General features: G+C 41.1%; 5 protein-coding genes across 5 annotated transcripts in view; 3 read left to right on the top strand and 2 right to left on the bottom strand.

Annotated features, from left to right (window-relative positions):
* RACK1 (receptor for activated C kinase 1) overlaps nucleotides 1–33 on the bottom strand; it is a 7454-nt gene extending 7421 nt beyond the window's left edge. The window contains exon 1 of the mRNA XM_014072864.2: nucleotides 1–33. This exon is cut by the window's left edge and continues 198 nt beyond it. The gene's annotated coding sequence lies outside the window, so the exon portion shown is untranslated.
* Nucleotides 34–11884: 11851 nt separating this feature from the next.
* Nucleotides 11885–12586, top strand: LOC148047891 (histone H1t-like). Its single transcript, XM_087708655.1, has one exon. It carries the CDS (start codon nucleotides 11885–11887, stop codon nucleotides 12368–12370), a length of 486 nt encoding a protein of 161 aa, XP_087564781.1. The 3' UTR covers nucleotides 12371–12586.
* A 10700-nt stretch (nucleotides 12587–23286) lies between these two features.
* On the bottom strand, nucleotides 23287–29843 carry LOC148047890 (ohanin-like). The gene is made up of 3 exons (XM_087708652.1): nucleotides 29771–29843; nucleotides 28208–28303; nucleotides 23287–24250 (listed from the first exon to the last, which is right to left on the bottom strand). Exons 1-3 carry the CDS (start codon nucleotides 29841–29843, stop codon nucleotides 23763–23765), a joined length of 657 nt encoding a protein of 218 aa, XP_087564778.1. The 3' UTR covers nucleotides 23287–23762.
* A 10534-nt stretch (nucleotides 29844–40377) lies between these two features.
* Nucleotides 40378–55016, top strand: LOC106551230 (butyrophilin subfamily 2 member A2). The gene is given in 8 exon segments (XM_087708658.1): nucleotides 40378–40622; nucleotides 41438–41572; nucleotides 42640–42987; nucleotides 45381–45656; nucleotides 46653–46757; nucleotides 48857–48877; nucleotides 50275–50307; nucleotides 51313–55016. Coding segments are annotated over 8 exon segments (1488 nt in total). The 5' UTR covers nucleotides 40378–40567; the 3' UTR covers nucleotides 51828–55016.
* Nucleotides 55017–61856: 6840 nt separating this feature from the next.
* Nucleotides 61857–62330, top strand: LOC106551228 (histone H2A-like). The gene has a single exon (XM_014069284.2). It carries the CDS (start codon nucleotides 61857–61859, stop codon nucleotides 62328–62330), a length of 474 nt encoding a protein of 157 aa, XP_013924759.1.
* Nucleotides 62331–71787: the final 9457 nt, after the last annotated feature.

The following is a 71787-nucleotide window of genomic DNA, read 5'->3' as shown; positions in this document are numbered from 1 at the left end:
CCCAGGCCTACAGAGAGAAAGGAAGAAGCAACTTCTTCCGGAAACGGAAGTGGTTTCTTTTCACGCGTTCCGTTGCCGGGCCCGTACAATATGGCTGCCTCCAGAGATCGCCTGCATATTTAAGCTGGAAATTTTATAAAAACAGATACTTCGTTATTAGCAGAAAACTAGTACTTCACTATTAGTCAAAAATGTGTACGTCGGTATATTTGATTTATCAACCGGTAGCGGTTGACTTCCCATAAAGCCTGTAGAAGTTGTAGTCGGATAATTAGCGCGCTAGAATCTCACTTATCGCGATGTTTGCGGCAGAATTTCTCTGCCTGTGGCGAGATTTTGATCGCTTCTTAAGAACTGCAACGTATAAAATACAGTAATTGTTAACTGGCGGACAAAACTTCGGAGAAACTTCCTGCTGCAGAAAAAAGTTATTGTTTGATCCTTTCCAGGCCTCGTTTAGGGACAGAAATTTAGGAGGGCTAATTTTGAAGAGAGTTCATATCTTCAAATAGCATTATTGTATAGATTTAATCTATGTTGGTTCAGAAGTAATGCTTAAAGAGGATTTGCAATCTAGTCTCAGGTCATTAAACTCCCCGTGTACCTTCAAAAATAAAATAGCTTCCGGTGGTGGCACCCCACATTCTGGTATTTCTCCAGGAAAATGTGGAAGTGTTGCCATTTGACTGAACAATGGGTGTAACAACTTGCCTCCAGAAGTTATGAATGCTCCAATACTGGAAGTTTTTAAGAAGAGATTGGACAACCATTTTATTTTATATTTATTTCGTCAAACATGTATTACATAACAGATATAAGTATTAACATGATTTTGGATACATGAAATGGGTACGAATAAAAAGAAACATTAGGACAGGGACAGTTGGTGCACTTATGCACCCCCCTTACAGACCTCTTAGGAAAGGGGTGAGGTCAATAGTAGACAGTCTAAGGTTAAAGTTTTGGGGGTTTGGGGAAGAAACCACAGAGTCAGGTAACGCATTCCAGGCATTGACCACGCTGTTGCTGAAGTCGTATTTTCTGCAATCGAGTTTGGAGCAGTTTACCTTGAGTTGTATCTATTGTGTGCTCCTGTATTGTTGTGGTTGAAGCTGAAGTAGTCATTGACATTACATTGTAGTAGATAATTTTATGTACTACACTTAGGTCAGACTGAAGGCGGCATGGTTCTAAGTTGTCAAAGCCCAAAATTTCAAGTCTGGTGGCATAAGATATTCTGTTGCAAGCAGAAGAGTGGAATATCTCGACTTGCTCAATTGTATTAATGTCTGATATGCAGTGGGGGTTCCAGACAGATGAGTTGTATTCAAGAATTGGTCTAGCAAATGTTTTGTATGCACTGGTTAGCAGTACAATATTACCAGAGAAGAAGCTATGCAAGATTAGATTATCAACTCTTAATGCCTTTTTGGCAATATTGTTACAATGGGCTCTGGCACTTAGATCATTAGATATGAGTATTCCAAGGTCCTTGACAGAATGAAGGTCGTCTACAAGGTTGTGTCTACCCAGCTTGTATTTTGTGTTCTGATTTTTTTTGCCAATGTGTAAGACAGAGCATTTATTAGTTGAGATTTGAAGTTGCCAATTGTTTGACCATTCTGACACATAGTCAACAGTGCCTGAAATGTTCTAGGGCAATGATGGCGAACCTATGGCACGCGTGCCACAGGAAGCACGTGAAGCCATTTGTCAGGGCACGCAAAGCACTGCCCTGTCAGCTGGCCAGCGCGCATGCGCCCGCTGGCCAGCTGAGTTCACCCTTTTTTAAAGCTATTTTTCGCCCTCCCCAGGCTCCATAGGCTTGATACGAGCCTGGGGAGGGCGAAAAGAGCCTCTTCCCCTGGAGGCCCTCTGGAGGCTTCATGAGCTTCCCTGAAGCCTCCGGAGCGCAAAAAACCAGCCCTACGGGCAAACCGAAAGTTCAGGAACAGACTTCCAGTTTGCTTAGAGGGTAGTTTTGACTGCTCCAAAGGCTTCAGGGAAGCCTCCTGAAGGTCCGCGAAGCCTCCGGAGGGCTTCTGGGGAGGCGGGGGGCTGTTTTCTCCCTCCCCAGGCTCCGATAAAGCCTCTGGAGCCTGGGGAGGGCGAAAAAAGCATGCAAAAAATGGAGGGTCATGCCTGTAGTGAGTGCATGCGCACATTGCATTATGGGTGCAGCACGCCCGCACACACACACACCCTGCACTCCCCCCACTTATGGCACGCGAGCCAAAAAAGGTTCGCCATCGTTGTTATAGTCTTTAAGAAGATGTTGGATAGCCATCTGTCTGAAACGGTATAGGGTTTCCTGCCTGAGCAGGAGGTTGGACTACAGGACCTCCAAGGTTCCTTCCAACTCTGTTATTCTGTAATGTTTTTAAAATATACCGTGTTTCCGCGAAAATACGACTTGTCCTGAAACTAAGGCCTTGCCACATTTTTCTGGTGGGCCAAAATATAAGCCCTCCCCTGCAAATAAGCCACTGGACAACCCCCCACCTCCGGCCAGGCAGAGCGCCGCTCACCAACCTAGCGGTATCCCAAAGGTGCCAAGCCGCGGGAACCAGGGAGGGGCGAAGGTGATCACTTTGCTTGGCGCCTTCGGGATACCCTAGTTTGGTGAGCGGCTCTGTGCCCAGCTGAAGAGGGGGGTTGCCGGGCAGCTGCTCTCTTATGAGCGGGCTCTCAAAGAGCCGGGCACAGCCTCAGGGGTGAACAGCTGTGTTGCACTGTTGCAGCAGCGACCATACTCACAAGCAGCCACAAGCAGCAAACCCCCTTTCCAGTCGGGCACAGAGCCATTCACTGGGGGTATTCTCTGCAGTCAGCTGGCCCACAACCATAGAGCATATGCCCAGAGCGGCCACTGCCAGAAGAGTCGGTTTGGAAGCCGCCGAAAAAGTCATGCTGGGATGGTGGCGGCGGCAGCGGAAGTACTCTGGCTCTGCAGGGAGAGTTGAGCCAGGGCATTGTGAGACTGGGAGGCACATGAGCAGGAGCAGAACAGCCGCTCGCGCAACTGCCCTCTCCGGCCGTGCAGAGCACCATTCACTGGCATTTTGAAAGCGCCAAACCATGAAAGCCAGGTGGCGGCGAAGAGGCGCTCACGTGGCTTGGTAACACCCCTAGGTCAGTGAATGATCCTGTGCCCAGCTTGAAAGGGGGTTTGCCAGGTGGCTGCTCATGAGTGTGGTCGCTTCATGGCTGCTGTGCTGCGCTGCTGTGACAGCGCAACACAGCCGTTCGCCCATGAGGCTGTGCCTGGCTCTTTGTGCTCGCAAGAGAGCAGCCACCCGGCAACCCCAAAACAATAAGCCCTCCCCTGATAATAAGGCCCAAGCCATATTTTGTGGGTAAAAAGAAAAGATCCTGTCTTATTTTGGGGGAAACACTTTAGTCGAGGAAAACTTTGGTCTCTAAGAGTTGACACCCACGTGCAAATAATTAACTTGCTTATAGTTTATTTATTTTACCCTACTTTTATTTATTGAATTGAATTTCACCACTGGTTGGGCTGCTCCAGAGAAGAAGCGGAGGGAGATGCCGTCAGACTTGGGTAAAATAACTGTTTCTTCCAAATTATTTTCAAAGTACTCATACTCAGTACAGCATTCCTGTGAGCATCCCTCACTATAGCTCTGGTAAAGTGATTCAGTTCAAGAAAACTTCTGCTGAGTTGTGGGATTTCTTCCATGCTCTACTCCACACACATGCGGAAACGTATGACTAGTTTTTCTTTTTCTTTCTTTTTCTTTCCTTATCATTTGCATAGGGATTATTCTTTATACTATTTATATTGTTTGCATTTGTTGTCATGGATTGTACCAGTGAGGCTAAAACCAATTTCATTGTATACATAATGGACAATGACAATAAAGGCTATACTATAAGATTATCAGGCAAAGCAGGTCGCCACACACACAGCATTGGATTTCTGTAGTGTTAGCAGTTCACCTCACACACAAAAGACCCCTTGTTTGAAATGAGGCATACGTGTATATACCCAAGAGTTTTTGTTTTATAGATTAATTTGAATAGATCCATGCATAATCATATTAAATTCAGGCAAACATATTTTGCTCGCTTCTAAAAAAACTGTTGGGTTTGTGCATTTATTAAGCAATATCAGTACTGCTTCTTTCATATTTTATTCTGAAATCTGACAGTTAAATCCATAAATTTGGATTTAAAGTGTAAAAATGAAATGCAGTGTAAGAATTGATCTAAAAAAGATCTGCCTGGTATTTAAGCCTCCATTTATTATTTCTTATAGTCAAATGTAATTAAAAACTTAAGATGTATTTATATATGATATATTCATTTCTCATAATTTTGTTTGGGAACGTATGCAATCTTATACCCACCTTGGAGTAAATGCTACAAATTTTGAAATCAATAGGAATGTAAGGATGTATGGAGATGAAATAACATGTTAGTCGATTTTAGATTTTAATTTTCACTTAAAAGATTTCTAGAATGATGGAAGTTGTAGTCTGCGATTTCTCCGCGGGTGGTTCATGAAGCCAATGAGGAAAGAAGACTCGGACACGAATTTCCTTCGGGACGAAACCGACCCAGAACGAAGTCTGGGGGCTTCTTTTATTGATCATACACAAGGGAGGGGTGGATTCACATAGCCAATGCGGACCAATCATGATTGTGCAAGCTTACAGTATATGGTAACTCATTTACTCTCATGTAGACTCGAAGAACACTCATAGTCAATAAACCTTTTATCATCATGCAAACATCCAATGCTTAATTAATGTTTGAGAGTTAAACAGTTGTAACCCCTGATTTAATCAGCGCTTAGTTACAAGTCTGTGGTTGCTGATCTGCTTAGTGTTAAGGGTACTGATTTAATCAACGCTTGGAGTTGGACAGTTTGCCTTACTGATCTAATCATATGGCCAATTATTGCTTTTAGTTTACTGATTTAATCATATGGTTAATTATTGCTTCTGTTCTATACGTGTTACAGTATGGCAGATGCATACCTGCACGTATATCGCAACATCTCCTCCTTTTGTTTTAAATTTTGAGGAGTCAGAAGGGAGTATCGTTTTTCTCTGGGTCTTCATCAGAGAATGCTGTTAGCAGGGCTTTGTGTTGTGAATCAAAGATTGCTGTGTTAATGTTTTTGTCCTGTGTCATACTTTCTACTGTGGACTGAATGATGATTCGGAGCACTGGGATTAAACAGGGTAAAAGGAGAAACCCTAGGAGCGCCATGCCTGCCATGAAGGCGGCTTGTTTCCAATTGCGAAAAATTCCTCCCAGGAAGCCTGCATCATCCATTAATCCTGTCCACTTTTGCACGGGTACGTGAACCAATTTCTGCAACTGAGATTGGCCACAACCTTGCCAGTTGAATCAATTTGAAGACAGCAATTTGTAAGATTAAATTTCCTACATACTCCCCTTTCTTTTGTTTTCTCTTCAAAACATGTGAGTGGAATGCACATGTGTTTGACAAATGATTAAAATTGGTCAGATCAGGGAGATCTGATGAAAAAGCATTGAGAGAGACACTAGAAGGATCTCTTCAGTGGCTCCCAGATAGCTTTCAACCATGAAGGTCTAGCAACCAGGGCACTAATTTCTGGAAAGAAATTTACAGTGTTCAATTTTCCATGCCAATTAGTATCAGATATTATTTTATATGAGCTTCCAGACAGGTTTTAAACAAGCAGAAATTCACAGCCTTGCTTTCCCTTTAAGGTATAGGCTGCCCATTTTAAAAGGGATGGTTCTTCAACCTGCCCTGGCTTTTATTTTAGTGAGGCCAAATTGAGTTTAGCTAATGTGCAAAAACTGTGTGTGGAAGAGATAGTTTCAATCTAATTCTGAATAGGCTCTTCTCTCTCTCTCTCTCTCTCTGTGTGTGTGTGTGTGTGTGTGTGTGTGTGCGTGCGTAGCTGCTTCTACAATACAGAAAATACAGACATTTTTGACAAACTTTCCCTCCCACTAGACATAAATCCAAGGTGTTCAGAATTGCTGTGCTAGCCCTTCTCAAAATACAATTCTTACAGGAATACATTAAAACTGATTACAATATCAATGAGACAAGAAAGAAACCTTACAATGAATTTCTGTGAAGAAGGCAAAGAAAGAAAACTTTAGGATCAATTTTCACCCTTCCCTATAGTCTTTACAGCTGACTTCTGGGGATGGAAGAAAGTCCTTTGGTCTTTACTTCTCCATCTCAGGGTCCATTCTTTCATATCTGCTGGATGGCATTAGGCTTAGCTTGCTGATAAGAGTGGTCAGTCAGGTAGAGTCTGTCCCAGGCTTGGCTAAGTTTTTTTTCTCCTCATGTCAGGTTTTATCAGAATGCAATCACCAGCAGCCAATTCAAATGTTAATGTTTATCTTTAGTCCCATGTTGTGGAATCTCACCCATTCTGTCCAATTGTGGAAATCCAAACATTATTCCAGAAGGCAGACAATGTAAATGATGTAAATTTCATGGAACAGGACATTCCCATTGCTTCTATGATTGAAACACTTTTGCAGTAAGATGAGTAAATTTTCAAAAGAGACAACAACTTGTGTTGCAAACAAACAAACAAAATATCATAGGGTAGAGTACCTTGACTCACAAGCTTTTAAAAATGCACTCAGATGTAGAAGAGAAAGGGAAGAAAAACAGCTTTTAAAAAATGCAATTAAAAAAAAGAGGTACTTTGAGTCAACGCTCCAAAATATTAGATTCCATTCAGATGGAAGCAAATCCTCATCAAGTATGTTAAAACATTTACAAATGTAAGCAAAATATCTCAAAATCATTTCTGTTTATAGGTTTAATTAAGCATTTTAAACCTCAAAAATTTCCAGAAGGAAAAGAGAAAAAGTCAAAATTGCATTCAGAGCAGAAAAGGAAATGTAACTGCATAACTTTTATAGATGAAAAGATAATAGTAAAAGGTAAAGGTGAAGGAGCAAGTCACCCATTTACTCCAAATTTCTCAGAAGAGAGAGGAAAAAAAATAGTTAAAATGAGCAGAAAACTTCAGCCCCCCTTCAATGACTCAAAAAGGAATGAGGGAAAGAAGGGGGCGGGGAATGCACAGAGGCATTCACAGGTATCTCATACACACGTTCACTGTAAATGAGCAGACACACACTCTCCCCATTTCTCCTGCTTCCCTCCAAAGAATGACCCAGAGGGGGAAAAAAGGGTGGGGGGTTTCACACAGGCAATCACAGGTCTTTGGATCTCTTCAGTTATCACTTTCGGGGACATATACATTCATACTGCAATCATGCTTGCTCATGCCAACCAATCATTATAATTATTTCAGGAAGCTTTTTCACAAGCCACCAAGCTTCATTTTATTTATTAGAGGATCTCACCCTCCCTTCAGGTTTGGAAATGATAACACACAAGCATACACACACATACCATTAAACAATCTTGCAGCTTACTGTACATTTGCACTGCAATCAGACTGCTTGTGTAAATTAATTTCACACACAAAAATATCCCATTTCATTCTTCTTTCATACAAAGCAGTTATTACAAGTATTTCAGGGAGCTGTACATAAGCCAATGAGCTCCACTTTCTATTATTAAGAAATCTCAACTTCCCTCCAGCTCTGAAAATGATTACACACACACATGCACACATACCATGAAACAACACTTTCAGGCCTGGGGGAGGTTCTGTCACTTTAAATCTTCAAATGTCTTTATTTAGCTAGCTGATCAAACATCAATTCAATTCAATTCTACATGTTATTAGATGCACACCTAAGAATTTTTTTTTAACAGACATTACATCAAAGTAATCAAGTCCAATTACCTAGGTCTTCCCATTCAGTCAGGCTTTAATCGCTTTGGGGAAGAAACTCAGTTAGAATTTCTCTTCAGTTCATCTGATGGTGGCCAGAAAATCAGCAAATTTGTTACAAAATCTAAATGAAAACTGTCTTCTAGGGGCCAGGTTTCGAGTAGCTTGGCCAGATAAATGTGCAGAGGGTTTTTACTCAGGGTGAAGGCAAACCTTTAGTAGGAATTTCCTTCATTTTATACATGCACACACAAGGCAACACTCTCCTCCTCCCCCAAAAGAAAAAATCTTTACTCACCTGAAGAGTAAATCTTCCAGGCCTGAAAAACATGAAAACAAGGTCCCCTCCCCCACAGAAAAGGCATTGTTGGGGGATTAAGGGTAAGGGAGGGGCTTGGGGAGGGTAGAAAGCTTGCAGGCAGAGTTAAAAAAAAGGTAAAATCATCAGTTACTAAACAGATAAACTGGTAACATTTATGGGGATATCACAGATGCAAAATGGGGTCTGGATTCACATGCTTCAGGAAGGAAATAAACAGGTAAAATCATTTAAACACACGATAGAAGCAAGGATGAAACTTTTCCTGTAAATGAACTTAGAACATTTCCTGGGTTGTTACTTTAAGGCAAAGGGAAGGAAGGAAGGAAAAAAAACACTTCTCTGTACTCTTTTGGGGGGGGGACAAACTGAGCGAAGGCAATTTCTGCCAGTTTAGACCTTGAGGGTGCACAAAGACTTAGGCACACATTTACACAAGAACAAGGAGAAAATAAGAAGGGAAAAAACAGAACTCTCAGGTTTTCACATCCTACATCCCCAGCACAAATCTGTTAAATTAGGGAAGGCACAAATCTTAAACAAACCACATAGAAGACAAAGAGACAAAGAGACAGGAGGAAAAAAAGAAACCTCAACATTTTTCCCTTTTCTTTTAAGTACCTTTATGTAGCCAAATTAGTTTTCCTGTATTATCACAGAACAACAGAAACAACAACAAAAATTTAAACTTTAGAGAATTAAAATTTAAAGGTACTCACCTTCTTTCCAGGCAGCCTTTGAACTCAAACTCAAAACCCCTTTAAAACCTAGATCCAATGGTTAAGGCCAAGATAAAGTCCACCCTCAGACTCAATGGGGTCTGTGCCGGCATGGGAGGCTTACCTGGGCCATATCCATTTGTTAGGCTAGCTTGGAGTCCCATCTGTGGGTCGCCAATTGTTGAGAGAAATGTCCTTCTGGGTTCAGCTCCAAGTGGGGAAGAAGACACTGGAGACATGGAGGCTGCTTGGAAAGATGGTTTACTGTTGGACAGGGCCACATGGCTTGAGCCCTGAACAGAAAAGGGGATCACATGTTTCAATGTTGATGGAGAAGAAGAGAGAAGGGAAGAGGAAGGGGCTTGCTAGGCTTTTTTGATAAGTAAACGCCATGTTGTTAAAACGCCCGGAGGGGCTCGGGGTTCCTCATGGAAGTAGGTGCCCAATTTTATCCATAAGGAGAGCTTTAAAGACCCCTTTTTCCGGGTAGATTGGACAATGATTTTAGACATCAGTCAATAAGTCAATTAAATGCTTTTGAGGGGAAAACGGGAAGCGACTTGCCCATCGCTTGAATAATTACACTAGAAAATTTAGATATCCCGAAGCTCATGAAGGTGCGCTTCCTGTTCTTTCGAGAAACCCGATCCCATACTCACGAATTGAGAGGGTGCTCCGTTCGCAGACGGCCGGCCCTGGGTGCGAGGCTTTTCCCGGCCGAGGGTGAGATGAGATGGGCAGCATGGATCATCACGTCGGGGGTCACCAGATGCGATTTCTCCGCGGGTGGTTCATGAAGCCAATGAGGAAAGAAGACTCGGACACGAATTTCCTTCGGGACGAAACCGACCCAGAACGAAGTCTGGGGGCTTCTTTTATTGATCATACACAAGGGAGGGGTGGATTCACATAGCCAATGCGGACCAATCATGATTGTGCAAGCTTACAGTATATGGTAACTCATTTACTCTCATGTAGACTCGAAGAACACTCATAGTCAATAAACCTTTTATCATCATGCAAACATCCAATGCTTAATTAATGTTTGAGAGTTAAACAGTTGTAACCCCTGATTTAATCAGCGCTTAGTTACAAGTCTGTGGTTGCTGATCTGCTTAGTGTTAAGGGTACTGATTTAATCAACGCTTGGAGTTGGACAGTTTGCCTTACTGATCTAATCATATGGCCAATTATTGCTTTTAGTTTACTGATTTAATCATATGGTTAATTATTGCTTCTGTTCTATACGTGTTACAGTATGGCAGATGCATACCTGCACGTATATCGCAACAGTAGTCCAACAGGATTTAGGGATCCATGTTTATGAAGAAGTTGAACATAAGTTAAGTTCTAGTGACTAGTCAGTCTTAGGCTATTATTTTGGGGTCCCTTTTTGGTCATTTCTATTTTGTTTAAGCATAGTGTTTGAAATGATGCCCATTATGTTTGGACATTTCATTATCTGAAAATCTGGACAAACTAATGTTGAGCTTATATAGAGCTTTCAAACACTATGGTTGACATTAGATTGACAGATGACTTCATTTTAACAACAGAAAATGATTTGCAAGGTGTAGAAGTTGGAAATAGTAAGGGAAAATAGACACATAGACTTTTGTCATTGTATAACAACATAAACCAAAGGACATATACTTGGGCTTTATTTAAGGTTATTATTTTCATATTCAATCTTTATTTTGAAACATAACTTCATATCATCACTGAAATATTTTGGAATAGACCAGAGTTTGTTTGAATTTGGTTAAAAAAGAACAAATGTATGTTTTTGCTCTTATGTATCTGCTTTATATACTGTAGGACTGAAATAAAATTGTGCTACTCAAAAATGTCAAATTACCCTTTTCGAATGTTGTGTTCATTTCCTGCATATTTACTTAATATTGATTAATTTTTATGCCCTGTTATTTTATGTTAGTGTCATTTAATAGCATTCAAAGCAATGCCTGCTCTTCCAAAATTAGGCATGTCATTTTGTAAAAACCATGTTTAATTAGATGTGTTTTAATCTATATTCTCCCTGTGAGCAGAAGCCATTAAACTATTATTAACATATGCTACTCTTATCATGTTTACTGAATAAATGGCAATTGTTAATACTGATTATAAAACAACTGGGTTCACACAAAAGCTAAATCACAAATAAGCCACTTTACTGTATGTTTTCCTGCCACAAATGGATCTGACTTTCTGGATCATCTCAATAAGCTCTAGTATAAGTTGTTCTGTGTAGAAAATGGGATAAAATGCTGTTATTAAAATGTAGACATGTGTCCAATATCATGTGATCTTCTCTACAATTTATCCAGAATGTGTGAAATATTAGAAAATACTCTTAGCACTAATTTACCTAAACTCCACTGATTACAGTGAAGTACAGAGAATTATGCTCTTAGGTGTCAATCCTATACCCATAGTAGGATCTGACCCTTAAATACACATGGATAATATCCAGCTATTAGATTACAACCCTACGCAACTCACTATTCTTGGAAATTGTTCTTTTACAAAGCAGGACCAATTTCACTGAGGAGAAAACCGGAGGAGGGTGAGAAATGTCCCTATCCTATTTTCTCCATACTGAGACAGAATGGGTCTGCCTTTCAAATTCCTTTACAATTCTAGCCGTCCAACAGTGATTTAAACTAACTGGCTGAACATTACCGTCGCCGCTAAGTGCAACGTACCTCCTCTTTCCTTACACCTGGGAGAGAAAAGAAGTAGGTGTGGTGGAACACACAAACTTCTAAACCTCACCTAGCCTTTCGAAACAAGCGAATAGATAGCAATGGTATCAAATATTATTTTTTAAAGACGACATGCAAACCATTGGTTGTTGGATATGCTGAGGCGAAGTGGACCTGAATGAAAACTGACTCTGCGAGGTCCTCTCCTACGGTGCGACAGTGACCTCAAGAAACAGAGAAGAGCAGCAGCGTTCTATGTCGTTACGTCAGACCGAGGGCTGTATATATTTACAGCACTTGCCCAACAGTTTTCAGTACGGGCTTTCAGTGCCTAGTGTGAGAATGGTTCACGAAAAGCGGCAGGGAACTGCTGCTGAAACTTCTACCGCAAGTACTTCGACGAAGGAGACGGAGAAAAAGAAACGTGTTTCGGGCTCGCTCTCGCAATTGATTCTCCAAGTTTTAGAATCTTGCAATTCCCGAAAAGGTATCTCGCTGGCTGCTCTCAAAAAGTCTCTGATCGAAGCTGGGTATAACCTGACTAAGAACAACCTCCGCCTCAAAAGGGAGCTGCGCACTTTGGTCTCCAATGGGGTGGTGATCCGCGTCACCGGCAGTGGTGTTTCTGGCTCTTTCAAGTTCGGCAAGAATCAGCCGCCGAAGCCGAAAAAAGCGGCTGAAAAAACGGCCAAGGGGAAAAAGGAGCCTAAAAAGACCCGAAAGAAACAACCGGCAGTTCATAAACCTAAAGGTCTCCAGGGTCGTAAACCTTCCAACTCTGGAAGGAAACGTCAGGTGAACAAACGTCCTGCAGGAAAAGCTCGTTAACGAGGTCCTCGCTTACACAAAACTGTACAAAAGGCTCTTTTAAGAGCCACTCCGGAATCGCTGAAAGAGCTAATGACATTTTCGCATCGAGGTTTTTTGCAGAGTACCAGTAAACTACATTCCTTTTGAATGATCTTGGGTTAATAGTTTAGTGTACTCGGAAAAATCGAGTTTAAATGTTTTTTAAAAAAATTAGTCTTTGATTATGTGAAGGAAACGTGTGTCAAATGACAATTACGGGTTTTTTCCTCTCAGAAGCGTCGCTATTTTCTTATAATATTGCCAGGTAAATAGGTGAAGGGATTTCATGATTACAGTATAACTCAAACTCAAACATGTTAAATAGAAGTTATAATACAGGAATGGAACTTAAAAATCATAGTTGCTAGCTGATTAATCAGGTAGGTTTAAAATTATTGCAATGAGTAAATGGGTTTATGAAAATAGTATTAATATGGGAGAAAGCAGCATTTTTGGGAGCAGTGAATTTTTTTCTCACCGATATCAAAGGAAAAATAACTTGGTTTCATTCTTTCTAAATCAAGAGATCTTATTTCAATAATTTTGGTATCAACGTTTAAGCATATTTTTTATTTCTCTAAAACACATCTTTGGCTCGTTCATGTTTAATATAGGTTGCTTTATTTATTTAGATACCTGTTAAAAGACTATGAAATGAAGAAAATGGATTATATTAGAGGACAAACAAAATAACATTGGCATATTTGAGGCATTTTATTCCAATAGCCCCTTATTGACTCCTTTTCTGTCAGTTTAAAAATTGGCGGGCCTTTTAACACATGGTAAATTTTAGTTTCAAAATCCTTGAAAACACCATTTTGCAGATGGAGACTAAGACTGTAACCAGGGTTAAATATGAAAAACGATTCCTAATGTACCTTAAAATATTTTAGTTTACAACAAGTCTGTCAACGTAAAGCGCGAGCCGCTATCGGCACAATTCCAAGGAAGGCGGGCAAAACTGATTTTCTCAGGCACTATAAAAAATTAATTTTCTCCATTTTCAGATTGGCAGAACGGCTTTTTATTATCTTATTCAGAAAGCGAAAATTAATCAAAACCCACAAACCAGATTTCTAACCATAATTAAGCAACTTTATTATTCCCTCTTCAGTTTTTGAAACGGCTCTAAAAAGAATCTCTATGACTCAAAGACGACGTTTTAGCGCTTGGGGATGTAGCCACCGATCGCTCCCTCTTGGCCAAATCAGTATTTTGATTTCGCCACACTTTCAGGTCGTCCAACTTCCAGGGCTGTTTTGGCGTTGACCTGCTGTCTAGGTCCCGCTATGGGCGGCGGCGAGAGCTCCCGCTCTAGCAGGGAAACGAAGTTCTGCATGTAGCTGGAAGTTGTAGTTTATTCGACGAATTTTCTTGTCCCGGGCTACGTTTCTTGACAGCTCTTAGATTTAAAACCTGGGCGTTTCTCTTCCGATTCACTTGGTACAGTCCCTTTTCGGAAAGGGTTTTCCCCCGCCGCGCCTCCCCCCCACCCCAAAAAAACCTACAATGGCGCCTTCTACAGCCAACTTTACGCGCCCATTTTCCCTCCAATTTTCACCATTTCCAGACAAACAGCTCTCCTTTCTACAACTAACGGCACACAATGCAAAATAAAGCTTCCTTAAATGTCATTGGTTAAAGCCCTCTGAAGGGGAAGCTGTTTTATCCAATAAGAAGCAAGCCCATTTATTGTTTCTGAGGTTCGAAGAGCGAAAATTGCTGACGAAGGCGAATATAAGTGTCCCAGGATAATATTGCAGGATCCAATCTGTCTCCGATCCAGATTGGAACCTGTGAATTACTCAGTCTACCGTACCGAAGGTTAAAAACAGATAACTCTATTAATTTTCCTCCTTACGTGGAATATTTGGTCATATCCAAAACATCTACCGTGCAGCAAGGCAAAGTAGTGAGGCTAAAGGAAACAATTGTCTTTAAATTGTTAAGAATAAAGGTGTGATGTGTCAGAACAAATACCATTCCTTTTAAACCCATTATCTTGTTCAAGAGGTATCTGGAGTTTCTTTGTTTTCCTGGAAAACATTTCACTTCTCATCCAAGAAATTTCTTCAGTTCTGACTCAGAACAGAACATCAATCATGACCTGAATGTCTGACAATTTCCATAAACATCTAATTCAAAATCATTTCACAAGTCCACTGTTTTATCCCACATTCCTATCAAGCAAGATCTAGTCATCTGAGTCATTCTCTCTCCCTCCCTCCCTCCCTCCCTCCCTCCCCAGTTTTTCCTCTCATCCATGTCCCATTCACACCAACCCCCATGAAGCCTCCCACTGAACAAATAATTAGAGGATCGATTTTTTTTCCCTGCCCCACCTGGGTATCTTGGAGGAACTGATTTCACAGAAACGCTCTTGGATTCCAGGTATGTAACTTTCTTTTCTAACAATGTCCTATCAAGCAACTTTAGCCAGCATTTATAATTGTACACACCCACCTCCTACATACAGCAAAGCAAATGATAACACATTTGAATGACCCCATAAAAGAACCTGCTTCCATGATTCCTCTTTAAAACTTCAAAGTTTTCAGTTTTCGTTTTCTGCTGGAGCCCTTGCCTCCTGCTTCCATTTCCCTTGTATGCTGCCCAATTTGGGTAGAGCCCTCAGAATGACTAATTTTCAGGGGTATCGTGCAAGCAAGATTTGTTAAGATAACACTCCATGGGGCTTGCCAGGACCACAGACTGGGTTAAATTTCTACCTTTCAGAACAGTGGAAATACTGGAAAGGAGAGTTATAAATTCAGGAACAAAGTTGAAAGAGAGTGAGCAAGCACTGATTGGTTGGCATTCTCAGAATTTGGCCACTATAATTGAAGGGCCTGCAAATTGAACTTCATGGTATTTGTGAATGATGAGGGCATGGGCAAGAACTGGTTTTGGTTGTAGGATGCCAGGAACATGGTAATTTACAGAGGGAATTCACATCTATATGGCAGAGCAAAACATTTCAAGTGGAACAGAAGAATGCAATAGCTAGAGCTAACTTTTCCTTTTAAGTAGCTCCTAAATGAAATACAGATTTTAAAACACTTTGGTAGGTCACTTTGTCTACCAAATTATAGACCCTAGCTTGTAGTTATGAAATAAGAGCCATGGTGGTGCAGTGGTTATAATGCAGTACTGCAGGCTAATTCAGCTGACTGCCAGCTTCCAGCAATTGGTTAATTCGAATCTCACTGGCTCAAGATTGACTCAGCCGTCCATCCTTCTGAGGTCGGTAAAATGAGGACCCAGATAGTTGGGGGCAATATGCTGACTCTGCTTAGAGAGGGCTGTAAAGCACTGTGAAGCAGTACATAAGTGCTATTGGATTACCTAGATCCCTTTCAGTCTGGTTTCAGGCCTGGTTACTGCACCGAAACCGCCTTGGTCACGCTGACCGATGATCTCTGGCGAGCCAGGGATAGAGGACATTCCTCTATCCTGGTGCTCCTTGACCTCTCAGCGGCCTTCGATACCATGGCCCATGGTATCCTTCTGCGACGGCTAGAAGAGGTGGGAGTGGGAGGCACCGTTTTGCGGTGATTCTCCTCTTACCACTCTGGCAGGTCGCAGTCAGTGTTGGTCGGAGGACAGCGGTCGACCCCTAGGCCCCTTGAATATGGGGTGCCGCAGGGCTCGGTCCTGTCCCCTCCTATTTAATATCTACATGAAGCCGCTGGGTGAGATCATTCGCCGGCACGGGATTAAATACCATCAGTATGCGGACGATACCCAGTTGTATCTCTCCACCCAGTGCCAACTCAGTGAAGCAGTGGAAGTGATGTGCCAGTGCCTGGAAGCTGTTAGGGTCTGGATGGGAGTGAACAAGCTTGCACTCAACCCTGACAAGACCGAGTGGCTATGGATATTGCCCCCCAAGGATAGTCCAGATATTCCATCTCTAAGCCTGGGGGGTGAAATCTTACATCCCTCAGAGAGGGCCCACAACTTGGGTGTCCTCCTGGATCCACAGCTGACACTAGAACACCATTTGTCAGCTGTGACCAGGGGAGCGTTTGCCCAGGTTTGCCTGGTGCACCAGTTGCGGCCCTACCTGGACCGGGAGGCACTTTAAATGGTCACTCATGCCCTCGTCACCTCAAGACTTGACTACTATAACACGCTCTACATGGGGCTGCCACTGAAAAACGTTCGGAGACTACAACTGGTCTAGAATGCAGCTGCGCGAGCGATATTGGGTGTATCAAGATACACCCATGTTACACCTATCCTCCACGAGCTGCACTGGCTCCCGATCGGTCTCTGAACGCGCTTCAAGGTGCTGGTTATCATCTTTAAAGCCCTGCATGGCCTAGGACCTAGATATCTATGGGACCGTCTTCTGCCACATACCTCCCAGCGTCCGATAAGATCTCACAGGGTGGGCCTTCTCAGGGTGCCGTCAACTTAACAATGTTGTTTGGCGGCTCCTCGAGGGAGGGCCTTCTCTGTAGCTGCCCCGGCCCTATGGAACGATCTACCCCCAGAGATCCGGACCCTCCCCACTCTCACAGCCTTCCGCAAGGCTATTATGACCTGGCTTTTCCGGCAGGCCTGGGGCTGTTGACCCTTGAATGAGGTCCAGCCCCACTAACGTCGAGTGCATGTTGTGTCTTTTTTAACTTGCCTTGTCTTCTACTTTTAAAAACTGTATAGTATTCCTTTTATTGTTTTTATGTAAGCCGCCCGGAGTCCTTCGGGATTGGGCAGCATATAAATTTATTAAACTCGAAACTCGCTATTGCTATTGAAATCATCCATTATGAATAGAAGCTGAGGCCTTAGTTACCTTTATTGAATGTTTTGTGGATCTAATAGATACAAAGAAGACATCTACTTTGAAGGCCTCCATCCTTGAGGTTTGGTTCTGTTATCTTCTCGGGATTTTTTCTGAATTGAATGAGGTTCTCCTTGGCGGGTGAAATGCAGCTCTGATCCGGCGACGGTTTTTTCGTTTAGTCGAGTAGGTCTTCACCCTTCTACAATGAGATTTTTGCTTTGCAAGGAGGTTGTCCTTGTAGTAGGGACTGACTTGCACTTTTACTGGAGGAGGAAGCCCTTTCTTTGAAGGCCTGCATCTTTTAGTAGCACTTTCGTCAAGAGAACTTTGGGCTGTCTTGAAAAAAGATGCAGCCGTATTCTTGCCGTTTCTGCTGGATCGCCTTAAAATGGAAGCAGATCCCTGATTGGAAGGGTGCGATTCTCGAAACGCAGAATTGCTTTTGCTACCAGCAGAACTTGATTTTTTAGCAGCAGAAAGGGGTCGTTGACAGAGATTCGGTGTTCTTTCAGCAGATTTACTTTGGCTGATGGATCGCCTCGGTGGCTTTTGTCCTACTTTTAATTTCCGATGGGATCTCTTGGGCTTTCTTCTAATTTTTCCAGCCTTCCAGCTCAAACTCTTTGCTTCTTCGGTTTTTCCCTTCATCTTTTCAGAATCACACAGCCCTGCCTTCTTTATCCTTGCAGCTTTCTCCAGGTTTCTGGATATTTTGGTGATCTTTTCCTGGTACTTTCTGACGACAAAAAAGCTTGAGCCGTTGCCGCATGTCATACGCACTAGGGCACCTTTAGACACCAAGGACTGTAGCTTCCTCTTGATTCTAGGATAGTGCCTCCTCACATCGTATCCCTTCGTACCGAGCACTTCCTTCAGCTCCGCAAAACTGAGGCCATTGTGTGACTTACAGGACGCAATTGCTTCAATGATAAGCCCTGAGATGCTGGGCAGGGAATCAATGGATCTCCAAGGAATCAAGCTTTTCTTATGTTGCACTGAGTTTGCTACCATCAGAGTCTTTGTGGTGAAATTAGCAGCTTCTTTCTTCCTTTGACTGGGCACCTTTCTTCTAGGAACGAGTGCCTGCATTCCTATAGGCATCATGTCCTCCTGGGTCATCATCTTTCTCATGGGACTTGTGCGTGCCTGCCTGCCTGCCGTTTCTCTGTGAGAAGGCTCTGCTGAGACAGAATCTCGTACTTAGTGACTTAACTATATGTACAGCAAAATCTGACACAATGGAAGTACTTCATCTGGCTTCCGTTCCTAGCAACCAATCACAATGCTCGCTTCTATCCTTGAGAACTCACCTTGCATAAACATTCCCCGCCCACCCTCACATTTTCATCCTATTCAACAGTAGCTTAGACAGGGATGCTCTCCTCTACGTGCTTCTCTGTATGATAGCCGAAAGCCTTTCTTTTTTTTTTGCAATAGCTTTTAGTTGATCACATGAAGGAATGAAGAGCGTGAAGCTTTCCTGTTAATTAAAGTGGAGGGGGCGGGTTAGCATATGTCTCACACCATAAGTACAGACCCATCGGTCTGCATGCTTTCAGCAGAAGCTGTGTTGCACAAAGCACAGGAGTGGATCAATAGTAAGACAAAGAAATGAAAGGTCTAAGACAAAGGTGTCAAACTCGATTGCGTTGAGGGCCACATCAGGATTGTGTTTGACCTCGGAGGGGGGGGGGCATGACCAGGGGGAGGAAGGCCAGCTCAACATCACTCATGTTGGGGGTGCTTCTGGTGGCCTGAGCACTCTGCCAGCAAAAACGGGGTCCCAAGCTCAGTTTTCGGCTGCGATGGCCTCCTGCAACACTCCGCCAGCAAAAATGGAGCTCGGGAGGACCACCCACGGCCTTCGCAAGCTCTGTTTTTGCTGGCAGAAGCATCGCTGGCCAGTCCTCTGCTGTTTCCAGGGTGGCCCCGCACGCCAGATCTAAGATCTCCATGGGCCCCCGGGCCTTGAGTTTGACACCCCTGATCTAAGGCAAAGAAAGGAAACATAGCTAAAACCAGTTTGTGGTTTGTGCCTTCAAGTCAGTCTTGATTGCTGATGATTGCCTGGGCTAGTCCCTGCAGTTTTCTTGGCAAGATTTCTGGAAGCCGCTTATCCTGTTATCCATAGTTTCCTGTTTCCTAAGGCTAAGGGAGGACTGGCCCAAGATCACCAAGCTGGATTCATGCCTAAGGCTTGACTAAAACTCACAGGTCTCCTGGTTTCTCATTTGGTGCCATAACCCCTAGACAAAACTGCCTCTCTGAAACAATTTCAATTTCAATTTTAATGGATTTGTATGCCGCCCAATCCCGGAGGACTCCGGGCGGCTTACATAAAAACAGTTTAAAAAGAAAATATTAAAGAAATTTTAAAATATAAGACAGAACGAATTAAAAAAGGACACAACATGCACTCGTTCTTAATGGGGCTGAAGGTCAATCAAGATCAGCAGCCCCAGGCCTGCCGGAACAGCCAGCTCTTAACAGACTTTCGGAAGGCCGAGAGAGTGGGGAGGGTCCGGATCTCAGGGGGTAGATCGTTTCAGAGGGCCAGGACAGCTACAGAGAAGGCCAAATTATGCCAACACAATTCATGCTATTCTTATCTTATTATTCTTGCAAACCATCCTTGCTTCTCCCATGTGGGTATGTGAATTTATTCCTTGTCCTTTGGAAAAAAAAAAAAACCTTTTCAACTCTCTCTCTGAGGATCTCATCAGAGGATCTCATCAGTTCTGTCTTTATCTTCGCCATCCTTCAGATGCATTTTTTCTTCCTCATATGTTTTTATTATCACTATATGACCTTAAACTAATTCATTTGTACTGATCAGAGTTGGGTTGCAAATCCTGTCACTACCGGTTCGCTTGTGTGCGCACACTCTCATGCACGTGTGATGCTTCTGCGCATGCGCAGATGCATCCAGGTTGGTGGGCAGAGCATCCCGCCATCACAATTACCAGTTTGCCTGAACCGGGCCGAATCAGGAGCAACCCACCTCTGGTACTGATTACTCATTTTTGTATTCAATTCATTCAGTTGGCTTAATGTGATTGCTAAGGTATCTTATTTTCTGGGTAATGCATTAAACAATAACCATGGTTGCATAGGCTGAAGCCATGCAAAATCAGTGAAGAAAAAGTTGAGAAAACTTAAGAGTAACCAAGTAAAAGTAACCACATTTAGCATGGTGTATCACTATAGGAGCTAGATGTTAAGTGTCCTAATTACTGGAATGTGTATTACATAAACCCAGGATCCCTGTAGAACAGGGGTGACAACCTCAATTTCATTGAGGGCCACATCAGGGTTGTGTTTGACCTCGGGGGATGGGTGGGGAGGAGGGCATGGCCAACTTGACATCACTCGTGTCGGGGGGCATCTGAGGGCTGCCTGCAGCTCTCCCGAGCCCATTTTTTTTCCAGCAGTGGCACCACGAGTCAGTCCTTTGCTGTTTCCAGGGCAACTGCATGGGCCAGATGTAAGTACCCTGTGGGCTGAATCCGGGCCCCAGGCCTTGAGTTTGACATCCCTGCTGTAGAAGAACAAAGATATGGATACTTAAGTAGTGGACAAAATCTTACTATTGTTATTCATGCAGATGATCTCATTTTGATCAGCCAAATAGAATGGTGGTGATAAAGATTAAATGTTGTTAAAATACTGGAACAGACTCACGAATTTCAGAAGAATTCTTTGTATTTAAGAATACTGATATCAGAGGTGAGGAACCTGTGAATCTCCGGCTGTTATTCTAAACAGCAGTCCTTAACACCTTTCACAATTGGCAATGCTGTTGGGAATTGTAGTTTAATGAACATTTGGAGGGCCATAGATTTTCCATACTTGATATATGTCATCATAATGTGTCTTCACAAGATTCTGAAAGGAATCAGCTAAACTTTAGAAACACCGCAAAATACTGAGTTTAGCTGGCTATTATCTATATCTCTTATAAATCAAAAGTTAAAGAACAGATACCATATTAAGATTCTATCAAGTATCAATTCATTTGTTAATTTCATTTTCCTCCCAAAATTTCATTCTATTGTGTTCAGAATTTCGCTCAATTATTCAATTTTGGCAATTTTGGCAAAATTTCATAAACTGTGAGACTGTGAATCCCAGTCCTGCCTTAGGAACAAAGCCAGTTGGGTGACCTTGGGCCAGTCCCTCTCTCTCAGCCCTAGGGAGGAGGCAATGTAAAACTGTTTCTGAAATCTTGCCATGAAAACTCCAGGGACATATATACACATATGCACAACCCAATCAGGTTTCCTTGCTTAGACAATAAGAAGCGGTGTAGTGTTCCAAACACAAAGGTAACAAACATCAAGCTATGTTTTTTCTACTTGAACTTCAGCAGTGTGTTTGATGTTATCTGGGTAGAGGGGTTGACTGGAACTGTGCTAAGTGCAAACTAATCTGGAAATTACCCATGGTAATTTTATAACATAGTAGAGGCTTCAAAGCAAGGGTGAAATTCAGCAGGTTCTGGAGAACCGGTAGAGGAAATTTTGAGTAGTTCGGAGAAACGGCAAATACCAACTCTAGCTGGCCCCAGAGTGGGGAGGGAATGGGGATTTTGCAATATCCTTCCCCCTGGAGTGGGATGGAAATGGAGATTTTGCAGTATCCTTCCCCTGCCACGCCCATCAAGCCATGCCCACAGAACCAGTAGTAAAAACATTTGAATTTCACCACTGCTTCAAGTAACACAAACTACCTTGTCAAGGTAAATTAGGTTCTGTCTTTGTCTCACCAAGGACAATCACTTTGGTTGTGGAGAATACTAAGCTTCTGTAATGGGAATCAAAGTTACTCTGCATGTGTTTAGGCTCATTTCCAGACTTATTAGGATAATGAAATGTTTTGATTGCCCTGGGACTGGGTGATGACTTGGGTCAAGAGACACACAAAACTAGAAAAGATAAAGTGGGCTGCTGGGGGTTCACAGGAGTTCAGGAGAACCTCCAGCTAAGATTCTGTGCAGTTCGGAGAACCCCCAAACCCCACACCTAGTTGGCCCCACCCATCCTACCCAGGAGTCCCCACGTGGCCCGTTTTGGAACCAGGTAAGTGCAGGTGTGACCCGTCAAAACCGCGGTCCACTAAAGCGCGCCCGATTAAAGCGCGTACCTGACGTCATCAGCAGCGCGACAAATACGACCGCGGAGAAAAAAGTGCGCTTTAAAAAGCGCTTTTAAAGCAAGCCGTTTCACATAAAGGTAAAGGTAAGGGTTAGGGTTAGGGTTAGGTTAAGGGTTAGGGTTAGGTTTAGGGTTACGTTAAGCGTTAGGGTTAGGGTTAGGGTTAGGTTAAGGGTTAGCGTTAGGTTTAGCGCTAGGTTAAGGGTTAGGTATAGGGTTAGGTTTAGGGTTAGGTTAAGGGTTAGGCTTAGGTTTAGGGTTAGGTTTGGGGGGGGTTAGGTTTAGATTTACGGGTTAATTTTAAGTTTACCGCACACAGCGTGCTGTTTTTGTCGCGCTGTGATGACGTCACGTACGCGCTTTCGTCGAGCGCGCTTTAGTCTACCGCGGTTTTGTGGTGGAACCAAGTGCAGGGTGTGCATGAAGACTTGGGGAGGGCAAAAAATGGACCTCTGGAGCCTGGGGAGGCCATTTTCACCCTCCTGGAGGCTTAAGGAAAGCCTCCAGAGCCGGGGAAGGCAACCCCCCCCCCCCACACACACTGTGGTGCAGGAGGCCATGCCCACCCAGCAACTGGGCAGAGAACCCCTTGCTAAAATTTTTGAAGAAGACTGCTTGTTTTTGGAGGATAACCATAAATTGGAAGCAAATCATATTTAAAGATGAAAGCAATAAAATTGAGACTTTATTAGCAGTGCTATACTATACACGTACAATTCCTTTTGTCCAATTGTTTAAACAGATTTGGTATATTACTGTGACAACCTTCAATATGGCCTCGCCATAATTCCCTTCAAGAAACCTTTGTGTCTCTAAGGGGAAAAGGAAGCCATATTGTTCATGCAAAGGAATATAACATGTATGGCAACAAATGCTTATAAGTTTGGAATTTAAATGCCGTTGGGAGTTTGGGGATGGGGAGGGACATATGATACAGGTAGTCCTCGACTTATGAGCACAATTGAGTCGCAAATTTCTGTTGTTAAGCAAGATAGTTGTTAAGTGGGGCTTTGCCTGATTTTTATGGCCTTTCTAGTCCAGTTGTTAAGCTAATCACTGGAGTTGTTAAGTTAGTAACACAGTTGTTAAGTGAATCTGGCTTCCCCACTGATTTTGCTTGTCAGAAAGTCACAAAAGCTCATCACATGACCCTGGGCACTGCAACCATCATAAATATGTTGTTAAGTGACTTTTTTATCACGTGACTATGGGAATGCTGCAACAGTCATAAGTATGAAAAATGGTTGTAAGTTATATTTTTGCAGTGCTGTTGTAACTTCAAACAGTCACTAAACCAACTATTGTAAATTGAGGACTACCTGTACATGATCATTCTCCGAAAGCCAGAGATGATTAAATGCTTGAACAGGCATTGCAAAGGTTGGGTAGAGAGAAGTCCCTTGTTTTAATCAAGAATTGTAACTCCTTAAAGATTTTTGAGTGAAACAGCTCCCCCTAAATAGAAAAAGGGTAGAACTTCCTCCCTGTTGAAACTGGCCTTGACGGTAGTAACTTCACCAGTCAGATTAAAAATCACTTTCCCCATATTGTAATCCAAAAAGACAATAATCTTTCCAGAGCTGTTGTGAGGCTTGTCAGAATCAATTCCCCGTCTCCGAAGCCACCAGAGACCCTTTTGCCAAATCCGTTCTTCGGGGACAAGTGTGAGGTATCCTTTTCTCTTCACAGACTTTGCGGCTAACCCAACAGCCCATTCCCTTTGTCTCCCAAACTCCACTACAAAGAAATGTTTCCCTGATCGGAATCCAGGAGACCCCAGCACACAGGGGCTGCTATTGAATCTCTCTGGATTATCTGGCACACCTTGGGGGACACCCACATTTTTCACAGTCTTCTTGTCTGGCGACACAACCAGTGATTCAAATGCTGTGTTTGAGTCAAATGTCACATCAGCTGCAAGAAGAAAGGTAGAACATCAGAAGCCAAACCAAATTCTAGGAGAGCAGCATCACTGAAAATATTATTACCTACCCACCCCAAATTAGAGGGCCAAGAAAGACTACAAATATCCTTGCTTCGTCTCCCATATCTGCATTCTTCTACGTCTGTGATGGCAAACCTATGGCATGCATACCACAGGTGGTACACGGAACCCTCTCTGCGCACACATGAGCTGTCACCCCAGCTCAGCTCCACTGTGCACATGTGCACAGACCTCCTGCCGGCCAGCTGATCTTTGGCTCTCTGCCCAGTGGTGAGTTCCGGCTGGTACGCTCCGGTACGGGCATACTGGTGCCTGCTGGGAGCTGCAGGCACCGTACCGCAACGGTGCTGCGGAGGGCCCACCCGCCCGCCCTCCTTACCTGCATTTGAACCAACTAGGCCATTTGTGCACCTGCACGCAGTGTACAGCACCTGCGTGATGCTCGCCAAGCAGCTGGAGCGTCACAGGACGGTGGGTGTGCAGACGCGCATAGCGCGCATGCATGTGGTGGACGTCCATCCCCATTGCAGTGTCCGGTTGCAATAGGATCTGGAATCCACCACTGTCTCTGCTGTGCTTGTGGAAGACATGTGCGCATGCCTGGGGCATGGGATATGTGTGGTGTGCCCCACCCCACCCCATTTTTGATCCCAGGAGGCTTCAGGGAGGCCTGCTAGGCCCAAAACGGGGTGTGAGGGAGTGTGGGAGGGGGATTAAGAATTAAGCAAGGGTTAAAAGGCAAAAAAATCCTTATGCAAAGGAGGCACATGGTTCTCTGCCTCCTGGTCTTGCCTATTACCTTTTTCTTTTTACATTTTCATCATGGCGGACAAGAGGAGAGTTGAAATGATTCTCTGACACAGCTGGAAAAGGTGGGTTCGAGGGAGGGGGCAGGGGGGAGGAATTCAAAATTCCAATCATCCATCCCCTATAATATGCAGCTATAAAGTGATATTTGATGTTTGACCGAGTATATAAGTGTAGTAATATGGGACATCATTTTGAAATGGGCAATTTCATATAGAAAATTATAGTTATTCTTGAACACTTCCCAAAATTCACTGCAACATGTATGTATTATTTGGTTCACCAGTTGAAACAGAAATAGTTCCCTGAAGAATATTTAAAGTGGTAAAAAGAAGCTGACTTCTTCAAATGAGGAGCCTGGACGAGGCTGGAGCGAGAGCCGCGGAGGCAAAAGGCGAAGAGGGGTGGGTGGGGTGTTCCAAGAGGCCCCCTCCCCTTTTTGCACCCCGCAAGCCAGGCCCGCAGCGGCAAGAGGCTCAGCTCCGCTTCTATCACACACACCCTCCACTCCAGAGAAGCCAGCTCTGGGTGAGTCTCCGCAGCCCTGGTTCTGTCTCCAAGCAGACCTGGGAGGAAACGGGCCAGCCCCGGTTCCCTCCCCGGACTTTCCGGGAGAGGAGGCCTCGCATTCCGCTCCCCCTTCCAAGCCCCGAGTGGCCAGCCTTTCGCCTCCATGGCTCTCGCTCCAGCCTCATCCGGGCTCCTCCTCGGTGGGCCTGCCGGAGCGCTGGTACAAAGTGGCAGGAGCCGAGGCTGGCCACTCGGGGCTTGGAAGGGGGAGAGGAATGCGGGTCCTCTGCTCCCGGAAAGTCCGGGGAGGGAAGCGGGGCTGGCCCGTTTCCTCCCGGGGTTGCTTGGAGATGGAACTGGGGCTGCAGAGACTCACCCGCGGCTTCTCTGGAGTGGAAGGGGGGGTGAGAGAAGCGGAGCTGAGCCTCTTGCCACTGTGGGCCTGGCTTGCGGAGTGCAAAAAGGGGGAGGGGGCCTCTTGGAACACCCCACCCCTCTTCGCCTTTCGCCTCCGCGGCTCTCTCTCCAGCTTGGGCAGGAACCGGCGCTCTTCTGCTGCAGGTGGGATGTACTCCTGGTGGCCTGCGGCTCCAGCGCCTGCAAGGTGGAAGTGTTTGCCCTGCGGGGCAGGCAAAAGCCGAAAGAAAGCGCCCCACCGCTTCTGTCTGACATAGAGGCGCCCCACAGTTGGGTCGGACATAGCTGCGGGGCGCGGGGCGCCTCTATTTCGGACATAGCTGCTGCGGGGGCGGGGGGCAAAAGCTGCTTTCTTTCTTTTTGCCTCACCAGCCATCAGCTTCACCGCACGTCACTGATATAAAGATATAGTGCAATAAAGGCTGACTGCTTTTCCAATGATGTTGTAAAACTCTGCTCTCCTAAAAATAGTCCAATTTAAGTGATAGGAAAGAGGTGCACTGTGGCTTTCTAGAAAACAAAATCCCTCATACTTCTTTCCCAAAAATTCATATTTGTGAATAAAAGAATAATATATGTACAGTATGAAATGTATAATAATGTATGTTTAAGCACACATACATGTATGTGCGATATGAGCTGTGGTGGCGCAGTGGGTAGAATAGAGTACTCTAGGCAAACTCTGCCCACAGCCTGGAGTTCAATTTTCACTGGCTCAAGGTTGATTCAGCCTTACATTCTTCTGAGGTCAGTAAAATGAGGACCCAGATTGTTGGAGGCAATATGCTGGCTCTGTAAAACCAGTTACAGAGTGGTGTAAAGCGGTATATAAGTCTGAGTGTTATTGCTATTGCTATGACACAACAAATTCTGTGAGCCTCAGTTCTCCAATATGTTTCATTTTTACCACTAAACCCACCACCCTTTTGTTTTGGCAAGTAATTGATTACAGGCAGTTAGTTTTCAAGAATCATTGTCACAAAGGCTTCTGACCACTCAAAAAGGAGACTTGGGGTGCCTTACAGTTCTGGGGTCACTGTTGCAGTGTTTCTTGTATCCCGCTAGCCCATTTAAGAAACTATTCTGCACTCCAACTAGCAGAGGTTGAGAAACACTGCTCTTAAGATGACAAAGCCTAGCAGATCTTAGACATTTCAAGGTCACATTTATTTATTTATTAATAGATGCCACCCATCTCACCAAAGTGACTCTAGGCCAGGGGTCACCAACCTTTTGGATCTCAGGGACCACTAAATTCATAATTTTAAATCCTCCGGACCACTAATCTGCTTCACTGGGGACTATGAGCATAGGGTTTCCAAGCAGAGGAAAGACCTGTAGGAGCGCAAGGCCAAGTACTGGCCCTTGGAGGCTCAGCGGGCTGAGATGGTCAGCCAGTTCCAGGCCATGATGCTCTCCCACTGGAATAAGGCCCTCTAGCTCTTTGCCACCAGTGGCACTTGCCTCCAGCCTTCACCCAACGCCCCGCACCAAGAGGCTGAAGCAGACCCCAAGTCAGAATTTCTCCTCCCCCCCCTCCAACCTGCACAAAAAGACCCCAAAGGGCAAGATTCTTTGCAGGAATACAAACGTTCATTGCACATATCCGGCCCAGGGGGGGCGTAGTTAGAGGACCCCTGATTTAGTGCAATATAAAAATGCAAATAATTTTTCTGCAGACCACCAAAATTTTCTCCATGGACCACCAGTTGGTGACCGCTGTCCTAGACAGCCTCTGGTGTCAGAATAAAGGAGAATGCCCACACAACTCAAATGGACTTAAGGTTGCCTCTTTTACAGATTATTGGGAGTGAAATGGGAATACAGTACAAAAAAATGTTTTCTGGGACAGGTTTGCATTATAGAGAGGGAAAAGCCAACGTTTGTTGGTTAAATTTTACATGACTCTTGTTTTCCCTTCCCTTCAGAATAGATTTATTTATTTGACTTCCTTAGCCGCCCATCCCAACAAGAGACTCTGATGTTAGGAGTATTCTTGTTGGATCATACAAAGGAGGCCAGAAAATATCCAGCAACCCAAATTTAATTGCAATGAGATTGTCTGGCATTATTGTTCACTTGACCCAACTGATCTTGCAGAAGGACCCCTACTTTTCTTCTCATCCCAAATGCTATAAATCCCAGCAATATTTATCATTTGCCACTTTCGCCAATCTTAACCCATCTCCTACCTTTCTTCCATTTCCCAGGGGGTGAAGCCTGAGCCTTTCCACCATTTTCCTGATCAGCAAAAAAGCATAGTGTGAACAGGAGCATGCAACAGAGTCCTAAACATGGACAGAACACAAAGGGAAGAATAGGTAAGGCATTGTTTATACTGTCTTATAGATGGTAAAACTTGGTTTACAGAAAAACTGGGCATAATTTAGCACTTGCTCTCACATGTACTGTACAGGTAGTCCTCAACTTACAATGGATTCCAAAAAACCCTACTTCCCACTGGATTTGAAATATGATAGCAACATCTGGATCCAGCACCACCACCCCCATCCGGATCCACAACTCTGCCCATGGTCATATGAGTGCATTTTGATGACCTTTCCCATGGTCACAGTTTATGGCATTTTAAACAAAAATCAGCATATACTTCCAGCTTCTGGCAAAAAATTCCCCTTAACAACTGTGGCATTTGTTTAACAACCATGGTGTTCTTTTTACAACCCTATGTAAGCCTTATGATTGCTACAAAAAAAAGGTAATAAAGTTGGGTGTCGTCACATGATGACCCATTTAATGACCATCATGACTTAAACCTGAAATTGTGGGTTCAAATATGGGCAGAAGTCAAGAGCAGTGGTGGCACAGTGGTTTAAAAATGCAGCATTGCAGGTTAATTCTGCCGGCTGCCAGCAGTTCAATTCTCACCAGGCTGAAGGTTGACTCAGCCTTCCATCCTTCCAAGGTGGGTAAAATGAAGAACCAGATTGTTGGGGGCCATAGGCTGACTCTGTAAACCACTTATAGAGGGCTGTAAAGTAGTCTATAAGTCAATAAGTGCTATTGCTTATACCTATAATGTCTTGCAGGTCTTGGGAATATTCTAACTTTTGTTTCCTGGTTAGCCAAATACATTATTCTGTTTCATTTGCTTGGAGGAAATATTTGGAGAAACTGACTGGCTGATAAATGCACAATGGGATGTATTTCCTTTTCCCTTCTAAGATAAATCTATCTCTCCCCGCAATCTATAGCGATCAAGCCTTCGCCAGTACATGAACAAAATATAACAAAAGCATATAGCTATATACTGTGGCTCAGTGATGATCTTTTTATTTTTATGAGCCACGGTGGCACAATGGTTAGAGTGCAGTACTGCAGGCTGCTTCTGCTGACTGCCGGCTGACTGCAATTTGGCAGTTTGAATCTCACCAGGCTCAAGGTTGACTCGGCCTTCCACCCTTCCAAGGTTGGTAAAATGAGGAGCCAGATTGTTGGGCACAATATGCTGACTCTGTAAAACTCTTAGAGAGGGCTGTAAAGCACTGTGAAGTGGTGTATAAGTCTCAAGGGCTATTGCTATTGCTTTTTATCTCACCTTTTAAAAATATATATAACTGAAGACAGCAAACATACCTAATGGGAGAGGTATGTTTGATCAGACTGGGGAAATGTGTGCATCATACTGTATGTTCAAAGGAGCTCACTGGAGTCGCCAATATATTTTTGCACAAAAGTGAGCTGAAATTGTTGAAAGAGCAAAAGCAAACAACAATCAGGATTTTTTCCTTCTTTACCTATGAGCTTACCTATGACTTTCTTTGCTTGTAGGAAGTTCAAACTGAATTGGAAGCCAGCAGAAGGAGACATGACCGTTATAAACTCTAGTTCCCTACGGAAGGAATAAAGAAAATGAGTAAATGATTAAATAGATTTAAAACTTAGTTCAAGTGAATCCAGAGCATGACATACAATGTCATCTTTTTCTGAATTTTGAAGTTTTGTTGTGAGTAACCAGACAAAGTTCATTCTCAGATTTGGCAGATGACCAATAAATAATATTTTGAAGACTTCTGTAAACTACAAAAGGATTGAAATCCAAAACTGTCTTTCTGTTTTTTAATGAGTTGGTTTCAGGAAGGATTGCAGCACAGGTTTTCATACAAGGACATGCAAAGTATTGCACAATTCCACACAACAGTTTCCAAAAGACCTTGTGTAACAGTTTATGAAGTCTCCTGGTAGAACTGTGGTACGCAGCACCCTCTCTCAAGCCGTTGCCCCAGTTCAGCTCCACTGTGCGTGTATGCGTGTCTCCTGCCAGCCAGTTGGTCGTTGGGTCTCTGCTGCACATGCACGGGGCGGAGCACTTGTGCGGGGCTGTGCACGCATGCAGAGGGTAGGGTGTGTGCAAGGGGCCATGCACACCAGGGGTGGATTCCGGCAGGCACTACTGATATGTGCTGCGCGTACATGCACAGTGCAATGAAAATTGTTCTGTGGATACACAGAACAAAAAACAATATGGCGATGCCATAGGCACACATGTACAGGGGCCATGGTGCATGCGGGGGGGCATGTGCATGTATGGGAGTGGGGCGTGTGCAGGGAGGCCACACATGCTTGCGTGGGGGCTGCACATGCAATGCATTTTGGGGGTTCAGGCACATGTGCATGCACACTTGTGCTTTGGGCACTCGGTCCGGAAAAGGTTAACCATCACTGTGCTAGAAATTTATTTGCTTCAGTACAGTCAGTCCTCTGTTTAAGAACATCTGACTCTTAAAGACAACCCCTGAATATTAATGGGCTTGCCTGTTTCAAAATGGCAGACGACCGACTTGTTACAGTATTTAAAATAGCAGATGGCTAACTGGTAACATGATCTCACACAAAATGGCCGATGACATTCTCCTTCCTTGGGTCCATAAAAAGCTGAAGCCATGCAATGCTTTCAGGAGCATCATAAAATAATGTGTGTATTTTTTTTAGTACCATATACAGTCTGTTTTCTGCGGATTGTGGAAGCACAGTGCAGCTTCAGCAGTTTGATAGGTCTTGGAAGGTGAATGTCTTTTGCCACTTTAAGTTGGATAGCTTTGAGTTCAGGATGGTGAGAGATTGAATTTCAGTGGTTCTCTTTGGATTGGGTTTTCCTTGCTGGAAATCTACCCTGTTTTCCCAAAAATAAGACCTCCCGGATAATAAGCCCAATTGGGCTTTTGAGCGTGTGTGATAAGCCCTCCCCTGAAAATAAGCCCCCTGAAAATATTGCAATACAGCCACAGCCATGAGGTGACCACATCGCCACCTCCTGCACCTCAAAAATAATAACACCTCCCCAAAAGTAAGGTGAAGTGCTTATCTCGGGGGTCAAAAGAAAATAAGACCCTGTCTTATTTTCAGGGAAACATGATGATTCCTACATAATTCAGTTTTAAGGTGTAAAACAAAGTAATAAGTTTAACCTTTAAAAAGCAGTTTCATTGTGTTTATCTCTAATTGTAATTAGTATTTCCTCATTTCTCCACTTTTTAAGGGGACCGTAAAGAATATGCCAAATAAAAGAAAAATAGAAAAATTGACATTGCTCAGAATTTATTTTAATCACTCAAAATTTAAGCCACAACTTGTAACTACCAGTCCCAAGTTCTCAATTCCACTATCCCAACATTGCTTCTACAGATACTTCTCAACTTATGACCATAATTGGGACTGAAATTTCAGTCACTAAGCAAATGCAGTTGCTAAGCAAATGATCATGTGACTGGACCCAATTTTATAATCAATTTTAATGTGGTCATTAATAGCAATAGACTTATATGCCACTTCACAGTGCTTTACACGCCTCTCTAAGCAGTTTACAGAGTTAGCATATTTGCCCCCAACAATCTGGGTCCTCATTTTACTGACCTCGGAAGGATGGAAGGCTGAGTCAACCTTGAGCCTGGTGTGAATCAAATTGCTAGCAGCTGGCAATCAGCCGAACTATCCTGCAGTATTGCATTCTAACTACTGTGCCACCCCGCTCTTAAATAAACTTCCTCATTTAAGCAAATTACATGGTCATTAAATGAATCACACTGTCATTAAGCAAATCTGGCTTCTCCAATTGATTTTGCTTGTCTGAAGCCGACTGAGAAGATTGCAAACCCCAGTCATGTGATTGCAGGACACTGCAACTTCTTAAATGCAAGCTGATTGCCAAATGCCCAAATTCTAATCACATGAACACAGAGGTGGTATGATAGTCATAACTTCAAGGATAGGTCATAAGTCACTTTTTAAGTGCCAGCATACCTTTGAACAAATGGTCTTATCTTTATTCAAATGTTCTACCTTTATTCAAATGTTCTACCTTTATTCAAATGTTCTACCTTTATTCAAATTTTCTACCTTTATTCAAATTTTCTACCTTTATTCAAATTTTCTTTTGAATAATGTTTCCTTAGGAAGATAAGGCCAAACTGTAGTGCAGGATTATGCCTGAAAATGATCTAGCATCTACACACAACAATTAGTCGTTGATGATCTCTACAAGGTTCACTTCACAAATAAATAATTGAGCCGATGGGCAAATGAATAATGCTCCAGCCTTTTTCTTCAATATGCTTCTCTAGGAATTAACAAGGTAAAAGGCAGAAATGCTCCCAGTTTATTTCAGAAATTTGAATTGTAATAAAATGCAGAGCTTTGTGTGTCAACAGCTGCAAAAAGCTTTTTGAGCCCTTGGAAATAGAACAGAACAGAACAGAACAGAATAGAATTCTTTATTGGCCAAGTGTGATTGGATACAGAAGGAATTTGTCTTTGGTGCATATGCTCTCACTGTACATAAAGAAAAATAAAATATTCATCAAGAATCATAGGATACAACACTTATTGATAATCATAGGTTACTAATAAGCAATCAAATCATACCAGGAAACAAATAAAACAATATAAATTGTAAAGATACAAGCAACATGGTTAATAAAAGGCCCTCTCCATATTCTATCTCCAGTCCAAGCTATTATGGGATTCACAAGCAAGGGTCATCATGGAAGGAAGCTTCATTGTAATATCTTACCTTCTTTTCAATTATGAGTCCTGGAGACTGTGTCTTCTTTGGATCAAATGATGTCAGCCCTTTCACTGAAGTCTCTTAAATACTCTCTCTGTCGAGGATATGGTTTCCTGTTCCTCCTTTTTTCCAACCAAACCATGCAGCCTGTTCTGCAGCATTTTTTAACTAGCAATATTGTATAGAAGGAAGAGGGGACCAGCAGTTGGCAGTTTGATCAGAGGTCTTAGATGATGCAATTCCAGGAGATGTTACATACTCACATCAGGCTGCAAAATCTTGAAAACAGTTTAGCTGTTTAAGTACCTCACAGCAAAAAATAGTCTTCAGGGGCCAGAGAACTCTGAACTCTTAATTCTTAAGAGTTCGCTGACCTTTAAAGACGAATACATTATATATTTTTTGGCTCTAACATGCCCTAAAGATCTTACTTGTTTTTATCTTAAACTAGCCAATAACCCGCCGTTGCCCAGGTATTTATTTATAGGGGGGAAATGTCCTGACTAAACGTAATTTCTAATGTTAGATTTTCACCCTTACCAGAGGGAGCCCCGTTGTGGAGTACTATGAAGCCGTTACCATGGCAACTCCACTGCGCTGCATAGTAGAAGCCATTTTACAACAGTACAGTAGAAGCCATTTTAAGGCACAAAGGCTGTATCTTAACAAAACACACATTCCGAGGGGTTTTAGGGGTGTCTTACCCCTATAATATTTTTTTCCAGAGAGTAAGTCATCTGTGTACCAAGTTTGGTTGAAATTGCTTGTGGTATTCAGAGTTATGCTGGAACACACACACACACACATACACATACACACACACACACACAGCCATCGCTACCTACCTAGCTAGCTAGCTAGCTAGCTAGTTAGCTAGATAGATGATAGATAGATAGATAGATAGATAGATAGATAGATAGATAGATGATAGATAGATAGATAGATAGATAGATAGATAGATAGATAGATAGATAGATAGATAGATAGATAGATAGATAGATAGATAACGGAAGGTAATTCATCCAGCTAGTTAGTATCCAATGATAGTATTTTTGCATATTCCACATTTCTATGCTGGCTATCTGGATGCCTTTAGAAGACAAAATACTAAGATTTAAGATAATTCATCTATATCAACCAGTGTCTGTCTGTCTGTCTGTCTGTCTGTCTGTCTGTCTGTCTATCTATCTATCTATCTATCTATCTATCTATCTATCTATCTATCTATCTATCTATCTATCTATCATCCTTCTCCAATCTAGTGTTCTTAATCTATGTTAGATAATATCTCTCAATTTTCTTCAACCAAACCAATTGTCCACAATGACTGAGGTTGGTGGGAGGAAGGTAACAAAGTGGTGATTTAAGTGTTCTAAGTCAGTGTTTCCCAACCTTGGCAACTTGAACATGTCCGGACTTCAACTCCCAGAATTCCCCAGCCAGCGAATGCTGGCTGGGGAATTCTGGGAGTTGAAGTCCGGACATCTTCAAGTTGCCAAGGTTGGGAAACACTGTTCTAAGTTATAGTTTCTACGTTTATTGGCTGCTTTTAATATTTTCCCACTTGTTCTCAAATGAGCTTTCGTTATCTTAGACTTCTCCAGCTGTTGCTCACTATGTTAGGCTGCATCTGCAAAACAACTAGTTGAAACTTAGAATTTTTGGGATCTGAAGTCCCAACACATCTGGAAACAACCAGCTTGGGAAAGACTGTTGCTTACATGCATGCATATAACTCAATCTGTTTTGTGTGTGTCTTTTTATCAATCTCAACTCCTGATGACCACAAGCAAAGTTTGTGGCAAAGTTTTCAGAAGTGGTTTGCCAGTCCCTTCTTCCTAGGGCCGAGAGAGGGACTGATCCAGAGTCACCCAGCTGGCTGCCATTCAGTTGAAAATGCTTTAGAGTAGCAACTTTAATTACTGTCCCAAAGTGGCTCAAATTGACTACAGGCTGTCCTCAACTTACAACCATAATTGAGCCCAAAATTTCTGTTGCTAAGCAAGACAGTTGTTAAGTGACTTTTGGTCCCATTTTACGATCGTTTCTGCTGCAGTTGTTCAGCGAATCACTGTGGTTGTTAAGTTAGTAAGATGGTTGTTAAGTGAATAAGATTCCAAAGGTGATTGTCAACCCTGAAGTTGGCCTGGCCAAAGCCATCTTGTAGCTTCAGTGCTGCCACAATGGAGATGAGGAATAGGGAGAGGGGACTAGAGTTAGCTGAGATCTTGTAGCCAAAATAAAATACTTTCTCTTGGGAACCAAGGAAGTTCTCACACCTGGCCAGAGGAAGGAGGAATGATGTCACCAGGCAACCAGATAGTGCCTTGATGGGGCTGCTCCAACGGTTGTAAATGTGAACAATGGTCATACATCACTTTTTTTCCAGTTATTTTGTAACTTCGAACGTCACTAAACAAATGGTTGAAAGTCAAAGATTACTTGCACTACATGAATTTCTGGTTAGTTCCCATTCAGAAAACATATCAAGGGCCCTTGGCTATTTATTGAGTAATTATGTAGTTTAAGAAACAAAATAGTTTGCAACAGTCAAAACACCAATTATCAGCCGCATTCTCTGGCCACGAAGCAAGCAAGAATAATCATTAACAGCGAATAATACAACTTGTATTGTGCAGGGAAACAATTCAGGCAGCATGTTGTTGTCGTCATCATCTATATTACCATCTATTATAATCTGAGACACTGTTTCTCAAGCGTGGCAACTTTTCGATACACAGATTTCAACTCCCAGGATCCCCCAAACCAACATGGTTTTTGCTGAGAATCTGAGAGATGAAATCTGTAGATATGGAAATTGTCCAGATTGGAAACATTGATATGGGGTATAGATCAGAGGTGGTATTCAACTGGTTTGGACTGGTTCACGCGAACCGGTAGTGGAAATTACCCACCCCACCCCCCAGGTCTATGTCATCCTATTTAGGCAAGTTTTTGAGGCGGGGCGTGCGCGAGAGCAAAGCACATGCACGGGAAGGGATGCAAAGCGAGCACACAAGCACAGGGCAAATCAGTAATAACAAAATGTGAAACCCACCGCTGGTATAGATCTATTCTGGAGAATCAGCCACTATAAGATTCAGGAGAAGTCTGACTGAGAAAATGATTATGGCCGATGAACATTTGGTAGACTAATTCGTGTGTTTGTTTTCCATCTACATCTGCTTTCTTCTCTCCTTGTGGTGGCACTCGTTGAGCCTGGCAAATCACAATGCTGTGTTCATCTGGATCCTTTACAAGTGTTGCTTTATTGGTGTACTTGGCAATGAGTCATTAATTCTGCCACTGTAGGCAGAGAGATTGCTGAGAAATAATGTGGTTAAACGTAAGAAATACATGATTCTAGATAGGACATAATGCAAACTGGTCCTGATCTAAATTGGCACCAGAGGAACAGAAGTTTGTGTGTGTGAGAGAAAGAGACAGAGCATGTGAGTGAGTAACATAGCTAACTAGAGGGAGTGTGACAAATTCTTATTTTTTTTTCCTGCAGAGCACAATAGTGCTCTCTAAATAGGAAGACCAAGCACCCTGATTAAGAACCACAGGCTTTTCTTTCACTATTGTCATGTACGAATGACAATAGCGATGTATTGTCATGTATTGTCATGTTGTCATGATACTGCCCACCATTAGACATCCATCCCTACCTTCTGAAAACAACCAACAAACTGTAGAGTTGGAATGACTGGGATTGGTGGCCTGTTGCAACTGCCATACCAGGGAGTGATGAAAAGAGTCATTCAACACTTACTGGATCTCTGGTTCCTTCCACAGCTTCCTTGTAAACTCCCCTGGGTCTTTTCTGAAAAAAATTATGAGCTATAAGAAATGGAAAAACCTGGCAAAAGAAAAGTTGAATTCTAGATATTAGTGGCTCTAGGCATGTGGTCAATTCAACAGATGTTTAGGAACTCTGTGACAAGATCTTCAAGAGTAGAAAACAGGACATAAAGGAGTATATAAATTATTCTATTTATTATATAAAAACAGGACCTATTTATGTGTTTACCTATGTATATAGTGCCAGTTTGGTCTAGGGCACCATCCTAGAAGGTAGAGGATCATGAGTTCTAGTTCTGCCTCAGCATAACAACCTGGGTGACTTTGGTCCAGTTATTCTCTCTCAGTCCAACCCACCTTACAGGGTTGCTGTTGTGGGGACAATAGGAGGAGGAAGGTGGGTTGGATATGTTCAGCACCTTATTTGTAAAAGTAAGAGAGGAGGGATCCTACTGGTTCCGACCGGTTTGGCCGAACTGGTAGTAGCTTGGCGGCCTGGATCGCTGGAACTGGCAGTGACCCAGCCCTGCCATGCCCCTAAACCAGTTCTCCCGGTGGCGCATCAAGCACACCCACGCCCACGGCACGCCCACGAGTGAACTGGCAGTAGTGACTGCTAGAACCCACCTCTGGTGGGATACAGATAAATAAATAAAATCTAGTCAAGAAACAGAACCTTAACACTCCTGCTGGCTGGAGAATTCTGGGATTTGAAGTTCCACACATCTTAAAAGTTGCCAAGAATGAGAAATACTGCTGTGGTACGTGCATAAAAGGTTTAAAGCTGGAACAATGAAAGGCCACTGAAAATCTGCCCATGATAATTGCCTACAGTATTGTTCCAGTGACCCTGGAAAGTTCTTTGTCCTTTTAATAGGCATATCGGTCATATAAATTCCTGCTTGTTGTTCATGACTCTCTCCCCTGCTTTTGCCTGCTTCTTGTCCCTTGTTTGCCAGTGAATGTTTTGATCTTTGCCGATGTTTTTTAAAAAACAGACATTAAATTATATTATTGAATATGGCTTTTTTGTTATATCGGGAGAAAACTAAACTGCAATTCCCAAAGGTGCTTTTTCAGGAGGCAACTGGACTTTCTGGTTTTTCTTCTCATCCAAGAAGCTTCTTCAGAGCTGAAGAAACATCTTCGAAGAAAAACCAGAAAGTCCAGTTGCCTCTGGAAAAACACCTATTAGATATCCTCCCACCCCTGACAGGTTCTGACTCTAACTCTGGGCAGACTTAGTACTTTGTTAAGTTTGTTTCTCTCTGTGTTGTGTATATATGTGTTGTGTATATATACATGTCCCCATGGATCAGTGGTGGGTTTCAAAAATTTTTCGAACCTACTCTGTGAGTGTGGCCTCCTTTGTGGGAGTGGCTTGCCGGCCATGTGACCTGGTGGGAGTGGCTTGCCAGCCATGTGTTTTCTCTCCCTCTCTCTCCTTCCTTTTGTCTCTCTGTCCCTTTTTCCTTTTTTTCTTTCATCTCTCTCTCACTTTTTCTTTCTTCTTTCTTTTTTTATTTATTTATTTATTTCTCTTTCTCTCTCTCTGTGAGTGTGTGTGTATGTTTGTGTGTGTGTGTGAGTGGTGGGTTTCAAAAAATTTTGGAACCTCTTCTGTAGGTGTGGCCTGCTTTCCGGGTCCACTGGTGGAACCTCTTCTAACTGGTTTGGTAGATTTGACGAATCGGTTCTACCGAACTGGTGCGAACTGGTAGGAACCCACCTCTGCCATGGATGCAATTGTGCAAGCATTTTTTTCCCTCTTTAAAAGAATTTTTGGATTTATCCTCACCAAATCTTTAAGACTGAAAGCGTTAGAGTTGAAATATAAAGAGATTGTCAATCACCATACTGTTAGATTGATAGGCAATTATGGACTATCTTGATTATATCCTCCTTATAAAGAATATGCTACTGTATGGTTGAGAAAAAGATCAAACTTCATTCCATGGAAACTTAACAAAGTTCATAGGGAGGGTTTCTTTCTACGATGGGCTTCTTGGGTCAACAGTGAATATCTGTTATCAAAAATGTAGGTAGAAAATTAAGCAGACAATAGGCCATTACAAAAAGGGAAGCCAACTTTCTGAGTTCTGTTTCTTTGTACTTAGTGACTTATAAATAGACTAATGTTCTGAAAACCTGACCTAAATTACTAAATATTTTAAATAGCTGTAAAGCTATGTTGAAAAAGTTGTTCTCAAGGTATTGTGATAAATTCAATAAAAAGAAGGGAATTCTTGATGAACTTAAGGAGAAATGAGAGTATTGGATAGTAAACTGACAAATAAAATTACCAATCAAAGAGAATATTTGCACCTCAGGGTTGAAATGAGATATTCTCTCTTACTCTTTCCTCTTCCTCTCTTCTCTCTCTGTCTCTCTCATCCTCTTTCTCTTTGTCTCTTCTCTTTCTCCTTCTTTTCCATTCTTCTGTCACTTTCTCTCTCCTTCTGTCTCTTTCTGTCTCTCTTCCCTCTTTTTTCTTCCTCTCTCCCACTCTTTTATCACTTTCTCTCTACCGCCCAACCTGTCCCTATACTTATCTTCGACTGATCATGTTTGCAATAGTTTACCTTTTCTAAATAGGCGCAGTTCCCTTACCGGATCTGTTGCTCACTCAAACACACGCACACACACACTCTCACGCATGCACAAAACCATTTTTCTCCATTCCAATTCGGATCCTATAAATCAATTACTCTGTGAAATATCTGTGAAAAAAAAATTCAGGTGCTCAGGCATGAAAATGTGCCACTCAAACATTATACTTTTCCGCACACACTGAAAATAAATTAGAGGGAACATTGAAGCTGAGAGTAGCCAGGAAGGGAAGATAGATCATGGATAATGGACATCAACAGGGACAGCCAATGTTGGATTTGGTCCAAAATTCAAATTTTGGCTTAAGTAGGAAATACTGGAAGATCTTGAGCCAATAACATTCACTTTCCTCAGAAGGATAACTTGAGAATAAATAGGGACAATGCACTTTTCTCCAGGAGTAGTGAGGGGACTTCACTAGAAAAGAACAATTATATGGTTCCTTTGGTTTTTTCAGAAGAACAGGACAGGACTATGGTTTGATGAAAGAGTCCCTGCTTTGGGTACTAAAGGTCTCCAGTTTGATACCTGGTCACTAGTAAAAAAAGTTGCTCCCAGACAAATAATGAAAGCAACCACCTGAGCTTATGGTAACCTGCCTACATTACTTCCTGCTAAGTGGGAACATAGATCGTTGCTTACATTAAGTCTTTTCAATTGAGAAGTAATTTGATTCCTCTTGCAAAAAAAACCCCCAAACCTTATAATCATCATCTTCCCACACTGCAGATCTCTAAAACTATCTCACTGCTGATGCTGGTGCAATATCTGTAAACATTATGAGCGGGCTGCCTGTTGGCGATTAGCTTAGAAGATGACGTTAGTTTAAAACCTGGCCTGTTTCCTATTTTGTTGGGCCTTCTGCTGCCTACTGATAAGGCAATGAGGAGCACAAGAGAAGTCGCTTAACAAGGAGATTTTGAGAAATGAGATCTTTATAGACAAGTTCCCTCCCTTTGTGCTCCACACAAAGACTCCACACAAGACTCCTTCAAGCCAAGCGTGGGCAAGGTGGCGTCCACCTGTGCAAAGAATATCTAGATCACCTCCCCATCCTCTCATCTTTTTATTGCTGAATGTCAAAGGAGGAAAAATGTGCCTACAGTAATGAGGAAACATGTGCAGTTTACTTTTGTTCTAAGGAAAAGCAAGTTGGATGTGATTCAAGGAGTGTTCTTCATCAATGAGGTAAGAGTAATTACTACAACTGTTGACTGAATGTGTATCTGTGTGCATGTGTGCATTGGGTTCAGTTTGCCTTCCATGGGAGAACATTTTGTCTCATTGGTTATCATACTTCAGTTCTAATGCATTGAGGTATTTATGGACCTTTTCAATAGCAATAGCAATAGCAATAGCAATAGCAGTTAGACTTATATACCGCTTCATAGGGCTTTCAGCCCTCTCTAAGCGGTTTACAGAGTCAGCATATTGCCCCCAACAACAATCTGGGTCCTCATTTTACCCACCTCGGAAGGATGGAAGGCTGAGTCAACCCTGAGCCGGTGAGATTTGAACAGCTGAATTGCAGAACTGCAGTCAGCTGAAGTCGCCTCTAGTGCTGCATTTAACCACTGCACCACCTCGGCTCAAAATGTTAAATAATTAAGCTTATAGTCTGTCTGAAAAAAAGGAACAGTTGCTTAACATTGCTATCTAGTTTTACATTTCTTAATTTTTTTTACTTGACAGGAAGTTCCACATGCACTCTTTCATTGAAACTATTTCCTGATGATGAGGATGAAAAGATTGTATACTAATTTGATCCTAGATATCCTAGTGATCCCAAACCATATTGAGTATTTTAACATTTCCACTAATACATCTAATTGAAAGGCACATTATTCAGCACCCTTATGGTAAAACCATTTACCATTTACCAGCATTTTGAATCATGCAATGTTATGGATACATCTAAAGAAAAAGAGAATCGTACTAACAAAAAACAATACTAAAAATATTTCTTTTTTTGCTTCCCTTCTACCAGTTCCTATGTGCCTTGAAGACCAGAATAAGAAAACAAGAGAAGTGAAAACCTTCAGCTGTGTTTCCAAAATGAATTCCTTCCTGTTTATTTTCACCACTTTCTTAGTTATTCTACCTGTTGATAATGGCAATCCAAGTAAGATCTTTGTGTGTTATTGTATTTTCTAAGAAATGTAATTGCTTTTATATATCATATTTTAAGAAGCATTTTACACACACGCGCACACACACAGAGGGTGAGGCACTAAACATAACATTCCCCTATAACCTCACATTAAAACAAAGAGACAGTGTGGTGTAGCAGTTAAAGAGTCGGAGTGGCACTGGAGAAACTCAGATTTCAGTCTGCCTTTAGCTATGGCAGCTCAAATGGGCTGAGGATGCCATAGATATGCTTCCTTGAGTTCTTGAATGAAAGATGGCAAAGATGGGTGCCATACCTAAGAAATATATAAATATCACATTATAAAAATGTAGAAATAATATAATGAATCATCATGGGTAACGAATCCCATTACATGTATATTGGAGGTTGCTTTAATATCAAGCTAATGAAAAAAGGAAGGTTGATCAATACAAGGATGCCCTACTAACAGAGAGATTGGGAAACGAATATAGGAAGCGGACATAAAATAGTCAGACCCTTTGTCCATCTAGCTTGGCACTGGGTTCTATCACATCTAGATCTCTTTCACACACCTCTTCAGTTCTTAAAATTACATTACTCAATTGTGCAATGCGCTGGGCCCCTGCTCAGTTCTGAAGGAAGCTGGGAACTGGCATTAGATGCTCAATGAGAGTCCCAGTCAATGGTTTTGATGGAACGCAGTTTGTGTCCTGTGTGGATGTGAACATATACTACAATGATCATGATCTGTGGTGTTTGGCATCCATTCACAAAAGAGTCTTCTCAACCTACCTGGAAATGTTAAGGATTCCATTTTTGTGTGTGCATATGTGTAAAGCAAGTATTATACTATTGAGCTATCCCATCCCTGCCCAATAGTTTTTTCTCTTTCTGGATTTGAATATGAACTGAATGATTATCCAACAGAAACTCAAGCCACTGTATTTAAGTGAGGGATTAATAGTTCAGCCAAATATCAATTGCTATTTGACATGATTAGATGAGTTGCCTATATGGTATTCTCCTTCAGTTGATTTGGCCATTTATGATTTTTATGCATTTGGTACATTTCACAGTGCAGCTGACATTGCTTGGACCACATCGCCCAGTCACTGCCTCTCTGAGGGAGACCATTGTGCTACACTGTCACCTGTCCCCCAGAACAAATGTCCAGAATATGGAGATTACTTGGTTCCGCTCCACAAATTCTTCATATGTACACCTTTATCGCAGTGGCAAAGATCATCTGGAACGGCAGCAGCCAGAATACCAAGGAAGAACAGAATTTTTAAAAGATGGCATTGGGGATGGAAAGATTGGGCTGAAGATTTTTAACATTAGCCTATTTGATGAGGGACACTACCACTGCTCTGTTAAGAATGGGAGTTTCCAACAGGAAGCCACATTAGATATGAAAGTGACTGGTAAGTAAGGGGCAAATCTTTTAAAATAGAAATGTGTAATCAAAGTTGACTCTAAAACCTTTGCAGTCATCAACCTTCCAATATGTTCTTAGATTGTGAGAAAACCAGGGCTATTAAGGTTTCTCCCCCCCCCCCCAAAAAATCTTTCAACCTACTTATTCCGGTTTTCTTGATGTTTAGAAGGAATAAGGGTTAAGTTCCATAGTGTCAGGGTGGGTAACCATTTTTCTTCCAATGGCCATTTATTTTTTTTCACTTCCTTGACAGGAAGACCAGAAAGAATGGTTAGTTGAAACACTTAGCTTTTTCTTTTTCAATGTCAGCATTTTTTTAAAAATAAGCAAGCACAAAATAATTGAATTTTCCAGATGTTTGAAGAGAAAATGGGAGAGGGGGCTAAATCATGCCACCGAAAATTACCATTTTGCTACCAATTTTAGACTAAGGGGGACATATGCAGGTCTGTACTGCTGCCAGGCATGGGAAATCAGAAATCCAAGCAGTTCAATGAACATAAATGTTTCTTGCAAGCTTATGCTCCCTACAAGATTCTGAACTACTAATAAAGGAATCAGGGTTGAACTGGTAGTGCTCTCTGAGCTTGCTTGTTTTCTTGCAGACGTTTCATTACCCTAACTTGGTAACATCATCAGTGCTAGAGTACTGATGATGTTACCTAATTAGAGTAATGACACATTTGAGGGGGAGGGAAACAAGCATGCTCAGAGAGCACCAAGGACCCCTCAATCTGAACTACTAACAGTTGAAGCGAATAGGTGGTAATCAGAGGAATTCAAGGTGGGTTTGATTTAGATCTCTTGTGAGCAGGAAGGGACTCAAGACTGAAGATGCATTTGACTCCTCCCTTGGGCTCAGCCTGGTCATCTCTTACAGCTGCATGGCTGAGGTTTCCCCCACCTGCTATAAAGCAAAATCAGGCAGCTACTTTTGGTTATAACTGCTCCTCTTATCACTCCTTGAGCTTCTTCAATTAAGTGACATCCCAAATATTTACTACCATTCAAAGCCTGGAATCTGGTCCTTGTTAAGTATGCAACCCCACCGATGACTGGCTGAACATCTGTGATACCTGATTGGAGCATCCATATTCAGGTGCAATATACTTCTAGAAGTGAATGCTGAGAAGAATTGAGACATACTGTATTGTTGACTGCATGCTCTATTTGTAGGCTTACTAGAAATATCTGAAATGCTACTGCTGGAAGTTTTATCAGAACTGGAAGGTTTCATTTCATGTTCTTATGATAGCAGTGTCTGGAACTGATTCAATCCACCATTCATCTTATATTGGAAGGAAAGGGTAGGATCGTTTTAACAGGAGGAGGAGGAGGAAAAATCACGCTTACTTCTTTGCCTTAAGAGGTAAAACATAGAGGCAGACAAATTGGGAAGTTGTCAATACTCATCACAATCCAGACATATAAAGTTCTCCGGAATAATAGTTCTAATGTATGCTTTGCCTTTTATGCCTCATTTGACACCCAAAAACAACTGCTATGCAGTATGCCAACTTCCTATTGCAAAATTTAGATTTTAAACCTGGATTGGGGATGAGGAGGGAGACTGGGTGATGATTTAAAAAAATCTAAATAATTACAGGATGAAGATTAGACTGGACAATCTTCTGATCCTAAGGTATTTAAAAAAAGCAAATATTGATTTATCCCTCAGTGTTGGATATCTTTCTGTTTTTTTCTTTGAACTGAGTCCATAACTCTTTCAACAAAGTAGAAGAGGACAACTTCTGGGGGCCAAGAGCCTGATTTAATACTTGGGGAGGGGCTAAAAGAGAGAATAAATGGGACAATAACTCAAAGTGAATAGCACCTCATCACATGATGGTTTTAACTTTTCTCAAATTTCTTCCTTCCTTTTTTGAAGATTTCTTTCTCTTAAAAAAATAAACCCTTATTTTATTGCTTATATTATGGGAAGATGGCGCCAACGGCAGCCTTGGTGAAATGCTCTCTGATAGTTTTTCTGTTTTTTAATCATTCTCTGTGATTCACTGTTATACGCAAGAGACCAACTACTAAACATCAAGAAATGTTTCTTTGATGAATTATTTACTTATGATTCTTGATGAATGTATTTTATTTTTCTTTATGTACATTGAGAGCACATGCACCAGAGACAAATTCCTTGTGTGTCCAATCACACTTGGTCAACAAAGAATTCTATTCTATTCTATTCTATTTTGTGTATGTTTTCATTTCACAATGGCAGGAAGGCATTCCTCAGTTTTTCCAGCAATTGAAGCCAGAATGTCAACTTAGGGGTTTGGGGATTGCAAATTTCCCTGGCTCTGCAGGATGCCCATCTTTGGAACAGCTTGAAAACACTTAAAATGTGCATGTTTGTCCCATATCTAGCATCAGGGCCTGCTCCTCTCCTTTCCATTGAAGGTTATCAGGACAGAGGGATCCGGGTGGTTTGTCGTTCCAGTGGCTGGTATCCAAAGCCTGAGATCCTGTGGAGAGAGCTCAATGGGAATCTTCTATCTTCGTTGGCAAAAAAAGATTCACAAAGAAATGATGGGACATTCGATGTACAAGCTGACCTCATTCTAAAAGGGAGTTCAAACTTGACTTGTGTCATTAGAAACAGCCTCCTTGATTTGGAAAAGGAGTCAACCATTCACATAACAAGTGAGTCAATAAAGATTGTAGATTGTAGATTTATTTATTTATAGGCCGCCCTTTTCCCTGAGGGGACTCAGGGCGGCTTACAATCAAAAAAGGAAGGGGAGTGTAGGACAATACCAAAAAGAAATGTGCACAAAGTAAATTAGACAATAAAACTCAACATTCACTCAGCATTCGGGAGGGGCGAAAATAAGATTATCCCCAGGCCTGACGGGCTAGCCAGTTCTTGAGGGCTGTGCGGAAGGCCTGGACGGTGGTGAGGGTACGAATCTCCACGGGGAGATTGTTCCATAGTGTCGGAGCCGCAACAGAGAAGGCTCTCCTCCGAGTAGTCGCCAGTCGGCACTGACTGGCAGATGGAATACGGAGGAGGCCAACTCTATGCGATCTGATGGGACGGAGGGAGGTAATTGGCAGAAGGCGGTCTCTCAAATAGCCAGATCCACTACCATGGAGCGCTTTATAGGTGGTGAGTAGGACCTTGAAGTGCACCCGGAGGTCAACAGGTAGCCAGTGCAGCTCACGGAGGATCGGTGTTATGTAATAACAGTGTAATAAACACTGTTAATAAGCCATTCTGTATTTTAGAAACCGGGTTTTGTAGCAATATGAGTTTGAAATTCTGAATTCAAAATTAGACGAATCGGCAGCTGGTGCCCGTGTCTTGATTAGGGCAAACTCAAAGTCAATGAAGAGTGATGCAAGATATCTTTCCATGAAGAAAATTTCAAATGAGGCCATGTAGTATATTTCTTTGCATTCTCTCTCTCTTTTTTTTTTTTACTCTTGAGGACCAAAAGTTTGGGAAGATGAAAGGAAAATGTTTTTTTAAATCTGAATCAGTGGGCATACTGTGAATTTTGGGTATATGGTACCAGTGAAGGCATATGTTTCTGAAACATTCATAGCAGAAGGGATAGGAAAGAGAAAATCAGAGCATTTTCCAATGTTTCAGGGTTGCTTTAAAATACATTCATCTCTACTTCTTTCATTTTTCAGATCACTTGTTCCCCAAAATGTCATCCTGGATAGTAGCTCTGTGTTTTTCCCTAATGGCTATGGTTGGATTTGCTATATTTACTTTTTACCTACTGAACAAATACAGTGAGTACATAGGAAACTGCCCTTTAACTGGCATAAAAGTAGTGTTAATGCACAATTAATTGCGAGATAGCTCTGCAGTTACAGTAATTGCATTTGGTTGGAAACTGTGTTTCTTAATAGATTGGAACACTGGCTAATGTTTCTTCCAAGGCTAAATCCATAAAATCTACTTGCCTCAGTGCAAGGATGGCACACTACTCTTCTTGTGTCTTTGCTTGACAACCTTAGCATTCATTTACCACTAAGAATGTGTGTAAGATGCTCTGCTCCAGAAGGAGTATTTTCCCTAATATTCTGCCTCAAGATGCTACATGCAGTCAGTATAGGGCATATTCAGGGAGGTGACCTGAAATGACGTGTCCTATGCTGGCAATCTCATGGTTCTTTTAATCTGACGTTTTAATCTGTCCCTCAACCCTCACTTCACCACACACTCCACTGCAATGTTTGACTGAATTTTGGCTTCCATAGCCATTGTTTCTCAATGGTCCTTCTAGTCTTGAAACTGATCAGCCCATTCCAGGCTGAATGTGTAGAACTGAAAAAATAATGGGGAAAACCCAGCTTTTGTACTTTTGTAGCCTAGCAGGAAAATTTATTTATGAATTTATCATTTTTGTGTAGTTGCCCATCTTACATGAAAGTCATAATGGGTAGCATATAGCACTTAATTTTTTTAAAAAACATAAAAGCAGGCACAATTAAAATAATTTTAAAAAGATATACAAATCAGGAGAGAATGATATTAACCATAATATTAATTATATTAAATGAGCCATTGCAAAATTTCCTCTTCCCTGGCTGCAGCACATTAAAAGCTTCTTTTTCCTTACTTTCTTTCCTCAGTTATGTTTTTAGGATAGTTTACAATTCCCACAGGGATATTCATAGTTAATCTTTAATTGAATTTCAGTTCCTCAACAACTGTATCTCAGTTGCATAAAATAGTTGACCACTAGATGGCAGCCAATAGCTATTAAAAAAGCCTTACACTTTGCTGCCATTTAGTGGTAGATTGGTCATCCAATTCACCCATTGTTTGAAACAGTGCTTAGATTTTTTTGATCAAAGAATCTTTTTGTTTTAATAATTATGAGAAACTCCCAAAGATCTTTGTTTGTATAGGTTATTTTATCAATATTTACCATATTTAAAAAATAAAATTGATGCCTTTGTAGAATATTTATTTATTGAATTAAGTAAAAAGAACATTAAACCCATTATATACTAACCTAAATGTATTTCATGAAATAAACCTGCATTAAACATTCTCTATTCCCCCTAATTTTCCTTTTTTGTTATAATTTTATATTTTAAACTTTTATCTCTGAAATGTAATAAACATTTCTTAAAATATGAAAAAAAATGTAACAAATAAAAGGCAATAATGAGAAGAATGACTTTGTTTTAAAATTCTGAAAATATCTTCAATAATTGTCAAAGGGGATTCTTGGATCATATTTTAAAAGCCACTAGTTTAAAGGAATAATGCTCCCCCTCCCCCCAATATCAATCTATCAACAGTATAACATCAAAGAAAAAAATATTTGCTAGCTCTTGATTAGTTTTCTATTATCTTGTATATTGAATGCTGATTATGTTTAGCTGTTATTTTATTCCTTATTATTTCTCCAAAGACTTAGGGAATACCAGTTGGCTTTAATAACAGATAATGATGGCAAATAACACAACGTAATATTCTTTATTGGCCAAGGGTGTTTGGACACATAAGGAAATGTGTGTCTCCAGTGAATAAGCTCTCAGTGTACATACAAACAACAAAGTGATAAATCATAAAATGTAAATTGTAACTACAGTCATAAATCATAAGATACAAAAAACAAAGTGATAAGTCATAAACTACCAAGAGGTAATAGGAAAGATGAGAAGGATAACATGGGTAAATATCATTAGGCATAAGACCCTGCTGTGGTAATTTGGTATTTGGCAGAGTGATGGCAAGGGGCAAAACGATCTTTGTGTTTAGTTGTTTTGGCATGCAATGCCCTATAGTGGCATCCTGAGGGGAGGAACTGAAGCAACACATTTATGTTTTCTGCAGCAGTATAGTAATAAGTTTTTCCCCCCTTCTATTCTAGGAAAGCTGGTTACTGAACTGAGTAAGTGATTTTCTTTTTCTTCTTCTGTTTTTTTGAGAAAAGCGTTTGGGCCACAATATAATGTAGAAGTTATCAATCTTAAACACATCAATTAATAGAATAGAATTCTTTATTGGCCGTGTGATTGGACATACAAGGAATTTGTCTTCAGTGTGTAATATTTCAGTGTACATAAAATATATAAGTGATAAATCATCATAGATCATAAAATTATATTCATAAATCATAAGATACAACAGTGATAGTGATCATTTATAGGATATTAAATAAGCAATCAACATAAATCATACTAGGAAACTAAATAAAACACTATACGGTAAATTGTAAAGATATGAGCAACACATTATAGTCATTAGTAGAAAAAGAGATATGTAATAGGAAAGATGAGAAGAAGAATAGTAATGCAGTGATAATACAATTAATAATAATACAGATACAGTAATATTAATCTCACTGGAATTAATACAGTAATTCCAGTAAGCATTCTTTAATGTATAACATAGGTATTATAGGTGATTCTGTGTTGTGTCTTTCATGGGAAAGGAAAAATATCAACTTAATTGTATTTTTGTAAAATTGTAAAAAGTGTAACAAAACAGAAATGGACAAATTAAATATCTACTGATAGGAATGAAGTGTGCACTTCAGAAAATTACTAGCAAGCAAACCAATTACGTCAATCATCTGGTATGACATACAGAATTTTCCCTGGTTTCGAATAAGAGTCTTAACAAAAGTTTTAGTCCTGTTATATAAAGGGATTAAATTTAGGCTCTCCAATGTGCAAAGCATGTAATTCTATTATTGAGCAATGGTCACTCCTTTAGGTGAATTTAAAAAAAATGTGTAACTATAATTTTTTAACTCCTTCACATTTTTTTTTAAAGCAGACACTTTAAAAAATAGAAATAGAAATATCGTAGGCATCAAAACTCCATTCTTCTTTCCTGGGACAGTATCTCACATCTAGTTTCCCATCCTCCATGCCTTGGAGGTCTTCAGAACTTTCTGACAGGCTGATAGAGTTGGCGTTAATTTAATCATAGGAGATAGGATGTTCCAGAGGGAAGGTACTATGTCAGAAATGATACACCTTCTAAGATGGCATTCTTTAATTGTGGGGACTTGGACAATGTCTTTTCTCTTGGACCTGATAGGAAGAACACAAGGTCCCATAAATAATCCTTTGAGCCTTTGAAGCCTTTCTAGTGACAACTACATGCCTATAGATATTCTCAATCATTGGATCCAGAAGGCCCTAAACTTGGGCCTGCTATGTTCTAATGATGCAGAAAGAAAATTACTTTGTAGTAATTTTGAACAGCTTTTTTTAAAATTATTTTTTTCAATATTAAACTGTCCCTTTGATTTATTTTAATCTTTAATCTTGTTTTTAGATTGGAGGAACATGGTGATACCAATAGAAAAAGGTTGGTGGCTGTCGTGTTTATTATCACTCCAAAATGTAAATTCCATCATCATTGAGCTAATCTGTGAAACTGAATATTTTACATCAAGATTTTACTCCATACTCCAAAGAATTTTTTTAAATTCAAAAGTGTTCATGTGCTGAGTTCTGATATTTATATGTAAAGGAATCAAGTTCTATCAGCTCAGCAGCATTTTTCAATGACAAATACAATATGCATGGATTTTGATATCATTCTTTAAAAACATTCTGTGGGGAAATTTCATTTTTTTTTAGCAGGGACTTATGCAAGGAACTTCCATAGAAATCCTATCATCCAAATGCTAAGACACCAAGCTTGTCAGCAGTTCGGTGGTTCAAATCCCTAGTGCAGCATAATAGAGTGAGCTCCCATTACTTGTCCCAGCTCCTACCAACCTAGCAGTTCAAAAGCATGCAAAAATGCAAGTAGAAAAATAGGAACCACTTTTGGTGAGAAGGTAACAGCGTTCTGTGCGCCTTTGGCATTTAGTCATGCAGGCCCACATGACCATGGAGAATGTTTTTGGACAACGCTGGCTCCTCGGCTTTGAAACGGAGATGAGCACCATCCCCTAAAGTTGGGAACAGCTAGAATATACGTGCGAGGGGAACCTTTACCTTCCAAAAAATTCTATACTTATTTATCTTAATATATACTTAGATATCAAATACATTATGTATTTTATTTAAAATGAGATAAGCCTATTGTGTTTAGGCATGAAGACCTCCTTGTTTTGCTGCACAATTTAGTCCAGAGAAGTGTCATTCATAACATGGACTAAATAGATCGAGGGAGACTTGGTGCAGCCTTGGAAATGGGTCTTTTAATGGGATAAGCGCTAAAAGTTGTTTCAAAATATGATCTATGTGCTGATCAATTTCTTCTCATTATAATTAAGTATGGGGCAATTGCAGCATTGTCTTTTAGGTTAACCTTTTCGTCCTCACCTTCTTTCTCTTTTCCCACTTCTCCTTTTCCTCTCAGCAAACATAGTTCTAGATCCAGAAACGGCCAACCAAGATCTGATCCTGTCTGCAGACCAGAAAACTGTCATACATGGATTCATGTGGCAGAGCCGACCATACAGTCCTAAAAGATTTAATATGGAGCGCTGTGTCCTGGGAAGGGAGGGATTTTCCTCCGGGAAGCATTATTGGGAAATAGAAGTTGGAGAGGATGGGTATTGGGCTTTGGGGGTGGCTAGAAATTCCATGAAGAGGGAGGGAAAGCTCATCCTTGTCCCAGAAGAAGGAATCTGGGCAGTGGGGAAAGATCGAATCCAATACAAAGCTCTTACCCTACCCAAGATACCCCTGATTCTGAAGAAGAAGCCCAGCAAATTGGGAGTTTATTTGGATTATGAGATGGGACTAGTTGCCTTTCATGATGTCACTCACCAAAAGCATATATACACTTTCTTCTCAGCCGCGTTCGATGGGGAAGTGGTCTTCCCCTTCCTATATGTAGGGGTAGGGTGCTGGCTTAGGCTGTGTTCTTGATTACTTTCCTTTAAGAGAGGTTCAATCAGAAAATTGAATGCAGTAGAGTTATTATTCACATTAGGTGGGGCTAGACCAAGACAGGCAGTTCATTTTCCATATCATGCAAGGGCTGTAGATTTTTCTTATAGGAATCATTTCTTCTTAACTGCAGCTTTACAATCATGGAGAGGGAGGAACCTGTGGGATCTTGACTAGGTGGAAGGAAGTCACTCACCTCAGGCAATAAAAAGTTGGAGGCCAGCCTTTTCTATATCTTACTTACCTGCTGCTGATTTACCTCAGGTTGTTTCCTCTACTTGACACCCCCCCCCCAAAAAAAAAGCTTGGAAGTAGATCAGGATGGAGAAACAACCTTGGAGTGATAGACTAAGGTGGTACATGTGTATTATTATGTGTATCAAGTGAGGGGGGGGGCATTTTTGGCAGTCAGGAATTATACTCTAAAAATTTTTTTTCTAGCCTCTATGAGAATGACATCTTAGGTTGAATATGGTAGTGAGATAGTGAGGAGTGGGGGCTAAAGTATTAAGCCTTTATTTTTATTTTTTCAGGTCCTGCTTTTAAAATAGACTACTGTATTAATGCAATGGGAGGCTTAAAGCACCTACCCTGAGGCTTGTGTGTTTTTTTTAGATAAAAATATAAAAATCTAGGACTGGGTTTGGGATGCACTATCTGGAGAGCTCTGGAAATAGAATCGAAAGAGGCAGGCTGAACACCATGTGGTCCATAGGTTGCCTCGCATGAGCAAAGGGAAGGGAACGCACAGGGTGGAAGGAAAGGAATGGCTACAGGTAGTCCTCGCTTAGCAATCACATCTGGAAGTGGCAACTCTATCGCTAAGATGAATGAAGGTGAATATACATGTCCCAGGATAATGTGCAAAATCCAAATTGGGCCAGTCACTGGGACCAGAGAGTCTTCCAAGCTTTCAGACTGTGCTGGAGCCCATCCTCGGGGAACTTCTTTCTAGCAGTGTTTGTGCTTTGGGCTATTCCTTGTGTGGTATTTAGATGGTACCTGCTGTGTGTGACTATTTAGTTGTTGATTGGGGTGTTGATAGCTGGCTATTAAGTCATTGGCTATCCTTCCCTTGTGCTGTCAAATCCTCCCCTCAAAGTACTTCATAAACTGATGGTAAATAAGCACTCCTGGACTATCTCTAAGTTTAGTTTAGTTTAGTTTAGTTTTGGTTTATTTGTATGCCGCCCTTCTCCAGGAGGGACTCAGGGCGGCGAACAACTCAAAGGGGAAAGGGAACATAAACAACAGTACACATAATTAAAATACACGAAAATCACACAGCCATACCAGTCGAGAGGGGAGGGGAACTCATCAACCCCAGGCCTGCCGGCACAGCCAGGTTTTGACAGCTTTCCGGAAGGCCTGGAGAGAGGTGAGGGTCCGGATCTCTGCGGGGAGTTCATAAGTGCCTGGATCATTAACTGAGACACCCCATGAACACAATTTGCTAAATTCTTCTTTTTGGAAGTCATTATGAAGCATATTAATGGCAATCTTGGAGCTTCAGGATGCTGCAATGGTCATAAATGTAAGGGGGTTGGTCACATTAACTTTGAATGGTCGCCAAACAAGGCAGTTGGTAAGCAAGGTCTTCTTGCACTGAAATGACAGAATAATTGCATGCATGCAAGCGTATGAGACAGAAAACCTTTCCTTCGCTCAAATAACTCCATCTTTGGGACACGCCTTTTGTTAATGCCCCCCCACCCTGCCCCAAGCCGGAGCTGAATGAGAGCAGGAGACTCTGTGATTTATGGTACATCCCGAGTGCTGTTTTAGAGAAAAACAAAATTAAACTTCAAGAGGAAATGCTTTGTATCTGATTAGTTGTGTCCTCCAAGGAGAGCGTGAGGCAATTTGGTGGTGAAGCTCAAAATGCAATTTTTCTCCACAATTTTTAAAAGCAAGGGACTTTGGGGGAAGAAATGTGAATTGCAGTTGGCTCCGTTTTCACGACTGCAGCAGAGTGAGTAGACCAGTTCTTCATACTTCCTCTCTGGACAAAGAACGGACTTGAGAGATGCTCCACACAATTGCTTCCTATGAGAAGGCCACAAAAGAACAGTCTCTGGAGTGTTTAGAGATCTGGGAGATGCAGGAAAGCCAGCTTTGCTCAAACTGTGTTCATTGCTTTCAAAAGAACAGTGGGTTTGCATAGTTCCTTTTCTAATCACTTTTGGAAATTGTTTGTTAACTGCTTTAATGGAAACAATATGCTGGATCTGTAAACCGCTTAGAGAGGGCTGTAAAGCAGTATATAAGTCTAAGTGCTATTGCTCTTAGGAACCTTGGATAAGCAGGTTTTATAGCACTGTATGAGTTTCCTTCAATCCTTAGAGAAAGTACAAGTCTAAGAATTAAGTATTTTGGAATAAATAAAAAAAGGGGTGACTGGAACTTTGATTAAAGAAAATTTCAAATTGACTAAGGGATCAGAATGTTTAGAAATAAGATTTTGGAATTAATTATAAGAATTCTTCCTGTGGGAAAATGCTTTTTAAATTCTCTTAAAAACATGAGAAACCAATGATAAACTAAAAGAGTCACCTGAATAACTTTTCTATATTGAATTTACAAAAGTCTTATTAAAGTTTTGAAAAATGTTGTGAAAAGGGACAAAAATAAAAATGAAAAGAAATAAACTTCTAGGACATTGTTTGACAGGACTAAAGATCGAGATTGTTAAAAGGAAGTTGGTTTATTTGATCAAGATTAAAATAGATATAGTATTATCTCTGGTAACCCTTAATTAACTTTTGCTGATCAGGAGTGAAAGATTAGACTTTAAAGAACTTCATAGATAAGATATAGGAAGAAGAGAGCACTTGCTGTATTTTAAGGGAAGATGTTAAAATTGTTCATATGTGATGAAGGAGGAAGCCACTCCTTTATTTACCTTTATTATATTTTTTCCTTTCTTTGTCATCTAATTTTTTATTTTCTTTACATATTCCTTAAATATATGCTTATTTTTTTCTTTTCTGCACTTTGTATTTTTCCTTATTCATTTCTTTTAATTTGTGTCTTTTAAATTTTAATTTCTAATAAATGTACCACTTTTTTAAAGCTAGCTACAAGGAGACTTATATACACCTACATAGGAATGGAAAATAGGTCACAAAAGATTGTTGCTATTTCAGTTGTTCCTCTCTCTGTTGATGTTCTAAGAATCTAAGGAATAATAATTTAATAATAATTTATGTCAGGTCTGGAACCCTGACCGTGTATATGTTGATATCTGTTTATTGAGAGAAAATCCTCTCTTAATCAAATAAAAATCAACTGTAAAAAAGGTAGCTCTGTGTATATTTTGTGTATAGCTCTAAATAAAGTTTCATTCATTTGACACGCTTTGTGTAATTTGATGTTCTTAAAATATATTTTAGGGAAAAGAATTAATAAGACTTTTCCTTTTAAATGTAAATACTTCAAAATATAGGTAAGAGGCTAGTAGAAAGGCCTTTTTGGAAAAAAATATATTTGAATATAGCCAATTTTACACTATCAAGCTTACACATACTTAAGGGAGGTATAAATTAGTCAAAAGGAAGTATGATCCTGTGGTATCTGGGGTTTTGTTTTTAGTTATTCCAAAGAGCAGTCTCTGAGAATTTGTCTCTTTTGCCAAAACAAGCATATTTTTCAAGAAAAGAAATGGGTTGAAAGTCTGTGAATCTGTGAACCAATCTGTGTGGGAGATGTTAATGTCAGTACTGTATGGTGGATTAATTTCTATCAAAAAATGAGGGGAAAATCATGTTTGGTTTCCCATCTATTTGTCTATCATAAAAATACACAATTCCTTGTAAATAAGCAGATAAGTAAAGAGGAGAAGCAACTGAGTACCTGAACTTTATTTAAGGTGGATGTGACAAGATCCATTTTAACACAGGATGGTTTGGAGAATGCACTCCTTACAAACACATCTCACAATATTTCTGAATGAAAACACTTGATATTTGAATAACCACAAATGGAGCAGTTTCTGAAGAAAATTCACATTTGTAGAAGGGGGGAATCCATTTGGTATGAGTTCTACCTTTTTACAGTATTGTGGGAATGATGGGAGTATGGATCATGCTAGTGGCAGAAAAATTAACTTTCTGGAAGAGCCCACAGGCTTAATTTTCTATTATATTACTTGTTGCAATAATACTAGCAATGTAGACTCACCATGCAATTTTACAAAGGCCCGGGGCTTGTGTCATGATAATGCAAAGCTGCTTTAAAAAAGAAAAAAAAAACATTTAAGAGGCTATTAAATTTATTCTTACTTGCATGCAGTTCTGCTAATAAATACAAAATATTTGCAAGAAATTGAACGTTCCACTTTTATGATAGCATAAAGAAAAACAATTATTTATAATAACAAAAAGGTCTTACCCTATTCACAAGTAATCAGTAGCACAATAATATAATCAAACCAGGAGAATACACTGGACATTGCATATATGCAATAATTTTTGTTACAGGATTATATTTTTATGTTGAAATTATGTGCATAAGAAAGAAAATAAATAAAAGGCTACATAAATAAACAAAATGGCTGCACAATTTGCAACCCTCTAGGCAGAATGCAGTTGGCATGGGTATGTAAAGCAAATTTAGGAATTAAAAATAAAGATAATATCAAGGCACAAGTAGATCAAGATATGACAAATAGAAAGCAAACATCAAAGGAGGCTGTTTCTTGAGACTACAATATCAACTGAAATGCAATGTAAGGCACAACTTCGCACCAGAAAAGCCGCTAGAACAAATGTATACACTAAATTGCTTCTTTTTCTACAAAACAAGGTAGTAGAGAAGAGCCACTATTTTTTTTTCTCACAAAGGAACCTAAGTTGTAATCAAAATACCTTTTAGGCAGGTTGGAAACTAAGGTTGCACAATCTCCATTTTACATGGAAGCTGCTACCCTACAGTAGTCCATCTTTCCTTTCCACCAAGCTATCCCATGGAAGCCCTCTTAATACAGGTTATTTTTCTAATATTTCACTAAGTTGCTTTCAAAAAGCTTTCAAATAACTACTTAATAAACTTTTTCTCATAAAAAGAAAATGTGGGCTTCAGGACTTTAAATCTAGGTCATTCTTTTGATGATGAAATGAAAATACATTAGCAGATCTTCATCCCTCTTTGAAGGCAGCTGATGAAGTAAATGTCACTGGATGAGATAGTTGCTCAGCTGCTGAGATTAGAGAGAACATGGAGAGAACATAGTTCTCAATCTCAAATAACTGAAGCAAGCTTCCCTCAAAGTGAGGATGCCAAGAGACTGCAACTGCAAGGTAGCCTCAGGGCTAGGTGCAGCTTGTGAACAAAAAGCAGAATAACAGAACAGAGTTTGAAGGGATCTGGAAGGTCTTCTAGTTCAGCCCTTTGTCTAGCAGGAGACCCTAGATGTATGGTTAAAGTCAAGAACAGCCAGGGAAGGACTTCTTTAAACCATGAACAGCAGCACATTCACAAACAGACCTGCAGCTTGTTTGCCTATGCCAATTATTCAGAAGCTTTAGTTGTCCTACCCCAGGATATTCACCAATGCATTTTATGCCACGCTGCAAAGACAAGATATTACAAGCAAATTCACAAACAGTTCACAGATTACACACTTTCTGTTTGCTTGACCACAACTACAATAACTCTGGATTGGCTCAGATAATCCTTTATTCCCCAAACCAGGGTTTACTAATAAAGTGGCTGGGTTCCTACAATAAGATCAAAGCAAACACTTTATATTAATGGTTTAATGCAAAATATGCAACAGGTCAGAGAGTCAAATAAAATGGAAAACCTAATGTAGAGTTTTCCTGACTTTGGGCATGCCTAATTTGCTAATCATAATTACTGATTATGAAACTTGCATGTTTAAACTCTTAATAACACTGGGTAGTTTACAGCAATCCAAGGAATTACAACAATATCAATAAAAGGAAAAAAAAGGGTGAAGATAAAATATAGAAAGTACATGATGATTGAGATAGCAAGAGTTTTCTAGATTGAACCCTTGAGATGATTCCTGGCCTGAAATCCAAACGTTTTATATATTCATCAACAAGAACACTTTTAAGAAGGAGTTTTAGATGCAAGGTAATATATATCCTCAGGGTACATATCCAGCTGATTGAACATGAAGCAAATCTGGAATTGGAAAGTATATCAATTAAAAGCCAGGGTTTTAACAGGCAGCCTCTCATATCTATGTTTTTTTTTAAATTTCCACATCAAAATTAGCAGTCAGAGCCTGCTTAATGACAAAAGAAGGCTGGCCACAAAGACCCTGATTCCCCAATTTCCCCTGAAGCTATTAGCCCATTAACTTTTCAACTAATTTACCTCACAGGATTTTTAGCTAGTTTAAACTCTCTGGAGAAAGGGCAAGATTAAAATGTGCTACATTTTCTGTCAGAATTACGATTTTGCCCTCAGCATTGATTTCTGTTTTGCCTTCCTCTTGAAAAGAATATTTTAGAAAGGATTTTTGTTTCCGGAATCAAATAACATTTAGTTGGGATTATAGACAGAATGAAGTTCCACGCCTCAAAATTACAGCAAATAAACTACACTTGGATTTGCAGTAAAGCCAATGGTGAATAAGCCTTTTCACATAGCATGAAGAGATAGGAGAATGCTCATTCTATTTTATTTGTCTCTCACCTTTATTATATTTACACATAACCCAAGGTGGCAAACATATACAATACACCTTCTGCCTCCTATTTTCCCCACAACAACCCTGTGAGGTGATTTGGGTTGAGAGAGAATGACGGGCCCAAAGTCACCCACTGGCTTTCATGGCTAAGGCAGGTTTCTAGCCTGGTGTACTTTATTCTGTAGATACATCTATTAAAGCACTATCTGTTGATATATCTATGAACCAATGAAGAAAAAAATGACACAAAACATTATATTGAGACCATCCTTTGTTTAAACGTCATAAGGGAAGTTGACAAATTATAGACTGCAATGGAGAAATCACAAAATGTCTATAAAATGACCAGAGTCAGCTATAGGATGGATATTGTATTGTTTTTTTTAAATGTCTCCTGGAAAACATTCAGTTTTCAGTCAGGTCAGACATTTTCAATAAACTCACCCCTTTTCTTCAGAATATTCTAATTTGTGAAAAACAGAAAGACAAGAAGACACAATTCACATAGAACTGAAGAATTCCAGTTAATTTTGTTCTCGGAGTTTGATAAATTAGAGTGGGCAAAGGTAAACAAAAAAGGACAAGACTCTTAATGATTGCTGTGGGAGGACATATATTTGAACAAATGAAGCTTCTCCTGCAAGTTGCACTGTTAAATGAAATTATGCCTATTAATTCTCTTAATTCTCTGAAAACTACCTAAACATGACAGAAAACCTATCCCTGTGAAAAGTTCGTTACCTTTTACAAAAGCTACTATACATGAGGAAGTGAGCCAATTTGGTCTAGTTATAAGACTAAGTTCTAGTCCTGACTTAGGCATAAAAAAACCAAAAACTCCTATGCCTGAGGAAGTTCCACATTCTATTCCAGGAAAAACTGCAATGAACTTTAATTTTTTTATTCTTAAAAATTGGTTATTTTCTCCACCCTCTCCAATATTTTATGGTGTGTGCATTAAATCCAATTTCTTACATTCCTCTCAACATTATACAGCATCACAGAATTGTGCATTTTTCCCAGGTCGGTGTTTTGATTGCACAATAGAAACAGCACAAGATACATCCACCAACAGACAATAAACAATACCGCAGTGCAATCAATCTCATGTATGTTTACTTAAGTCAATCTTTTTTTCAAAGTTTTCTATCAGGGCCGACTGTAAAGGGGGCGTGACTTCTCTGACTGAAAAGTTAGTACCGATGGGTTTTCTCCTCAACCGTCCTATTCCAACTTAATCTTTAAATCAGAGGTTTGTAAAACACACACACACACACACACACACACACACACACACACACACACACACCACACCACACCACACATATATATATATATTTACAATTCAGGTTCTGTCTTTACTGTCCGATGCGGGAAGCAAGCAAAATCACCTACTTGTGATTTTTGTCTTAGGTTATTGAAGTTTTGAAAGGAATTAAAAATAACATATAAAATGGAATTAAATGGAAATACGGAATTAATCTAATAATACCTAGGCGCACATTGGAAGGAAAGAAATAGCTTATAAATAGATCGTTGCAGCTATATTTTCTCAGGCGCGACGCAGATAATGGATTTGTTTGGATTCGACGGAATTTTCTTAGCGCAGTCCTAGATTCAGCCATCTTATTAGATCTTTGTATTTTACTACGCTGATCGGTTACATTTGAGGCTGATCCTAATAAACAAATTTCCGAGTTCACAAAACTCTCCATGATGCTAAGGCGGAGGTGTTCCCGAAGGTTATAACTGATATACAAGAACATTTGTCATTTCTTCCCCGCCTAGTTCTTTCTATTCGCATTGGTCGGTACAGTATTCTGATGAAATCTAAGAATTCCGAGAGGGACTCATAGTTTTGGATAGGCGTATTTTAGATTTCACGATGTTAATTAATTCGGAGTAATTGGAATCCATATTTTCACTTGTGATCACGAAACTATGGTGTGTGAATAAAAACTTTAAAAATAAAAGCAACTGAAGCGTTCTTATGGTGCGCCCACGGTGTCATTAAGAATCGAGTTCGCCTCAAATGAGACATTCCAATTCGTATTAACTTGGATTCTAATGGCAAGATCTAATTGGTTTACATTCAGAAAAACTGACCAATGAGAGATATACGAAGGAAAGTACTGTAACAGCAAATGGTACTATGGCTAGCTTTAATAAGCATTGGTTAGTGAGTCTATATTAAAATTGTAACCCTACTTCCTCGTTTGAGGGAACAAACCCTCAAAACAATTCTTTCAAGAAACCTTATAGACTGTGTTGCATTTAATAAAACATGCTTCAGGTTCATGTTTCAGTTCGGACTCATTTAATATGTATGACCCGCATTCCTGGTCAGATTAGCCTACAAAGTAACGTTTAACTGTACTTATAAAAGTGCCGATAAAGGAGAATATTTGTAGCTCAAGGTTGAAATGATGAATCCTTGGTGCTTCCGGAGCTTGATTGTTTTCTTCCAGACATTTCATTACTCGATGTTACCTAGTTTGGGTAATGAAATATCTGCAAAAAAACCAACCAAGTTCAGAGAATACCAAGGACCCCTCACTTATAAAAGCTTAGGATGAAAAGCAAAAAATTTGGATTGGACATTAAATTTGGTGTATTTATTTATTCAATTTGTACTGCCATCCATCTCCAGAATGTGAACAGTTTTGACTATATCTCCAATATTTAGAATTTATCAAGAACCATGTTTTCTAGACATAGGGATTTGATGCATACAAACTAGAAAGAGAAATACATTCTGTCAACCTATCCTACTTGTCAGCGTTTGATTTATAATAGGGATAGGGGTATTAAAGGCAATGAAGGAATTTTTCAAAGTGATGTAGTCAAAGTGATTGGAGTTCTAAATTTTCTCAGCCGTTTTTTCTTTCCCCATTATTATAATTATATATTTATAAAACAAATTTATATGGCCTCCCAACTTACCTGTGGCTGCCAACTCATGCACAAAACTTCGTTTGATTTCATATGCAGGAAGGTTTTAATCAAATGGATCAATTCTAGCTTGTATGGTAAACATACAAACATTTACAAAATATGTCTAAATCTTATTAGTATGGTAAAGTAAATTACTTCTCTCGCATATAATTAACACTGGGGTAAAATTATACAAAGAACAATATTTTTTTTCTTTATAAAAACCGTTATTTCGTTTTATTATACTAGTCTTTGACGACACTGGTCTCTTATTGGTTAAAATAGAACTCTTCCTATTGGTCTGCTGTTTTCAACCAATCGCAATAAGAGAAACGCGGTCAAGAAAGGTATAAAAGACCTTCAACTGCGATTGTTTGCTGCTGTTTCGTCTTGGGAGGCGGAAGAGTTTGAAGATGTCTGGCCGAGGTAAAACTGGAGGCAAGGCACGAGCGAAGGCGAAATCCCGCTCTTCCAGAGCCGGGTTGCAGTTTCCTGTAGGTCGAGTTCATCGGCTTCTACGTAAAGGCAATTACGCCGAGCGGATTGGAGGGGGAGCCCCAGTATATTTGGCCGCGGTCCTGGAGTACTTGAGCGCTGAGATTCTAGAGCTCGCTGGTAATGCCGCGAGGGACAACAAGAAGAGTCGGATCATCCCACGACACTTGCAGTTGGCGGTGCGCAACGATGAAGAATTAAATAAGTTGCTGGGGGGAGTTACGATCGCCCAGGGTGGCGTCTTACCGAATATCCATGCGGTTTTATTGCCGAAGAAAACCGAAATTCTACATAGCGCTAGTAGCAGCAAGCCCACCACCAGCGTGAGCAAGTCTGCCAAGGTACCCAAAGTCGCTGTCAAACCGACGACCGCGCCTGTTGCTGTTCAGTGAAGACACGATAACAACCCTGCCCCGGGGGACAATACTGAGACCCAAAGGCTCTTTTCAGAGCCACCCACAGGCTTTTTGGAAGAGCTTTTCACTGCACTAAACAAATTCACAAAAAATTCAAATGTACAAGAATGTTTTTAAATACCAATCTAAGGAATGTTAAACGAGGAACCTGAACATAATAGAAGCAGGGTTGTTTATTAAACTAGGTCGAATAGTTATAAAAAGCTTATAAAAAGTTGCAAATGGTGGTATTTTAAATCTGGTCATGTGACTCAGAACGGCCCTGTTCTCAAAGTAATGTATCAAGCTAGATAAGTTGATTCTATTGAACAGCAATAACAATCCCTTAATATTTTCTCCACTGCTCAATAAATTTAGTACATAGGTTGCTAATATATCTCCTTTTTGACTGGTAATTTCTCTCAGGATTGAGAAAATTCAATTAATGAAATAAAAAAATTAAATGGGTGTAAACATTTTATTTAAAACTACATTCTAACAGCCAGTTTGGTTCAGTGGCTAAAGCAGACTAGAAACCTGGTGTTTCTAGTCCTGCCTTAAGCATGAAAGTTGGCTGGGTAACTAGACCCATCACTCAGCTCAATTTGCCTCATGGGGTGATAATGAGACAAAGGGAATATTAGATATTTTTGCTGCCTTGAGTTTTTATAAAGGTGGGATAAAAAATAAATCCACCTCCTTTGATTATCAACCTAGTGCTTCTATGCCTCTAGATTAATTTTATTCCGCTTCCTCAGCACACTCCTGTTCAACCAGGAGATCCTTGGTGCTGTCACAGGTCTGCTCCCAAAAATTGGGCTCTGACTTGCTCTTTTGACAGCAAGAAGAATGGGACAATTTTTTCTCCAGCAAAAGCAGCAGGTGAAAGTGTTAAGGCCCTTGAGTGGGCATCAAACATACTCTATCCTCAGAGTATATAATATATATATAGCAAGCCTCCTTGCCCCTGTCAAGGTATTAGTTCTCTGCAAAACTCGGATTCCCTTCTCTGGACTGAGGGGGCTCCCACCCTTCCATCTGGCAGACTCCTTGATAACATCCAGTGCCCAGTTTTCTCCTGTGGCTTTTATTTCTACCTCCCAGGAATGCCTTCCTGAAGCAAATGCTCTCAAAAACACAAACATAAGGAATGGATTCATTTCCTGAAGCTGAAGAAGTAGTTGAATCTGAAGGGGTGTGTGTCAAAATCCCCAAACTTGAGATCCTCCAATACCCATAAAACCAAGCAAGTACACTAAATACATTCAAGGTTACTTTTACAGATTAAGTGCCCAGACAATATATTAAAAAAATCAGGAGTCTGGGAACACAACACCTCTTCCAACTATCACATTTTATTAAAAGATATAAGCTTTTTTACATTAGACTACCATTTCAAATGGTATTAAAAATAAGGTGTTAATAGAGTACTTTTGATTATTTCAAAGGAAAACGGGATCTCAACATTTATTTCTTCTGATGTTTCAGTACCATTATTTATGGTATATAAATCTAAATATCAGAGGGGCTCTGGGCAGTGTACAATATAATCAATAAAATCAATTTAAGGTTAAAAAGTCTTAAAATGGTAATAATAATATAAAAGTTTCCAAAGGTGAAAAATTCCAAGATGGGGGATTAGCAGTTAATACAGGTTGGGGAGGAGGGGGGAGTTCACATGGGGCCAGCCAGCCTTATGGTTGTGTAGGCCTCTGCCCCCACTCGCATACAAGGCCTCACAGCCAAGTTTTCATCCCTTTAAGGAAGGCCAAGAAATTGGGGCCTTTCCTCACCTCTGAAGGCACAATGTTCTACAATGCAGGGGCAGCAGCAGAAAAGGCCCTTCTAGACCCTCCCAATCAAAATTCAAAAGCGTAAATTTCTATTTATTTTTAAAATCTAAGGACCAAGAGGCCTATTGGTTCGTCTACATGAATAAGACTGCTGTTACATATGAATCAACTGCCATTGATTCCTGTCAGTAGAAATGTTTAACAAAGTGGAGTGTCCAGTCATTTCTCCATGGTTTATTTAGTATTATATTCAAATTACGATCTCTGGTTTTCTGCTTTCTTAACAAACTGGAATTTTAAACAAAAAAAAATTGCCATAGGATAATTTGTTACAGCAATAAACTGCATAAATCCTGACTGAATTACAAATTGCTTGAATTCTGTTTGCTTGAATTGGGGCTTTCCTGACGACTGCTTAGCATAAAGTTATTTGTCATGGTTTGGCATTTCCAAAAAAGTGTGGTTGCTCAGCAACTAGCATGATGCTATTGCTCACTTGAGAACTAGACTTACACCTCTAAAATTACAGCTGTTGGTTTCAATATACTTTTTAATTTATTAAATTTATATGCCACCCATCTCACTGTCAAGTGACTGAGCGGCTCACAAACATATCAAAGCATTAAATATTAGAATGAACAAATAAAATTAGTTTAAAAATCCCAGAATATTGTGTGCTATCAATTTGAAAACAACACATCCATTTTTCTTTAGCCACTTTAAACCCTCTGCATATAGTTAAAATTAAATACTGATCTTTCAGGACACACCCAGAAGAATGTTCTTAGCAGCCGTTTGTTCTGTGCATAATTATTCTATGCTGTGCAAAATTTCACTTGCAAAGCTAGTGCTTTTCAACTAAGAGCACTGGCACAGAGACTGTCATTCATTTTAAAGTATGTCACCAATTATATCTTGTAGTTAATGGAAGGATAGATAGAAATGAGCAGCCAAGGGAATAATAAGGAGGGCAGGAGGGCAAATGCAGTCAGATAATGTACAGCACCTGAACTCTAACTCTAACAAGTTAGAAAATTCAGCTGTGTCCACACACTTCGTTGTGTCACACTCCTGTTTCCATATAATATAAATAATATAAATATAAAATAAATATAAATTTAATCTTATTTTTAGGATCAAAACTTTAGATTGTCCCCAGCTGCATATATTATCTGATTGCATTTTCCCTCCTGTCTTCCTTCTTATTGCCATGGCTGCCCACTTCTATCTATCCTTCCATTAACTTCAAAATGTAATTGGTATTATCTTTATATTATAAATATATTAGAAATATTTATATAAATATATACATATATTTATATTATAAAGATTATAATATAAGTGATTATATTTGTCTGTTTTTCCCCTTCTCTTACACGGTTTTCCATACCTCCGGTGCTATATTTACTAAAGTAGAACAAAGATTCATGGACAGCAAATCAACTTTCCACTTTGTCTTAGCTATATTGGCATATTTAACAACTTCATGTTCATCAAAAAGAGAAAAAAAGAAACCAAAAGGCCAGAACAGCTTTTTGTCAGCGATCAATCATCTAAATAGGGATTAACACCAGGATTAACATGAGACAATCAATCAAGCCATAAACATTTCCCTAATTAAGGATCTATCAATTCAGATGAACAATCAAACTGTAAACAAGAATCCAGTCAACAAATTGCTGAGGAAAAAACTACCAATCTAACTCCAGAGAATATCTTGCAGGAATAGGCATTGTAGTAGACATTTCACAACTTTTCCTTTAACTCAGGTGAAACACATTCAGGAACTTAGAATTCCTTTGCCTTATATATAGCCCTGGTATAGGGTTTCCTGCCTAGACAGTGGGTTGGACTAGAAGACCTCCAAGGTCCCTTCCAACTCTGCTATTGTATTGTATCATTGTATATCTTCAGACAAGAAAACAGACTGTTAGTTTCAAGCAGAAGCCACTTTGGTGATGAATACATACATTTCTTAAAGAGTTGCTTCAAGAAAAAGAGACATTTTTGTTTTAAAATGCTTTTTATCAGGTGCTACAGAAGTTGCATGCAACACAACCCTCTTATTCACACTATTGTAAATGTAGAGCCTGCAGTGAGGGAGGGGGGTGAATTGGATGACTTGGAGACTCCACCCAAGTCTACGATTCAATAAAATAATGTACTGTAGCAGAGTTCAGGTAGTTTTCGAGATACGACTGGTTGCCTAGTTACTATTCAAAGTTACAATGGACCTCCTGGTTCCAAAATTCTACCTTCCCCATGGTCACATCAGGTCCTCAGCAGCCAGCATGCATTCCTGGGGCTTTGTAGCATCTAGTGGTCAGATGAGCAATTGTACCATGTTTTTTTTGCCAAAAACTGACATTTACTTCCAGTTTTCAGCAAAACCTGCCCATAGCAAATCATTGGTTTGTTGATGATTGCAGCATTCACTTTAGACCACTACAAAAGTCATAAAATTGGTTTGAACACATTGGAGGCCCTGTTTTATGACTATCACAGCTTACAACTGTGATGGGCAGGCTCCACTGCGGCCGTAAGTTGAGAATTCCCTGTAGCTAAAAGTACGGGAATAATTTAGGGCTAATCAAGGCATTGTTATTGCATTGAGCTCAATTCTTTCCACACCAGGTGGCACTAGCTCTCCACAAGCTGCCTGGTAATACTGACCAATCTGGTTAGGGAATCCAAGAGTTTTTTAAAAAAAATCATTGGTTATTCCAGCCTCAACTCCTTTTTTTTTTTTTACATAATGGTGGCACAATAGAGATGGTGTAGTAAGTTAAAAAAAACTCCTAGAAAAAATGAAATATCCTGAGAAATATTGAAAAGGCAGAATATTATATTTCTCTGGATAAGAAATGGAGGAACATTTTTTAGGCAGGAAACAGACTCACTCTTAATACCCCTACTTTTGTCAATGGGCCATTAAAAGGCCTGAGCCAGTCTATTCTACGTAACAAAGATCTCCCCCCTTCAGCTCCATGGTGATGGGATTAAGGCATGATAGTATTAGCCCTTTACGCATCTCACCACAGGGCACCTGGGAAGAAGCAGTGCTCAACCAAACTTGGACTCAAGACAGCCTAGAGCAGTGGTTCTCAACCTTCCTAATGCCGCGACCTTTTAATACAGTTCCTCATGTTGTGGTGACCCCCAACATATTTTTTTCCCCGTTGCTAGTCTATAACTGTACTTTTGCTACTGTTATGAATCGTAATGTAGATATTGATATTGGAAGACTGCTATCATATCACCCTTAAGTCCTTCTTTTCATTCAACCAGACATACCCAGTTCCTGCAACTGTTCTTCATATGTTTGAGCTTCCAGTCCCCTAATCCTCTTGGTTGCTCTTCTTTGCACTTTTCCTAGACTAGAGTCTCCACATCTTTTTTATAGAGGCAGCCAACATCTTGTCTGCTGCTCCTAAATTTTGGGTCTGAAAAGAATCACATCCTGGAGGCTGGACAACCTCAGCTGCTATACAATCATACACACACATACACAGAGACACACAGTGGCTTTATTCCCACAGCCTCCTTAACTAAGTTGCCTGCAGCTGCATTCACAAACTTGCTTGCCCTGCTTGGATGGATCTTCAGTCTGATTTGGGGTTGTTTGCAGGAGTGCTCTTAACCTTGGTGGTGGTGGTAAGCTTAACCTTAATTTATTGGACAAATGTCGTGCATTGTTTATTTTCATTTTTTATTTTCTCTTTCAAGTTCATTCGCAAATATACACTCTTATAATTACCATTAATTTTATCATTATCATTAATCATTTATCGTTATTTTCTTACCAATATATAGAATACAGTTTGGGTCACTTTCTTGCCTCCCCATTTTATTTTGCAACAACCTTGCTCCTTCTATCTTCTCTACCTCCCTTTTCTGCCTTCTTCTTTCTTCCTCTCCTTCCTCCCCTCTTTACTCCCCTCCTCCTCCTTCTTATCCTCTCTCCTACTCTTACTTCCCCTCCTTTGCTTCCTCTGCTTTACCCCTTCTTCCTTTCCCTCTTCCTCCTTCCTCCCTTCTTCCTCCCCTTTCTTCCCCTCCTCCTCTCTTCTCTCTCCTACTCTTACTTCCCCTCCTTTGCTTCCTCTGCTTTATCCTTCCTTCCTTTCCCTCCTCCTCCTTCCTCCCTCCTTCCTCTCTCTTTCCTCTCCTCCTCCTCTCTTCTCCGCCCTCTTAACCTCTCTCCTACTCTTGATTCCCCTCCTTTACTCCCTCTGCTTTACTCTTCTTCCTTTCCCTCCTCATCTTTCCTCCTTTCCGTTGTTGCCCTTGCTTATTTACTTTCTCTGATGGGTTCTCGGGGTGGCATTTCAGGAAACCCAACTTTATATTTTCATACATATCATTTTCTCTGTTATGTTTTATTTCTAATAATAATTCCACTTGTATCATTTTTTAAACTTGTTATCTTGCATTGCATTTTTTTTCTCTTTTCCTTTGTGCATGGTTTATGGTACTTTTAGCAAGCAGGTTTTCATTTTGTGAATGGGGCCAATTCGGGCTCCTGAGCTTAGCTCTTGATGACAGGTCTGGTTGTGGATTTAGATATAGTTAAAAGTACCTGGCAGCGGCGTGGAAAACAGCCGCACGCACGCCCCGCACAATTACAGCCCGGAGCAGGACCTAAGCCCCTTCCTCCCTTGCAGGAACACTTTCCCTCCATTACGAAGTCTTTGAGGCTAATTGTACGGGGTGTGCGCATGCACCTATGTTTTTTATGGTGACACTCTGCGTGGCCATTCCGGAGCCCATCTGCGGGGATTTCAAGGAATGTGAGGTGGAGTCTAAACTTTAGAGTTGCCCTGGTCTCATGGAGAAATGGTTGTTTGACCCCAAAAGGGGTCGCGACCCACAGGTTGAGAACCGCTGGCCTAGAGAGTTGCCCCTGCATGGCCCCATGGAAGCCTGACAACCAATCAGAATACAAGCTCAAGATGAAAGGCCAGAGAGGGCATACAACCAGGGACTTTCAGCATCTTGCTCTCTTTTTTCCTTCTTCACTCAACATCTTGAAGCATGTGATCACCTTTTTCTGTTCAGGAGCTCAAGCCATGTGGTTCTGTCCACCATTAAAACCATCTTCCTCCATGGTTCCAGTCAGTGACATGCGGTGAGGTTTATGGCTGGCAGTGATGTGCGGTGAGGTTTATGGCTGGTGAGGCACTGACAGTGGTGGGTTTCAAATTTTTTTAGATTTGTGGACTTCAACTCCCAGAATTCCACAGCCAGGCATGCTCAGTTCCAATTTAAAGCGACAGCATTTGTTTTTCTCCTTTGCGAAAAAGTTTCCTTCATTCTTTTTCTTCTCCCTCCCCCTCCTTCCTCCCTCTCCCCCTCCCTCCCCTCTCTCTCAAACAGACACACACACAGAGAAGTTGGATTGGACTATCTCTCCTACCCCCTTCCCTCTCTCACTAACTCTCTCTCAAACAAACAAAAACACAGAAGTTGGATTGGATATATTTTCAAATGGCTTGAAAGCAGCTCCTCTGCCATACCCCCCCCCCCCCCATTGCAAATGCAGCCTGCTGTCTGGGTGGGAAATGCCTGAAATGCAATAAAACCCACCCACCCACTCACCTCCTGCTTGCAGGCTGGGGTGAGAGAAGAGGCAGAGAAGCCGAAGGGGAGCCGATCCGAGCCTTTGATTGCACGCGGAGCCACTTTGCCTTTTCAAACTTGTAATCAGTGAAGCTGGGCTTATATAGTTTTATCCAGCTCTGTGTGTGTGTGTGTGTGTGTGTGTGTGTGTGTGTTTGAAAAGGCATCGTGGCTCTGCCTGCAATCAAACTACACTTGGGGAGGGATGAAGTTTGAATTCCTCCCCCTCCTTCTCACTCACATGTACCTTTTCCAGCTGCTTCAGAGAGGATTTCAACTCTGCTCTTGCCTGTCATCATGAAAAGAAAAAAAAAATGTAAAAGGAAAAAGGCAAGAGCTGAGGTCAGGCTGAGCTAGTTGCTGCCAGAATCACCGTGGATGACTCTGCTTAGTGCTTAACTGTTTAAAAAAGCCTCTAAAAAGCACCCTCTACAGGAGGAGGCAGGAGAACGACGTGCCTCACCTACGTCAGGAATTTTTCGGCTTTTAACCCTTGCTTAACTCTGCTCGAGTGATCATAAAATGCCTAAAGTCATACTAGATGAGGTATGTCATTCTCCTGCCTCCTCCTGTAGAGGCCGCTTTTTTAAGAGGCTTTTTTAAACAGTTAAGCAGAGTCATGCACGGTGACTCTGGCAGCAACTAGCTCAGCCTGACCTCAGCTCTTGCCTTTTTCCTTTTATATTTTTTTTCTTTTCATGATAGTGAGGCTCTGCCTCCCCCGTGGCACGACAAAACCGCCCTACGCAAAATAGCGGAGATTAAATCGCGTCACTAAAGTCGCGACGTCATCATCGCGCGTCATCACCGCGGGGACAACAGCGCGGTGACAGAAGGGCGTTCTACATGCTTCGTTCTTTGCCTCCAAAGGTAGCCCTCCTCCTCCAGCTGACAGCGGCAGCAGGCACGGGGCAAAGCGGGCTGCCCAGCAGCAGCAGCCCGCGGGAAGGGTCCAGCTCAGCCGCGGAGGGCAGCAGGAAGCCCACGGGGGGCCCGAGCAGGGCCGCCGACGCTGGCGGCAGAGGAGGACGCAGCAGCGGCAGCGGCTGAGGCTCTCCCGGGGCCGGCGAAGCGGGCTTGCCCGGCAGAGGCAGGCCGCCCTCTTCTTCCTCAACAACATCTCCTTGGATGGGCGGCCGCCGCCACCGGGCAAGCCCGCTTCGCCGGCCCCGGGAGAGCCTCAGCCGCCGCCGCCGCCCGCCCTGCCTCTTCCTCCGGGGGAGGCGCCGGCGGCGGAGGCCGCCCGTCCAAGGAGATGTTGTTGAGGAAGAAGAGGGCAGCCTGCCTCCACCGGGCAAGCCCGCTTCGCCGGCCCGGGAGAGCCTCAGCCGCCGCCGCTGCCGCGTCCTCCTCCGCTTCCTGATGCCCCCCGCGGCTGTGCTGGACCCTTCCCGCGGGCTGCTGCTGCTGGGCAGCCCGCTTTGCCCCGTGCCCGCTGCCGCTGTCAGCTAGAGGAGGAGGGCTACCTTTGGAGGCAAAGAACGAAGCATGTAGAACGCCCTTCTGTCACCGCGCTGTTGTCGCGGCGGTAGGGTCGTTTTTTTATTAGCGCTTCGGACGCCGCGGATTTGCCTCCACACTTATGTCGGCGCGGATAAGGGCATCGCGGTTTTGTGGTGGAACCGCCTCCCCTGCCTCCCCTGACTGCACATCCCTGGTTCCAGTGTCTTTTTCACCACTTGGAGCTGAACCCAGAAGGACATTTCTTCCAACAATGGAAAGTAGGACTCCAGATGATCCTCTGTTCTGCACCATGACAGAAACAATATGGTGGGTGAAAATGACTCAAACATTCATAGTTTACCCAAATTCATGCCATAAAAAGCTAACTAAATTTTTTAGCTTCTTTTGTATTGGGTTTTTTGCTTGGGTCATTTTATTATTTTTAGTTATGCCATTTTGGGGTTTTCTTTACATTCTACTGTGGATGTTTAATCTATTTTTGTATGCTATGTAATGCATTGTATCTTTAAATTGGGACAGAATAGAAATGTGTTATAAATAAAATGGCATAAGCTATGGTTTGTTTTAATTGTGGTTTG

The sequence above is a fragment of the Thamnophis sirtalis genome, unplaced genomic scaffold (assembly GCF_051295495.1).
Source record: "Thamnophis sirtalis isolate CommonGarterSnake01/CBP01778 unplaced genomic scaffold, rThaSir2_p1.2 scaffold_3, whole genome shotgun sequence".
In the NCBI taxonomy this organism is placed as follows: Eukaryota; Metazoa; Chordata; class Lepidosauria; order Squamata; family Natricidae; genus Thamnophis; species Thamnophis sirtalis.
This window is presented reverse-complemented; position numbering and strand designations above follow the sequence as displayed.

What these genes read in the sequence shown, in the direction of transcription:
- LOC148047891 (XM_087708655.1), top strand. Translation starts at nt 11,885, where the DNA reads ATGGTTCACGAAAAGCGGCAGGGAACTGCTGCTGAAACTTCTACCGCA.
- LOC106551228 (XM_014069284.2), top strand. Translation starts at nt 61,857, where the DNA reads ATGTCTGGCCGAGGTAAAACTGGAGGCAAGGCACGAGCGAAGGCGAAA.
- LOC148047890 (XM_087708652.1), bottom strand. Translation starts at nt 29,843, where the DNA reads ATGTCTCCTTCTGCTGGCTTCCAATTCAGTTTGAACTTCCTACAAGCA. An exon ending in AGTCATAGGTAAGCTCATAG is followed by an intron (nt 28,304 to 29,770) that starts GTAAAGAAGGAA and finishes GTCCATGTTTAG; the next exon opens with GACTCTGTTGCATGCTCCTG. An exon ending in CCCTGGGAAATGGAAGAAAG is followed by an intron (nt 24,251 to 28,207) that starts GTAGGAGATGGG and finishes TTCTTCTTGCAG; the next exon opens with CTGATGTGACATTTGACTCA.